Source organism: Artibeus jamaicensis, unplaced genomic scaffold (assembly GCF_021234435.1).
Source record: "Artibeus jamaicensis isolate MK-2021 breed Jamaican fruit bat unplaced genomic scaffold, CSHL_Jam_final contig_373, whole genome shotgun sequence".
NCBI classification, from domain to species: Eukaryota; Metazoa; Chordata; class Mammalia; order Chiroptera; family Phyllostomidae; genus Artibeus; species Artibeus jamaicensis.
In genome coordinates, this window is record NW_026521807.1 from 13,928,733 (window position 1) to 14,000,821 (window position 72,089).

A 72,089-nucleotide genomic window follows, 5' to 3' on the forward strand; every position below is an offset into this window, starting at 1 on the left:
CATTAACTTGCAAATAAGGGGAGGAATTAATAACAAAACAAAACACAACTTACTGAATAAAAGAATATATCCACAAGTGATATATCTATCAAGGGCTTGACATCTAGATATATTTAAAAAATGCATGCAACTCAAATACAAACAAAAAATACGCAATCCAATCAAAAGTAGGCAGAGGACATGAAAGGACATGAAAAGACATTTCTCCAAAGAAGATGCACAGATGGCCAACAGACATATGAAAAGATGTTCAACATCACTAATCATCAGGAAAATGCAAATCAAAACCACCAGATACCACCTCATAAAAGTCAGAATGGCTATTATAAAGAAAGTCATCAAATAATTGTTGATAAGGATGTGAAGAAAAGGGAACCCTTGTGCACTATTGATAGAATTGTGAACTGGTACAGCCACTATGTAAAACAGTATGGAAGTTCCTCAAAAAAACTAAAAATAGATCTACCATACAGCCCAGCAATTTTACTCTGGATATTTATTCAAAGAACACAAAAACACTAACTTGAAAAAATATACACCCTTATGTTTATTGCTGCTTTATTTATAATAGCCAAGCAACCTACGCGTCCATCACTAGATGAATGAATAAAAGAGATGTGTTCCATATATAAAATGGAATATTACTCATCAATGAAAATGAGTGAAATCTTGACAGTTCTAATAACATAGACTGACCTAAAGGGCATTATGCTAGTGAAATATATCAGAGAAAGATAAATGCCATATGGATTAACTTATGTGGACTCTAAAAGAAAACAAAACAAATGAACACCACAAAAACAGTCTCATAAACAGAGATCAAACTGATGCTTGCCAAATGGTGAGAGGGGGAGTAGGTTGAATAAAAAAGAAGAAAGGGAACATAGTCAACAATCTTGTGACAAGTTTGCATGGTGACAGATGATTACAAAACTTAGTGTGGTGATCACATGGCAAGGTATGTAATTATCAAACAATCGCTATGTTGTATACTTGAAACTAATATTATTTTGTATACTAGCTATACTTAAATTTAAAAAAAGAAAAATTTTATTCTTAAACATCTAAATTGTCCTTTACAAAACAGGAAATAAAAGTAAAAATAAAACACAGGTTTCTTCAGAGGCCATGCTATTACCCATCATGACATACACCACACATGTTCCCATAATAAATGGTACATTACCCACGTATTATCACTACAGTTTCTCCCTTTTATATTTTTTATACTAATCATACATTTATACATTATAAATTTCAACCATAATGACATTAAGTTCCTAGAAAAACTAACTTGTGTTTATGAGATTACCTTACTAAATTGAAACTAGTCTTCTGAAACCAATGCCATGTTTTTCGCCTTGTGCTTTTCACTGTATCTTCAGAGACAACCCTTGTCCCAGTTGCAGTTGGCACACCCTAATCCTCTGCTATAAAACTTTGAAAACAAAGTGTAAACAACACTCAAGAAATTTTGAACTAACATGACCTGAAAGAATAGGCAAATGTTAGATTGAATCTGGGAGCCAATCGTTGAACTACTAGTATAATGCTTTAATTTGACCAGAAATACAATAACTAAAAGCATAGGAGCCTGAAATTGGGCACTAGTGACTTGTATTTGAGCTTTTATTTATATTAAATATAAAATAAGATCTTCATTCTCATGCAGCAAATGAGCAGATAAAACTGAGACCTCTAATTAAACTGTAACTTCAATGAAATAGAGGAAACATATTTTTCCTTAATAATTCTTTAATACTACTGCATATTTTATTTAATAATATTAAAGTCATATTGATATTATTTCAAAAAGTATTGGGTAAGTATATATATGTGTGTGTGTGTCTGTGTATATATTTAGGCGTTTGCTCTAAGATATTCTGTAATGATAGTTTACTTACCCTATCAAATGTAGTACATGGTTTTTGTTGGTAGAATAACGTCCCCAAAGATATCCACAAATTAATCTCAGTAACCTGTAAATGTTACCTTTTGTGCCAAAAGGAATTTTGCATATGTGATTGAGGTAACAGAACTCAAGATTCACCTCAAGAGTAATTATTATGGACTATCTGAGTGGGCCCAATATAATCATGATAATTTAAAAGAAGGCAAACTTTTCTGGTTGTTTGTGGGGGAATTAGGTCCCAAAGAATTCCTTCAGTCCACCATGGATGAGAAGTAAATTGTCCCAGACACAATCTTGCTATTCCTGCAGTAAAGGAGGTGGTGATTCCCTCTAGTGGACAATGCCCTGAGCCCTGCTCCTGAATGGCTTTTTTGGGGAATGGTATGTGTAGGTGTACAGCATACATGCATAGCTCATCAATCAATGTCAAAAAGCTATAGTCATACAGAAACAGGTATTATCCATAGATAACAACTGAAGGAACACAAGAGACTTGAACCATAGGTCAGGGTCTGTTAGTCATGCTGACTCCTGAGGGTCTTTAAGACGTGTTGCATGAGATAAGGAGTTTACTCCTTATGCCTTGAACTTAAACATCCGGTTTATGTCAACAGACAAACAAAGCAAAGCAAAGCATGCTTCAAAGGATACAATGTATTTATCAGGTCTGATTCCCACAGATCCCTTGGTGTTGCAGTCGGATTTTATCTGCTACCTGAGTTACCTGGTTTTCCAGGGAGATTTACTAATCCCTTTCAGAGCCTGCTCTTGCAGGGCTGCAATCTCCAAAACACAGAGTGGAGAGTGAAAGAAAAGCAACAATAGAAGAAAGGTCAGAGAGATGTAATATGAGAGAAATTGACCTACTATTGCTGAGTTTGAAGATGGAGGAAGACGCCATGAACCAAAAAAATGTGGGAAGCATCAAAAAGCTACAAAAGCTACAAAAGATGCCCTGGAGTCCACAGAAAATAATAACATAGCCTTACAGATACCTCAATTTTAGTCCAGAAAGACTTGTATTGGACTTAACACTTGTAGAACCATAAGGTACATTGTTTTAAAGCAATATATCTGTGGTTTTTATTAGAGAAGTGATGGAAAATTAATATAATGGCTGTATATTATATATTTCCTTTCTCATCTGGGAATTTACATTTTAGCCTGAAATATTTACTTACATTAATTGCAAAAACTTACTTATTTTCAAAATATCATTTATGTAATGCTTAAATATAACATTATTTAAATATGACTTGTTTATATTATTTGGAATTTTTTATTTTGAAAGTTAATAACCACTGTGCAGATCAGTTTATTTGTACTTTTTAAAAAATCAGCTAATGAAGCTGAATTTATAAAGCTAAAAGTATAATTAATATATAAAATTTCAGCTTTCTTAAAGTATATTTGGCATCAAATTGTAATTTTATTCTACTCTTTGTTTTCTTATAGATTTATTTTTCAAACATATGTTGATTTTCATATACCAACTATTTATTTATTTTTGTATTTTTGCTCTTTCTGAATTCAGTGAGCCTTGTCAAGATTTTAATTTAATTATCTTGCATGTTTAATATTAAATTATTATTTTTAAAACTCAAATTTATTTTGTATCTTTATGTTAATCCAAAACAATACCAACACAATAAAATATCTTAGTACTAATCAACTCAAACTCATTATTGTGGTTACTGTCTTATAGTGTTTTAAAGTCTATCTTGTTTTTAAATATACTGTAAATTATTCATGATTGTCACTATGATTATATTAGAGTCAATAATTATTGGAATTTTTTACAAACTTAGTAATTACTTTGCTTATAACTGCTTCTCTCAGCTAACTTTTTACTTTTGAGTTTGATTTCCTTATTACTGAAATCTGTCCTTCAATAATGCTACTGTGTGTTCATTACAAAAAAAACCTAAATGTAAAGAAGTCAGCAATGAAGGAAATATGGACATAAAACATACATATGGGAACATATGGGAAAAATATGGGAACATATGGGAAAAATAGAAAAATGGCAAAATAGTGTTCATCCTTATCCATAATAACCTTAAATATAAATGGATTAAACTTTCAAAACAAATAGCAGTGATTGGCAGAATAAATTTTAGAAAATGATCCAACTTATATGGTATTATATATTTGTTCAAACTCATACAATGTATAATACCAAGAGTGAACCCTAAGTTACACTATGGACTTTGGACAGTTCTGATGTGTAGGCTTGTCAATTGTAACAAATGTACCCTCTGGTGGTAGATGCTGATTACTGGGCAATGCACGGGGAGGGACAAGTAGTATATGGCAAATGTTTGTACTTTCCTCTCAATTTTGCTGTGAACCAAAACTGCTCTAAAGTGAACTTAAAGATACTATTTAAAGTGAGCAGATAGGTTCACAGTGAAAGGATGTAAAATTTTTCAATGAAAATGGTAGACCAAAGGGTGTTGGAGTAATGATACTATTATCAGGCAAGGTATTCTTTAATGCAAAAAAAACTGTAATAAGAGACATGGAAGGACATTATCTGATAAAAGTGTCAATCATCAAGAAGGTTAAAAAGTATAAGTATGTATGCAACAAATAACAGAGTACCAAAATAGATAAGTAAACAGTAACAAAACTGATGGGAGAAATATATAATTCTACACTAGTAGTTGAATATTTCAATGTATCACTTTCAGTAATAGGTGGGGCACCTAGAAAGAAAAATCAGCATAGAAATAGAGGACTTTAACCACCATAAATCAATAGACCTAGTAGATACATAGAACACTTCCACCAACAACAGTGGAATGTTATAGTTCTCATGTGTATACAGAACATTCTCTAATAGACGGATGTTGGGTTGCAACTGCAAATAAATTTAAAAAGAGTAAACTCACACAAAATATTTTCCCACTAGAATGGAATAAATCTAGGAATCAAAAAAGAAGAAACAATAGAAAATCAACAAATAAGTAAAATTAAACAACACACTCATTAGCAGTAAAAGGATCAGAGAAGAAGCCATAAGAGAAATTATAACATACTAGGAGATTCCTGAAAATGAAACCATAATATTAAACCTTAAAAGATGCAGCAAAAGCAGTACTCAGGGAAATATATAGCTATAAACATATATACTTAAAAAACAACTTAAATCAATGATCTATCATAACTTGAACTAGAAACTGAAATCCAAAGCAGCAGAAAGAAGGTAATAATAAGATTAGAAAAGAAATAAATAAATAGAAAAAATCAATGAAACCAAAAGATGTTTCTTTAATAAATTTAAAAAAATACATAATAGACCTTTGTCTTGATTGACAAGATGAAAAATAACTAAAATCAGAAATAAAAGTGCGGGTATTACAACCAACTTTACAGAGATAAAAAGGTACATAACAGAATATTATAAATAACTATATGCCAACAAATTAGATAATTAAAATGAACTGGACAGATCCTTAGAAACACAAGCATTACATAAACTGAATCAAGAAAAAAAAACAGAAACTCTCAGGAGACCTATAACAAGAAATCAAATCAATATCCAAAAATATAGCCAAAAAAAAGTCTAGGATCAGGTGGCTTCAGTGGTGCATTCCATCAAACATTTTAAGGAGAATTAATACCAATACTGCTGAAACTCATCCAAAAAAACAGAAGAGGGAAAAACACTCCCTAACTCAATTTATGAGGCCAGCATTCACCTTGATACCAAAGCCAGGTAAAGACGCCACACAAAAAGACATTTACCAAACAATAGTTCTTATTAACATAGATACAATAATCCTCCACAAAACACTAACAAAGCAGTAACAAAGCAATCTCGTGTGTGATTTATCCAAGAAGTAAAAGGATGATTCAACATAAGAAAAATCAATCAATAAAATAATACTCCATTAGAACAGAATGAATTAAAATCATATAATTATTTCAACTGATGCAGGAAAAGACATGTGACAAAATTTAACAATCTTTCATGATTAAAATGAGATAATTGACACACTAGAAATTGAAGGGAATTTTCTCCACATCATAAAGAGCATTTATGAAACCACAGTGCTAACTTCACACTCAGTGGTAATAGACTGAAGGTGTGTCTGTGAAGGTCAGAACAAGACAAGGATGCCCATTTTCACTATTGCTATTAAATAGTTTACTGGAAGTACTAGCCAGAGTAATTAGTCAAAATAATAACAATAAATAAGTAAAGACATTCAAATTGCAAAGGAAGGAGTAAATCTCTCTCTATTCACAGATGATACAATCTAATGTATACAAAAAAAAACAAAACAAACCACAGGAAAGCTACTAACGCTAATAATGAATTTGAAAAGCCACAGGTTACAAGATCAACACACAGAAATCAGCTATGTTTCACTAGCAATGGACAGTCCAAAAATAAAATTAGAAGAGCTACCACACTTACAATGGTTTTATATTTTCAAAACTGCAGCCTTGGCATTTAGTTGTCAGAAGCAGGTTCTTCACTTTAAAACAAGCCCTAGGTCCACAGTGTGTGATTGTGTGAAGTCAGAACCATGTGTCAAGATCGAGTTCCCATTTTTGATGTAACTGTTTGAACAACAGCTAAAAATAAAGCTTTGGGCTGTTTGAATTAAAATTACTTATATTAAAACCCTAATTAGTCTTTCTTTCTTTCTCCACTATTATATCTTCTGCCTCTCTGGCCCAATTTACAAGACTTCAGGTTTCAAAAGACATTACAAAAAAATAGCCTCAACTGGCATTGATTTTCATTATTTATATTTCATAAGGCAAAAATTAGCTGACACAATTGTGTTGTAAACATTGCAAGAGGTGAACAAACAAACATAATAAGATTTTTTTTAATGTGTGGCCATCTCTAATATCATTATTCTGCATAGATTTTTTTTTTCAGGTGGAAGCTGAAAGCACCAGGGAGAAAAGATTTTCAGTGTCAGTGAAGTTAAAAACATGTCAGCAGCAGTTCCTTCTGTGAATATTGTCTCACATGAAAGAAAGGATGGATTGAATTCATATCTGAAACAAGACAAGATTTTCCATCTGACCTCATTATGTGTTCCTCTGGAGTGCATCCCTGGGTTTCTGCTGGAACTGAAATGTGTGGTGTGGAAACCAAATATAAAACAGCTCGGTACTGCCATAACTGACATATCTTAATAAGATGGGGTATTTATTGTTTTGCCACAGTCATCTCTTAACTCTAAAAGTCATAATGATGTGCTGGATCTTGCTTAAAGCAATCCCCTTAAGTGAAGGCGTGTACTAATGAAAGAGGTTATGCTGCACAGCTGGAAACAAAGATGAAGTAGCATTACTGTATATCACAGGGATTTATACTGAGAATTTTTCATGGAAAGATTTTTAGAAACTCAACCATTGCATCCTTATAAATAATTAAACATACAAATTATCATTGTTACAATGCAGGCAGTTTTCTTTGCTATGGGCGTAGGTAATCGATTCAAGAATATATTGCTTTAAAGGAATTTACAGCATTTTTCATTGTTCCTGATTATCCTAGAAAATTATTCAAAGGCCAGAAATAATAGCAAACTTTCCCCTAGATTAACCTTGTGCTACACAGAGAGATTTCCTATATCTTACCCTATTATAAAGACATCTTGTTTTTCAGTTTTACTGGGATTAATGCTTATATGTATATGTGTCTGTATATTTGTACATATTATACTAATGGTTAAAAAGTCACCAGTTATATTACTGTATGTATATGTTTATATGTGTACAGATTCTTATTTTATTTTTACAAAAATAATTAATGTAGTGAAAATATTGATTATTACTCCAAAATCTACTACCATTAAAATGCTTCTATAGCTTGACAGTTATTCTGTAAATTAATTATCATTATATTTAAGAATGAAGCACTGGCCATAAAGAGGTCATTACATGGATCTCTCTATATAGATACAGATTGAGATATGATGTAAATATAATGAGATGCATTATTTTGGTGAGATTAATATCAATCTATATTCATACTTAATAAATTGGCCTTCAATTTATATTTTAGTTTCTATAGCAATGCATTGTTAAATCAATGTTTCTAAGTTGTACATTTTATAAAGCAGAAAATACCAAGCTAATAAATAGTTTAACTTGAGCACATTTTGAAGACTTGGTGGAATAGCTTGGTCAATATATTCACTATGGACTCAATATTTCTTATACACAATAAATTTTAATTTAGTACCTGAGGAAAATTTATCTTTTGGAAACAGAAAGGCCATCTGATCTGACAATTTTATTTATAGGGAAATAACTAGTTTATTCAAAAAGCAAATATTTATCACATGCACACTGCATCCCAGGCATTTTGTTTAATACTAGAAATGCAGAAATTAACTTAGACTCTATTCAAGAGGCCACCTCCACAGAAGAGAGAAAAAAGGAGCTCCTACCCTTTGCAACAGCATGGATGGAACTGGAGAGCATTATGCTAAGTGAAATAAGCCAGGTGGTGGGGGACAAATACCATATGATCTCACCTTTAACTGGAACATGATTAACAAAAGAAAAAAAGCAAGCAAAACATAACCGACACAGAGACACGGAGACACAGAAATTAAGAACAATTTGACAGTAACCACAGGGGAGGTGGGAAGGGATAATGAGGGGAAAGGTTTTCAGAAACTACTATAAAAGACACATTGACAAAAAAAATAGAGGGTGGGGGGAAATGCAGACAGCTGTAATCAAACAACAATAAAATAATTATTTAAAAAAGAGGCCACCTATATAATACAAAGCTCACTGCCCAGTATAGAGTTCTTGTGAGAAATTAACAATGTACATATACAAGGTCTGTCCAAAAGGTATCCAGCCATGTAATATGAAAACTAGAGACATTTATTGAAGAAGATACAAGATATAAGGAACATTGTACATAGAACAAAGATGGCTCAGTGCCCTTCAAGGTAGGCATCTTGGGACCACACACAGTTCTCCCAATTGCCATCAGTTACCCCCTTGTACTTTCCTGAATCTCATTGATGGTCTGAAATCCCTTCCCTTTCAAATATGATTTCAGTTTTGGTAAAAGCCAGAAATCACAGGGCACCAAATCTGGGCTGTAGTGGGGCTGAGTCACCTGGTGACTTGATGTTTCACAAAAAATTCTGCATAAGATGTGATACATGAGTGAGCACATTGCCATGATGAAGCCACCAGTTACCAGTTGCCCATAACTGTGGCCTTGTGAATCATCTTAATAGTTTCCATGGAGGAATGATCAAGCTTAATGCAAAATTTGATGCAGATTCATTGCTCAACTTTCTCAGTCATTTTGAATGTGACAGACACACAGTACACCTGCTCACTCAATGGTGTTTACCTCCTTCACTGACTAGTACAGCAGAAGTTGTCATTGTTTGTGCTTGAGCATTCCACTCCACTCTCTTTGGCTGCCAGGGTACGTAGAGGTCATGCAAAGTGTTCTCGTTATGTTACCAATGATTGGACTTTTTCCAATAGACCTTATATAATAAACCACCTTCTAGGAAGTAGTGTTTAATTCCCCCACCATTAAGATATAGTGGCTCATTTCAAATAACAGTATAATGAAAGAGAAAGAGTAACTTTTCAGTGAAGAAGTCTGGCAAACATAGCCTTAAACAAGTGATAACGATTAACACCATCCATGATGCCCTGACAATGTCACATCCCCTAATATAATGCTATGAGAAGGGATTTTCACCTCTATTGTATTATTTCCAAAACTTTATAACCCCAGATCTATCTGAGAAAAGCTATAGATAAACCTAGATTGGGTGACAGTTCTATAGAACACCTAGCCAGGACTCTTCAAGACGGTCAAGGTTATGACTAAGGAGGAAACCATGAGACTCTTTCACAGACAAGAGGAGACTGGGAAACTATGATAACAAGTGCAGTGTGGTTCTCTGGATTGGACCTGGAGTAGAAAGGGAACATTAAAGAAAAACTGTTGAAATGCAAATATAGTCTAGAAATCAATTTAAAAAGTAAAACAATTTACATATAAATTTAATGTCTGACAAATAGCTCTGTATCTTAGAAAAGAGGAAGTCAAATTTCATCAACAGAAAATCAATGATACACTATGTATAGATCAAGGAGGAGAGAAATTCAGCTTTTCATGTGTAGCAAGGCCAATGTCACATGGCAAGTATGGTTTCACAGGTTAGAATGGGTGAGTCCATAGTTGACACATCTTCAGCCAGTGGCTTGCAAACTGTATTGTGTAGAATACTAGAAACCACTTGACAGGTTTCCCACCTCCAATTTAACTAGACTATTGTAAGTTCATATAAATTTCATTTTACAAGAGGTATCATGCTTAGAACAAGACAGAAGAAAATCAGGATGAAAATCAGTAATCTAGATAAGTGCTTAAGAAACTTGAATGGTATAAGAATCTCAGGGCATCTTGTTAAAAGCAAACTCTAATTCTAGAAATCAGAACAAAGGCAGGGCCTGAGTTGGCACATTTCTAACACGTGATATCTAGCCAGGTGGTGATAATGTTCTTCTTGTCAAAAACGACACGTTAGTGGGAGGGATCTAGATAAAAAAAATTACACTCTATAAATTCATAGAGGAAATTTTGTTGTTTTAATGGGTTATATAATTTTCACTGACAATTTTTCATAATAATCTAGGTTTTGATTAGAAATTTATGAAAATAGAGTTTTTTGAGCTACTGTCCTGTCCATCCCTGATCTCTCAATGACTTTTATTTCACTTTTATTCCTAATAACAAACTCCAGAACCTTTAACTTTGATCCAGCAAACTCCTCTATACCATCTTCTTATCAATCTCATTCTATAATCGGTCATTTCAACAATGAAATTGCACCCAAAATATGCCAGTTATATTTTATAATACTCCATGCCAAGCTCAGCCTCAGGCAGCACTCATTATCAATTACATTTTTATACAAAAAGGGAGGAAAGGAGATGTTTGGAGTTTTTACAAACCCATGCTTTTATATTTTTTATATGGAACATCGCCTCACATTTTACAAATGTACTTCATGTCAACTCATTTACACTCTCCATAAGATTTCTGTACTCTCAAAAGCCAAATTTTATTCCAAAACATGTAGCTCTCAACTTTAATTTGTACTTCCTAAGACTGAGCTTCCTGAGCTCAAAGCATCTTTCCCTCATTCCTGATACTCCATCAAACTACTGCACAAAATGTATTCTTTAGAACTATAGAGCCACCCACTTGTTTTGAATGGATAACACTATACATCCTTGACTGAAATTGTTAACACAAAGTTACAACAACCTTTTGACAATTCCAAGGACAACATCTTGGCTCAGTTCAGCACCTGACACCATAGGATAGCTGCTTTTAGAAATACTTTTCAAGGTTTAATCTCCAAAATTTACAAAGAACTTACACAACTCCACTCTAAGAAGACATCTAACCCAATTAAAAAATGGGAAAAGGACTTGAACAGACACTTCTCCAAAGAGGACATACAGAAGATCCAGAGACACATGAAGAGACGCTCAATATGGTTAGCTATCAGAGAGATGCAAATTAATACCACAATGAGATACCACCTTACACCAGTCAGAATGGCTATCACAAACAAAGCAACAAACAACAAATGTTGGAGCAGTTGTGGGAAAAAGGGGTCCTTAGTTCACTGTTGGTGGGATTGCAGACTGGTACAACCATTATGGAAAACAGTATGGAATTTTCTCAGAAAAATAAAAGTTGACCTGCCTTTTGACCCAGCAATTCCACTGCTAGAATTATATCTTAAGAATCCTAAAACATCAGTTTCAAAGAACCTATGCACCACAATGTTCATAGCAGCACAATTTACAATAGCCAAGAGTTGGAAGCAACCTAGGTGCCCATCAGTAAATGAATGGATCAAAAAATTGTGGTACATATACACAATGGAATTCTATGCAGCAGAGAGAAAGAAGGAGCTACTACCCTTTGCAACAACATGGACGGAACTGGAAAGCATTATGCTGAGTGAAATAGGCCAGGAGTTGAAAGACAAATACCATATGATCTCATCTTTAACAGGAAGCTAAACAACAAAACAAACAAGCAAGCAGAATAAAAACAAAGATACTGAAATAGAGAAGAAGGGGACAGTGACCAGAGGGGAGAGGGAAGGGAATTTAAGGAGGAAAAGGGGGAGGGATTTGGAGGAACAAATATGAAGGACACAGGGATGAGGACTAGTGGGGGAGGAAACGGAAGTGAAGTGGGGAGCACGGGGCGGGGGGGGCTGGGATGGGAGAAATAGACAAAAAACTGTACTTGAAAAATAACTAAGAAAAATAACAATAAAAATCATAACCATCAAAAAGAAGAAATACTTTTCAGCTTCTTCAATTTCAGATTCCTTTCTGAGCAAACCACTTCTTTTATATCTACTTTGCTGCCTTTTTTCACCTGTACTATAGAAGACAGTCATTTGCAAAAATTATATTTGACTTCTAGTAGTTAATTATCTGATTTAGTATCTTAGCTCTGCCATTTTCTAGCTTTATGATTTTGAGCAAATTGCTTCACTTTACATGCTTTACCAATTTTGTCTGTAAACTTATAATAACAATTTCTATCTTACATGGTTATTTTGTAGATTATACAAGTTAATATATGTAAAAATCCTAGAACTATGCCTGACAGACAATAAGTATCAGATAGATGTCAGTTAGTCCTATCTGCAGACGTTCTTTTGGATAGTTTATCCACCTTCATCTAATCAACCGTCTTCACGGAGACATCTCACATCTATCTGTATTTCAAATTCAGTTTCTCGGTATCACCACTATAGACATCTGGTTCTGGACAATTCTTTTTTGTGGGGAGCTTTCTGTACATTGCAGGATAGCTAGTAATATCTCTAGCCTACCCCCACCAGATGCCAGTAGGGACTCTCAGTTGCAATAAAAAATTGGCTGCAGATGTTGCCAAAATTCCCGTAGGGAGCAAAAATCACCCCTAGTTGAGAACCACTATTCCAATCCCTTTTGGTCTAATAATTCCTTATATAGTTAGATTTTTCTTTGATGTCTCAACATATGTTTGAAGGTACCATATTCTCCATAGACAAGATTTATATATTGTCTTACTTTCCTAAGTAACCATAATAGAAAAACAAAAAACAAAAAACACTAATATTGACTTTTCTTTCTGTTACTCTGTACAGCCAATCTAGTAAGTTGTGTTAAGTAAGAAATCCCAATATTTTTCACCATTTATCTCTTATGTATTCCCACTGATGTTACCTGAATCAGTCCCTCATTCTTTCAACAACAGAGTTTTGTTGATACCCATTTGGTAGTAAATGTGCTCCAGTGACAATAAGACAGAGATCCAGTTACCACAGACCTTATCTTCTGGTGGGGAAAATATGTAAGAAACAAACAGATTAGTAAATGACATGCTTTTGAGTAGTGAGATGTGCCATAAAGAGAATAAAACAGGGTAACAGGATAGAAGATAAATGAAAAATGGCACTTTAATTAGGGTATTAGTAAAGCTATCTTGGAGAAGGTAACATTCTAGCTGCTTCTGTGAAGAGCCTAATCATGCAAAAATCTGTAGATGGCAGTAGCAGAAATAAAAGCTATAAGATTGTAACCAGCTTGGCACTTAAGAGACAGAGAAGCAAGATCAGGAATTCAGATATTATTCACTCTGTGAAATATTTGTCCCAGGTGTATTTAAAGGGGTAGATAAGAACCAGATACTAAAATACATACACAAACCAAAATTACATGTTGCTAAGAATGTAATAGATCTATAGTGATTCAATTTTTATAAGTCACTTAATTCTTTGATTTCCATCATTTTAATTTTTGATATTTTAGCTTACTATGACAAATATCCGATATCTCACCTATAAGAGCAACCTAATGAACAAACTAATGAATGAGAAAAATAGAACCAGGGACATGGAAACATGGAACAGACTGACAGTGACTAGAGGGATGGAAAGAGGGGGATAAAGAGGGAGAGAAGGGGAGGGATTAGTCCGGAACATGTATGAATGACCCATGGACATGAATAACGGATTGAGTGTGGGAGTCTGGGGTGGGACGGGTGCAGAAGAGCAGAGAGAAAAAATTAGAACAACTGTAATAAAACAATAAAATATTTAATTAAAAACAAATTATGTGCTGCATTAGGATTATATATAAAATATGAATAAATTTTAATCAAGTGTATTTATAAATTTTATAAAACTTTTCCATTTATAGAAGTTATACACAATTTCTGGTTTAGAAGAAAGCCAACATTCATGTTGTTTATGAAATTCAGACAGTGCTGTAAATAAATATACATCCCAACATATTTCATAAGCATTTGAAAGATATATTTTCATATAATTATAATAGCATTAGAATTCTCCATGAAAAACATGTTTTAGTCTAATACAGTTAAAAACAGCTTTAAAAATTTAAACTATGAAACCAGAGAAATAGTTTCAACATAGAAATGACACATGGCAGAAGTGATTTAATCTGTAACATATTTTTTCATTAGTATAGTCCAAACAATTAACTTTGAAGTGCAGCAGCATCCAAAACAACAGTTAAAATTTAAGGTGTGTTGATGTTTCTCTTCAAAACTTAAGTCTTGCCCCCTCCAACCTCTCCTCACCCTGCTTCAAGGCTTCAGTGTTAAAACTGCCTTTGGGCAAAAATACAGTTTAAAAAAATGCCTAGGTGAACTTTTGTCAAATCACTTTGTTTCTTTGTCTCTTTGTTTGCTTTGTAATTGTTGTGTTCTTACCTTTGCTTTTTAGAATTGAGACGTAATGGGAAGAGTTGTCTGAGCTTACTTTCTACAGATGAAGGGGTAAATTAAGGATAGAGTGGCAGAAGTAATTTAGAAGTCTACTTTTATATTCTTAAGTCAAATCCTAAGTCTTTAAATCAAATGCTCAACTCAATTTGAACACAGAGTTTTTACTTACAGATGCCCTCATTAGCCCCACTGCTGTGGAGACATATACTTTGCTCGCTTCTATTAGTCCCAACCAGATTAAATTACATGTATCAGGGCTATGTAGCCAAACAGCACTGGTAGGGAGTGAATGGTTATCAAGAGAAAGTTTACTTTCAGTGTTAAGAATTAATTTAGCTGAATTGGTGCAGGGAAAGTGGTAAACACAATCCCCTCACTGTTGTTTGTCAGGGTGTGTTATATCACCCGGGATTGCTTTGTCGATAATCTGCCTGGCCTGCAAGCTAAAAATCTAAGATTGCTGAGATGACTGACAGGCTGGAGATAGTTGATAATTCTAAGGAATTGGAGGTGTAAAATCTTTAAGGACCATGTCTACAGTATAAATGCCAGGGTATCTCCACATCACTCTGTACTTACAAAGGAGCAGCATTGTTAATGGCAGCCTGTCTGTCCATCAAGTTTGCTACCAGTGGATTTATCCCTCTTTCACTCCTTATCTTTCTTTGCTGTGTTTATTTTCAAACCAGCTGCAGAATAAATTGCCTCTTGTCTTCACCTCCTACACTGAATACAATGATATGTTCTGTAAAGCTTAAAATCATGGTGTTTTTCAAGCACTCCTTTTTCAGAACAGTGACTTCTAATTCTGTTTGTTTATGAATATGTATTGTTTTCTTTCTCCTGTGGGGGTTTTTGCTAGAAGGCTAAAAATGTCTCTTATTTACTTGGTGAGTGCTCAGGATCCAGATTAAGGTGTAGATGTAACCTTCCATAGAGGACAGATAAATAGAACTAAGATAATAATTTTGTTACTGCTTTGAATAATTCCTTAAATCTGTTCTGTCTTAATCAAATATTTAAAATTATAAAGAAATCAAATAATTTAAGAAAATACCACATTTCTATTAAATGATTTTCAGAAGGTAATGAAATTTAAAAGCATCTCTCCTTTATATCCATCTGCCCATTTGCACTTTTTTAACTTAGGAGAGATAGAAAACAAGACAATAGTGGCTAAGCAGATGTAAAGATCAAAATTAGAGTTTATATAAAATTTCGGGCCTCTACTGTAATCAGTCCCTCTGGTGCTGCTGGTGGGAGTATAATTTGAACCAATCACTCAAATCATACTTTTGGAAACTCTTGGCTAAGCCTCTGAAGGATTAGTATACACAAAATACTAAAACAATTCCTCTCCAAAGAGATATATAGGTATACATTCTCCAAGAGAATGTAAAGAATGAATATTTTGTAAAAGCCAAAAATACCCATAACATATGTATATAAATATATATAATATGTAAAATGTATATATGTATAATAATATTTTAATATGGATAAGTTAAAAACCAAGAAAGTATTGATTTATACTAGTATAAATAAACTGTGTATATATACACATATACATACCATATCTATTCATATTCATGTGAATATGAATAGATATGACTATATATACATATATATTCATCCAATGAAATACCATGTAAGAATGCAAGTAAAGAAACTGCAGCAATACATGATATATAGATGGATCACAAAAACACAATGTCAAGCCAGACATATATACTCAATGACTTTGTCCACATAAAGTTCAAACCTGATGACACTGAGTTAAATATGACCCTTGGAGCATGAGTTGAGCATTAGGAGACTTCTAAGATTCTGATAACGTCCTACAGTTTCTCTGTATGGGTGCAGCTTACATGCTAGGGTGTTTACTGGGTTAAAATTCATAAAGATATACATTTATTATTTGTGAACTTTTCTATATCTATGTTACTACTTCAAAATTTTTAATATTTACAATGTGTCCATATTTTCTAGTAGTATTTGCACCTATATTCTAAATTATAATAATCAGGCACCTCCTACATTCTCTCAAAGTCATTTCTTGGTTATTTGCAGAGGGAGACAAAGGTAAGAAAAAAGGGAAAGAGGGCTCTAGAAAAGTAATAATCAGTGAAAGGTATACATATAACTAATTGATCTCAATAACAAAGACTCCTCTGACTATTAATTCACAGGTATTTTTTATCCTTAACCTAGGACATTTTTATTTTCATTGCTATTTATGTATTTAAGAGAGAGGAGAGAGAGAGGAACATCAGTGTGAGGGGAAGTAGGGATTGGTTGCCTCCCATACACCACAACTCAGATCAGTGCCCGCAGCAGGGCTACACGTGCCCACGCAGCACCCAGACCAGAATCAACTTGCAGCCTGTGTATGTCCCCTGACCAGGAATTGAACCCTCAACCCTTCAGTCACAGGATGATGCTCCAACCAACTGAGCCACACCAGCCAGGCATAAACCACTCATATTTAGACATGTACACGCACACTCATTTGAGTACATTTAAATAAATACTGTGGCCTCCTATATTGGTAAGTAATGAAGGTAAATATTTATCAATGACTATTTTATAGCACAAAAACTGTCTTGAATTTTGCTGAACAGCAATAGGCAGCCATTTTTATTTAAACTTGGTATTACATGCAGCATCAGAAATATCACTCACTCATTTATTCACAAAATCTTTTTGAGGACATATAGTTCATAGTTCAGCATTGTGCTAAAGCCAAGAATATGGAAATAAATATATAGTGCTGTCTTCTTCATGGAACACAATGACCTATTTTCCTTCAGTAAACCTGCCTGCTGTTTCGTAGCTATCAGTGTTTAAAATGCTATTCCAGCATGCTGCACGTTACGGTATATAACTCAAGAATTTAGCCAGTGGTTTCTTGCTATTTTAGTAAGACCCTTAAGAGGTGACTTAGTCATCTCAGGCTGCTATAACAAAATTCCATAAGCTGGAAGACTTAAACCACAGACATTTACTTCTCACAGTTCTAAAGGCTGGGAAGTCAAAGATTACAATGCCGGCTGATCTGGTTTTGGAGAAGAAGCTTCTTCCTGGCTTCTTGTTGTATCCTCACATGGCTGAGATAGAACCAGTCATCTGGTTCCTCCTCTTAAGGGCGCTGATCGAATCATGAGGACCCTACTCAAATGACCTCATCTAAACCTAGTTACCTCAAAATACTGTCACATGGTGAAGAGGGTAGTAGGGCTTCAACATATGAATGGGGGAAAACACAGATATTTAGGATGCAATTAGTGACCATGTTCGGCGATGACATACTTTAAGTGAACCGCCTTCCTCTGTGCCTCCTAATTTTATGTAACTCCCCACACCCTTCCTTGCCTATACTTCAACGGTAAACTAATAAAAAAATAAAAATATGTATTTTCTAATTCTAATTCATTTTATATCTGATATTAAGCATGCAAATTCATTACTATTGTTACCACTATACTTTCTCATTAACATTGCTTTGATATAAAATTAATGAACAATTATAATAGAAACCTATAATCAAAATTGTTTTACATGTAATAAATTATTTTTATAAAAAATCTCTCTGAATAATATGATCTCAAGTTGAAAGGTTAACTGGAAGATGCCACTTCTGGAGTCTAAAATTTAATTTGACTAGTTTTTAGTTAATACTTTGTTACAAAAACAAGATGATATTACAAATCTCTGTTTTTGAAAGTTTTAGTAACTATTTTTGATATGGAAATGTGATTATGAACATTTATCTTTTCTATTTTGTCTTGAAAAAACTCCTTTTTCTAGTTGAGTTATATTTATAACAAGGCAAAGTTAGATTCCCTTATTATCATTTTAGTAGTGTTAATTAATCCTACCTTACCAAACATTAAAGGAGCCATACTCATTTAATATACTTTATTGACTTAAATACAGTGTATATTTCATAAATGCCAAATTATGAAAAATAATTGTCAAATATATAGACTACATAACTTTAAACATCTAAATGTTGGGAAGATAAAATTCTAATGTGTATCTACATATCTGTTGCAGTACAGTCAGAGTGGATCTGAGGCAAGCTTTTTATTTATAAAAGTTGGCAGTTTTTTATCTGAATTATCTAGCAATTACATGTGAAGATGGTGATTTTTTTTGTCCCTTGGTCTTTGAGCAAATTTCCTGCCTTGGAAAGCCTCCATCACGATGATTATGACAATAGTGATCATTTTAAAGCATTGACCCAGGATGACACAGTCAGTTGGATATAGGTGGCATTCTTAATAAAACCAACTTGTTACGTCCAAATTTTCTGTAAGTGCTAGCAAATAATAATGGCAAGTAAGTCCTCATAAAGAATTTGAAAGGGCATTCTAGATGACAAAACCATATATATAGAAATTGGAGATTTTTCCAAGGAACTTTAATTAGACTAATTTGGCAAATGAACAGAGCTAATTTAAAGGAGAGTAAGAAAAAGAAAGAATAGGTTAAGGAGAGATGTAGTTCTAGAATACATAAATTTGGCCAGAAAATTATTGAAAATACGTTGGTATGAATGTTAGCTAAATAAAGGTAATTTCTAATTTTCATCTAAAGACTTTCAACACAGAAAGTGAACTAGTTAAGAGAGACATGAGCAGAAGGAAAACTTAAGGAACCGTTGCTCTACTTTGAACTAAAAATAACTTACAGGAGCCTGAGCTATGTGTGTTACTGAGTGAAAGATTTAAGATAATGAAGACAGGATGAATAAATCAAAGACTAAACTTTATTGACTTGTACATGTCAAAAATAATAATTTAAAATATTTATTGTAAGAACTAGACCAAGTATTATATAGGGTATACTATATAAAATAAGTTATGATATCTGAAAAATATAGGACTTTTTGTAATCTCATTATATTGGAAATTTGCCATAATAGTCTCTTTATAATTTATGATTCAAAAAATTAACCACATATAACTACTTTATAATAATATTGTAAATAAATTCCCACTTGAATAGACCATATGAAGGATAACCGTAAACAAAAATAGCCAAATATGCCCTAAAACAAATAACATTGTAGTGACCTCAAGGAAATTTAGCACTTTAAGCTTAATTTCTTCATTTGTAAGTTGGTGACAATAATGGTATTTATCTCTAGGTTTGTATCAGTTATTTGTTACTCTACAACTATGATAGTCAACTGACATTTTCAACATCGTGCTTGGAAATATGCTTTGCCAGAGTGCTATCTTTCAGTGAATAGCAGCTGATAATTTTGCTGATTGCTTTACTACAAAACAGGGGCCATTATCTTTGTATCCTTAAGGAGACTGGACCAAGCATCTTCACTCTGTGATAAAACAGCCTTTTAAAAGCTCAAGCTCCATTGTCCAAGCATTTATCACATCTCTATTTCTATTCCATATGCTGACACTATACTGTTCAAGTAAGTGACACTTCCAAAGCTAGAGCCTGTACTGGAAGACACTAGGAATGGGAGGGTATGATTAATTGGGGGCCATTGCTATAACAAAATGCCACAATAGCCTATTGTGTGAATTAAATGAAATAATGCATAGGAAGTTTTTAGTATATGCCTAATATATAATAGATAATAAATGGTAACTACTATTAACAACTTAGTAACATCATTTCCACAACTGTATATTTACTTGACTACCAATCTCACAGAGGAGCTATATCACCTAATCCTTATAAACTTGTTTTAACAATATTCCTATGAACTGCCTCTGTTCTTATCCAATACCCACTTTGACGTAAGACTTGGTACTTAAGATAAAACTCCTAAAGCAATTGCAGTTTCAAATGTACTGATAAAATGCAGATATTTTATTTAAAATTCTCTAGGGCAATAGATAGGAGAATTTATACTATACACCACATAGTAGAAACTTAAATTTCTCATTAGAATTTCCTGTCCCCCCCCCAAATTCTTCTGTCCTGTATTCTGCTGCATCTTCTCCCTAAGAAGCCTCCAAATTCCTCCCCTTTGCCTAAACAAGTAAGCTCTCATCCTCATCAAGTATCCATTACTCACATAGACAAAAGTCTGATGATAGCCTCTGAGTCACATTTCTCTTCTCAGGTAGGCTACCACCTCATCCCTCTAGCTTATTCAATGAGACTAGGAAACAATCTCAGAGTTTCAAGTCAATTATTATTTAAAATACAGCAAAACAAAATTAAATGAAGAAATATTTAGGAATTGAGTGCCTAATACAATGCTAGGTAAGTATTAAGAATACAGAGAACAAGGCAGTTTTGTTGAAATTATCAGTTTTTCTGTCCAACTTTTCCAGCTGACCATAAACAAAGCAGTAACATAAATGAGCCAACATGCACATGTTCAAAGTTCTTTAGGAGCACGAAGTAGGCAGCATCTGTGAATATGAGCAACATGGGCTCTTACTCCAAACAGAAAAGACTCAGCAGCATGTGTTGGCAGAGTCATGAACAGTGCTTTCTTGAAACTCTCTACTTATGAGTGTTTTCTTTTGGTTTCTCTGTCCCACTCTGACTCTGAACTTGAACTGATTGCCTCTGTTGTGCACTAACTGCAGACCTTCCCTATGATCCCTGACACAGAACCAAACTCACAGTTTCCACTCTCACAGCTGCTATTCCCCTTTCCTTGAAATCCACCATTTATCTTGCCAGTAACTAAACTTATCTGGGAAAGAGTAGTTTGTCTTTTGAATTATCTTAAAGATCAAAATTTAAGTTATCTTTTTGATACTAAATATAGATTTTTTCCTTTCTTCTATGAACAGCTTAGAATGTCCCTTTTTATTTCTGGTAGAAAGTACATCTGAGTGATGATAGTAAGCAGCATTTAAGTTTATATATAGAAGATGGTTTGAAAATTTCTATTTTTTCACATCAATCCAATACAAAGAATATTGTCCTCAACAAAATGCTACAAAAATTGGTCTCTATCTGCTTCGAAGTGAGAAAGACATTGGCTGTTGGAACAAATCCACTGTTGATCAAACCTTATTTTTTGAGGAAAACAAACACAAAACATTTGAGAAAGTTTTACCAGCTGAGTTTTTTCTTTTTAGTAAAACACTATGACTTTATGACTTCTATTCACAATGAGCACCATTATCATCAATCTGAGGATGAAAATATTTTAAATATATATATTTATATATAGATAGATATAAATGCATCTATATATTAATATATTTATATCTATATATATCTCTCTATAGAGAGAGAAAGGAAGAGAGAGAGAGAATATCTCCAGATATGAGTTTGAAGTGACACAAAAGTCTATTAACAAGATTGTTCTATGCTGAAGACATTCAATAACTAGGATGTCTATAACAAGATTATCTTGTGAGATCAACTCACATTTGGACCATGATAAATGGCTTGGCAGAGAGATAAACTGTAGAGGCAAGAGTGTGAACAGATTGGTATGAGAGGTCAAAATACTCTAATACTTTCCTATGTACTCATGACTTAGCTTTTTTGTGTTTTCATGTTTCTTAAAAATCACTCAATGCATTTGTATTTTCGTTGTAATTAAACAGTTTATTCATATACAGGGACTGGCACAAAAGATGCCCCCTTTTTATTATGACATATTTCATTACAAAATCATAAGCATGTAATTATGTAACAAAAATCACACTCAAGTATATCATATAACATTTTAAATGAAATGTTGAAATTAAAACTATAAATTACTATACTACATTATATTAACCTACCGACCACACTCAAGCAGGTGTTACCTCTGCCAGACCCTGTATAAGACTTCAGACTATTTTTTCCTTTAAATTCTTTTTAAATTATATATTTTTTATTATACTATTACAGTGGTCCTGATTTTTCTGTCTTTGTACCCCATCACCCAGCACCCCCACCTCCCTCAGGCAATTCCCCCTACCATTGTTCATGTTCATGGGTCATGAACAGAAGTTCTTTGGCTACTTGATTTCCTTTACTGTACTTTACAGCCATAGTCCCCATGGCTATTCTATAACTACCTGTTTGTACTTCTGAATCCCCTCACCTCTTCACCCATTCCCCCACACCCCTCTCCCATCTGTCAAACATCAAAGTGTTCTCCATTTCCATGATTCTATCTCTACATTTGTTGTTTGCTTAGTTTTTCCGATTCAATTGTTGATAGGTTTGTATTTTTTGCCATTTTATTGTTCAAAACATTGATCTTCTTTTTAAAAAAGTCCTTTGAACATTTCATATGATAATGATTTGGTGATGATGAACTCCTTTAATTTTTTCTTGTCTGGGAAACTGTTTATCTGCTCTTCAATTCTAAATGATATATTTGTTGATTATAGCAATCTTGGCTATATGTCCCTGTCTTGCATGACTTTGAATATTTCTTACCAATCCTTTCTAGCCTGCAAAGCTTCTTTTAAAGAACCAGCTGATGATCTTATGGGAACTCCCCTGTAGGTAACTAACATTTTTTTTTCTCTTGCTGATTTTAAGAGTCTCTATCTTTAATTTTTGACATTCTGATTATAATGTTTCTTGCAGTGGGCTTCTTTGTATCCATCTTGTTTGGGACTCTCCGTGCTTCATGCTCTTGCTTGTCTATTTCCTTCCCCTAAAAGCTAGAGAAGTTTTCTTTCATTATTTTTTCAAATATATTTCCAATTTTTAAATTTTTCTCTTCTCCTTCTGACACCCCTATCATGTGACTATTGGACCTCTTGAAGTTGTCCTAGATGCTGTTTATACTGTCATCACTTTTTTGGATTCTTTTTTTCTGATAAGCTGTTTTTTACTGCCTTATGTTCTCTATCTTTGATTTGATTCTTGACTTCCTCTGTTCTACTGCTGTTTCCCTGTAAATTGCTGTTTATTTCAATTAGTGTATCATTCATTTCTGACTGGATCTTTTTTATGCTGTTGAGGTCTTCACTAAGTTCCCTGAGCATTTTTATAACCAGTTTTGAACTTTGCATTTGATAGATTGCTTATCTCCATCTTGTTTAGCTCTTTTTCTGGAATTTTGATCTGTTCTTTCATTTGGGCCATGTTTATTTGTCTCCTCATTCTGGCAGCCTCCTGGTTTTTGTTTTTGTTTTGTTTTTTTCAGTATATTAGGTGGAGCTGCTTTTACTCCATGTCTTGGTAGTATGGCCTAATGTAATAGGTGTCCTGTAGGTTCCAGTAGCACAATTTCCCTTATTACTCAAGCTAGGTACTCAAGGTGTGCCCTTGGTGTGGGCAGAGTACACCCTCCTTTTGTAGTTGAGCCTTGGTTGCTGTTGGCAGATCAATGGGTGGGATTTACCTAGGCCAGTCAGTTGCAAGGACTGGCTATGAGCACTGACCACAAACCTTTGCCCTCTGTTGGAGAATCAGCTATGCAGGGACAAGGTAGTGGTTCTCTGACGTGATCTGTAGCTGTCGACTGGGTTTGCTGGCCCTGGGGTTTTCTGGTTGGTGCAGACCAAGCTCAGCCTCCACCTGTGTTTTGCCCGGGGCCACCTGCCTGAACTATAAAGCCATCTCAGATGGCTGCTACTTTGCTAGGCTTGAAGATATCCAAGCAAAACCAAGGTGTGAATCTAGGCTGGCTGCTGCTAGTGCTGAGCCTGGGGTTCACTGAGGCCAGCTGTCACTCGTTTGATAGGATTTAGGAAATTATAAAGCATGAGCTAAGGCAAGTCATTCATGGAAAATCAGCTTGGGTGTACCTGTAAGTTGGGTAGGGTGGACTCTCTGGGATCTCCAAGGTGGGTCGAACAGCGTTAGCCAGGTTGATGGAATCTGAGATATGTCACCAGCTTGCTGGCGCTGTGGGGAGAGGGTTTAGGAAAGGAGCAATGGTCTCTGCTTGCCTTTATGCTGGGCATACTTACTTCATTTTCATTCTCTCTCATCTATTATACACTCTTGTGATCAAAATCTGGTTTTGTCACCAAATTAAATGAACTAATTTTCAACAACCTCCTCTTGTTTCAGATTACGTGTTTACCATCTTCCCTGACAGCTGTCATTTGATGACATCGGAACCTTGAGTGCAATGATTCCTCAACTGTCTTTCTGCTCATAAATACTCATTTTTATTTTAAAATGTATATCCCAAGCTTCCTGATTAAAGTCAATTTTTACAATCAATATCTTAAAATCTTTTGTCACATGTTTACATCATATCTGCTTGGAGAAATCCTAATCCAGAAATAACCCAAATTATTACCCATATCTCTGCTTTGAAGAGCATATCAGTGAACACTGCCATGACTACAATATATTCAATCACCAAATTTTATATGCCCTCAATACTGTTTTTCTAGTCAGAGAAAAAACCTCAGATACCTCATCATTCTCCTCAGGAGACCTAATTCAAAACAATAAAAACAAAAACTATTCCTGTTCTTAAAATTCCACGCTACTTTGGATCCCAAATCTGCCCTCTCTCTAATTCCACTTTCACCTGCTACATTTATATCCCCAGGTAAACCCCTCTAATCCTGTCACTTCGCCATGTTAAATATCTATCAGTGTTTCTATAAACTACCTCAAACTCAGTGGATTAAAACAATAGGAGAATGACTTTTGACATTACAGCATGAGTAGCTCTGCTGACCCAGTCCCCGGTAAAACTTGTAAAAATTATAAAAACAATATAACCATGTAAAGCCTCTGGAAATGGTTCAAAGGGCAAACAGTAGATTTAAAAACAGAGAATTTATGAAAATTTAATAGGAAAGGTGAGTTGGTGGTGTTTGAAATAGACTGCTTCAGACAAGAACACACATCTCCCTCTCCCCTTAGCTCCCAGCTGGAAGGCTTTCCTCCTGGGAAGAGCAAGACTTCAGCATTTCTCATCCTACTTCAGCATTTCAAAGTAGACATTATAATATGTTTATAAACTAAAGAAAAGCATAAGTAAAGAAGGTATAACCACAAGGTTACATCATAAAGAGAACACCAACAAAAGATAGAAAAGGATCAGCTTCAAATCTGAAGTTCAGTATAATAACAAAACAAATTAGAAAAGTTTATCAGTAGATCTGAACTAACAGGATAAAAATTTAGTAAACTTGACAATAGATGGATAGAGATTATGCAAACCAAAGAACAGAGTAAAAAGAATATATAAAAATTAATAAAGCCACAGAAAAATGTGGAACATTATTTTTTTAAAAAACCCACAAATATACATGTAATAGGACTACCATAAGGAGAGGAGATGAGAAGAAAAAATATTTTAAAATAAATATTTTTAAAATAATTAGTGAAATTTCACAAATTTATTGAGAAACAATAATCTACATATGAGGAAGCTCAATGAGTTCCAAGTAAGATAAACTTAAAAAGACCCACAGACATACATATGGTGTTAAAAGTACTAAAAAAAAAAAGACAAACTCTTGAAAGTAAAGAGAGACAAATGACCTCATTTTTCAGAAATATCAAAAAGATAAACAGCTGACTTCCTGGCAGAGAAAATAAGAGCAAAGGCATGGGGAAACATATTTGGAGTGTTCAGAAAAAAAACTGTCAACCATGAATCTTATATTCAGCAAACCTATCTTTCAAAAAGAAAGGTGAAATAAAAACCTTCCCAAATGAACAAAAACAAAGAATTTGTTGCTAGCATATCTGCCTTACAAAAAATAGTTAAGGAAGTTCTTCAGGTTGAAAGTAGATAATACTTTAAGTCCACATTAAAAAAAACAAAACTCTCAATTGACTGACAGACTTGGAGTTTCATGCATTTGTGAAGACTCATACACATTTAATTAAATTTGTTTTTTCCTCTTAATAGATTTTTAATCTACCTTATGTTAATTTTAATTATTGGACCAAAGAAAACCTAGAAGGGAAGTTGAAACATTTTTTCTCCCCAGGAATCCCAAGAGGGTTAAAGTAGAAGCTACAGGTCTTTTCAGGATGGTATTACAAGTTCTACAAGTCATTTCCATCACACTCTGTGGTCAAAGCAAGTCACAAGCCTGGGCCAAATTCAAACTGATAGGAGCTAGATTCTTTGTATCTATGGAAGGCATGAGAAATGGGAACATGCATGAGGGGGAAATTGTTGGTGCTCATATTCTGCAAAGATTTACCACACATCCCATCTTTAAGACTCATCAAGTGCACAGAAACCTTCTGGAACCTGGAAGGAACCTGGAAGTTTCCTGGAACCTGGAAGAAGAATTATTCTTTCTTCCCATTTCCTCACTTACCGCTCATCTATCAATTCACGCTAGGAGAATGTACCAGGTATAATAGTTGTCAAAAATGATATAGATATTTCAATTCCCCTTTTAAACAATTTGATCACAGCTTCTTCTCTGACTCAGTCACAAAGTTTGTAACCACTAGGGAGGAGAAGGCTGATTTTAGAACTTTAACAAGACTAAAAGTTTGAAAGCTCTCTTTATGGAAAGGGTAGATTTGCCAAATTTTCATTATCACAGTCAAAGTCTGGAAGACAGTTCATAAAGTTCACCAACAGGTAGAGAAGGGAAAATAACAATTATAGCTTGTAACATTATTGGACATTTACTACTTTAGACACTCTAGAGATGTAAATTCATTTAATTATCATAACATTACTGGGAGGCAGACACTATTATAATTCTCCACATGTAAATTATTAGGGAAGTTACTCTTATTTTCTCTCTTCTGCCTACTACCAAAGTATAAACTTCATGAGAGCAGGAACTTGTAGACTCAATACTAGATGCTCAATAATCATATATTCAATAAACAATAGAGTAAATGAATGGATTTTAGTGGCTTCTCGTGTATTTTTCATCAATTTACAAAATTTTGTTAAACAAATTTAAAAGTATAATATAAAAAAGTACCAGGTCAAAAAATTCATTTATTTACTCACTTATGGAACACATATAATCTTATGAATCATATACATTATTTTTTATTGTTTTTTAATTTATTTATTTGAATAATGTTTTATGTGAAGTGACTATTTTATTTAATTATCTTTCAAGTACAGTTTTCTGTCTTTTATTCCCATCCCAGCCCACCGTGCTCCCCACCTCCCTCCCATTTCCACCCCCTTAGTTGTTGTCCATGTGACCTTTATACTAGTTCCTGTAAATCCTTCCCCTTTTGCCCCTGAAATTCCCTCCCCTCTGGTCACTGTCCCCTGGGTAGCTGACACTAAAATAGGGATATTTTAGTGTCTTTGTTTTTATTTTGCTTGCTTGTTTGTTCTGCTATTTAGCTTCCTGTTAAAGGTGAGATCATATGGTATTTGTCTTTCAACACCTGGCTTATTTACTCAGCACAATGCTTTCCAGTTCCATTTTTACTGATATGTCCCCTAGAGCAAGGAATATAAAGGAAAGAATAAACAAATGGGATCTCATCAAAATAAAAAGCTTCTGCATGGCTAAAGAAAATAGTATTAAAATAAAAAAGACAACCAACTGTATGGGAAAACATATTTGCCAATGATACCTCAGACAAAGATTTAATCTCCAAAATATACAAAGAACTTACATGACTTCACTCTAAAACAAGTAACCCAATTAAAAAATGGGAAAAGGACTTTAACACACAATTCTCCAAGGAGGACATACAGAACATCCAGAGACACATGAAAAGATGCTCAATATAGCTAGCTATCAGAGAGATGCAAATTAAAACCACAATGAGATACCACTTTACACTGGTCAGAATGGCTATCATAAACAAAGCAACAAACAACAAATGTTGGAGAAGTTGTGGGGAAAAGGGGACCTTAGTTCACTGTTGGTGGGATTGCAGACTGGTACAACCATTATGGAAAACAGTATGGAATTTTCTCAGAAAAATAAAAATCGACCTGCCTTTTGACCTAGCAATTCCACTGCTGGGATTATATCCTAAGAACCTTAAAACACCAATCAAAAAGAACCTATGTACCCCAATGTTCATAGCAGCACAATTTACAATAGCCAAGAGCTGGAAGCAACCTAGGTGCCCATCAGTAAATGAATGGATCAAAAAATTATGGTACATATACACAATGGAACTCTATGCAGCAGAAAGAAAGAAGGGCTCCTACCCTTTGCAACAGCATGAATGGAACCGAATCATATACATTTTTATAGCCTTCTTTTATGATGTAAGAAATGTTCTTTTTAGTCACCAAGTATTTTTCAAAATCCTGACTTTTAATGACTGGGTAATATCTTGCAACATGAATAAACCATTTTTAATATTCAATCACTAATTGGTGATCACTTGGGCTGTTCCTAATTTAATACTATTATAAAGTATAACATATGTACATATGAATTTTTTAAAATTCTATCTCTAATTCTTAATATAACTTCCTAAGAACTAATTATTTCAATAAATTTAGAACTGATTGTGCTTATTGACAACTTGTCATATGGATATTTTATAATGAGTAGTGAACTTTTGGCAACACTGCATACTAGAATTTTTAAATATATTACATTCACTTTTTTAAAGAGGAATTTTATCATTTTGATTTTATATTTTTAAAAACCATTAATTAAAAGCTACAGTAAATGAAGACCTCTTACAGATGACGTTATCTTTGGACTATTTTCTATTTTTGATTTTACAAATGATAATTGACCAAGAATTCCCACCTCTGGGTTTAAGGAAGTCTTTTTTTAAAAATTTTATTTAGTTATTTTTCAAGTACAGTTTTTTGTCTATTTTTCCCATCCCAGCCTCCCCCGCCCCTTGCTCCCCACCTCCCTCCCATTTCCACCCCCCTTAGTTCTCGTCCCTGTGTCCTTCCTCCAAATCCCTCCCCCATTTTCCCCTTAACTTCCCTTCCTTCTCCCCTCTGGTCACTATTCCTTGTTCTCTATTTCAGTGTTTTTGTTTTTTGTTTGTTTTTTTTTCTGCTTGTTTGTTTGTTTTGTTGTTTAGCTTCCTGTTAAAGGTGAGATCATATGGTATTTGTCTTTCAACCCCTGGCTTATTTCACTCAGCATAAGGAAGTCTTTTTGAACCTGCAGAGCAATACAGTTCATTACTGTTGTAGGAAGAGAAAAACTGTAACTACCACCAGCCCAAGTAGGTGGTTTGGTGAGAAATTAGACAGGTGATGTGAACTCACAGAAAATAATCTACCCCCCACCACACCTGCATGCAGGATTTCCTTACAAATTTTTGTCTTCTTCTAACACATACTGCAGTTCACTACAAGGAGATCCTCACCTTTCATTCTCACCTTGATTGAGCCTATTATCTTTTGTCACTACTCCCACATTGAGCTTCACCAATCACTTTCTATTCCTGAAAGCACATCCTTCACTTTTTTGTCTATGTAAAACTAGGTCCTCTAATAATCATAATGCACTGCATCTATTCACACTAACCTCCAACTTTCTTCTATGTCCAAGATACCTCCATGTCTGCTTATCATCTGTTTTCAGCTCCAGATAAACACTGTGCTGGAATTTTCCCACTGTCTTTCTATAATCAGCCATTGAGAATTCTTAAGCCCACTCCCCATGCTATGATTAAAGGACTCACAGTAGTTAACAGTAATTGCTGCTTATAATAAGAAAAGGGACCTTGAGTATAGTGTATCTAGAACCCTTGAAAGTATATCTAAATAGGAAAAAAGAAAAAGATAGAATTAACCTATGTCTGGGCATGGTACATCTGACAAATCACTAAGAGTCTTGTCCAAGTATGGGGTGATGTTATTTTCAATTAGACAAGTAATATCTGAGTACGCTTGCACAGTTCATGGAGCACCAAAGGACAGAATGTAACAGTTCTCCATGTATAATGAGATTGATTTTTAAATAGGCTTTAAAAAGACATAATAGCTAAACATGAATTGTAACATAGAATTTTCCTTCAGTAAAGATTTTCGAAATATAGATAATTGATATGAGGTTATCATGCAAATATAGACATCTAGACCCTCAAGAAAAAAAAGATAGCAAATTGTCCAATATTTGGAATACCTGAGGAGCAGAAACAGTTGGTCTCAGTGATATTTAAGTTCGTTTGAACAAAATTCTCTATATAAAATTCTCTTCTCTGTGTTTACTTTTCTCGCAGACCCAATAAACCTGGACAGACTGCTATAATTAAAAATTACAATTTAGAGCTGGAGCAAAATGGAACAGTTAAATGTAGACACACCTAGGCAGCAGGCAGCCCTTCTGCCAGTCTGTTTTATTGTGTTTTTCTTCATGATTTTTAATCCAATTGCACATTAAGAAACTTAAACATTTCTAAAACTGAAAGAATTCAAGAGAGAAACATTTTTTGTTTTATGGGCCTTGGTATCTCCGGAAGAAAAGCACAACTCTCCTGCCAAAGGAAAATGTTTTTGTCATATTTTAGTTTTATTGTTACATGTGGGTGGGAGGATGGAAGGAACCCAATGTGTTTCTTTCTGTCATTTCCTCTTTTATACCTTTGTTTTAAATGCTGTCATTGAGTTCAGGGGTGAGGAGAGGGAGACAGTATGTGGAGATCATAACATGGATCTTTTTGAAGGGGTTCTTTTGTTTTTAGCTCAGTTTCTACCAGGATAGACTGGGCAGTATGGCTGAGGAGACCACAGGGTTGAGGGTCGTAAAAGTCAAGATTCTTTGTTTCCGGTGATAATCTTATAACAAATGGGAGCCAGGTGTGCAATATTTGAGTTGGCTGCCTCTCACGGTTTTTATTTTTCTTTAGGTATGCAACAACTAGGCAGACTAAAATGAAAATACAGTCTTGTAGTGCCTATTTTGGGTGGTGGTTGAATTGTTGGGTAATTACAACAAATTCTAAGGAAAATATAAACAAAAATTCAAGCCCTAGGGAGAATACATGAACTTTGAAATCCTCCCAAGTACAATAAGTCTTTCTTCCTCAACTATTCAGATCAAATGATGTCACCCTTTTTGTTAGTCTGAGACCACCCATCTGGTTTAAACTCCTGCAGACATACATTGTAATAGGTCATTTGCAGTATTCATGAATTAGAGAGATGAAGATGTCTAAGACACTTAGATATGACTTTTCAAAATATTTGGTCCCAATCAATAGTAAAACTGAAGTCAGCGATTAGTTCTACTTTTAAGCTCAGGCAGCACTTGTCTCCTGCTAATACTCTTGCTCTCATTTCAAAATACGATGATCGGGGTGATGGGAAAATTAATTTTAATTTTCACATGATGATATGTTTTTTTAGAACTGATTTTTAGAGAAGAAGAAGAGAGAGACAGAGACAAAGAGAAATGTCAACTGAGAGAGAAACATTGATTAGTCACCCCCTGAGCAGGCCCTGACCAAGGACCCAACCTGTAACCTTCGGGTGTATGGGAGGATGCTCCAGCCAACTAAGCCTCCGGGCTAGGACAGAAAATTAATTTTTAAATAAACACAGTTGATTCCATACTTACATCAATCCCCACACTTTTCATTTCTCAAAATAATAAAACTTGCCACAGATTTTTTTCTGCTAAGCATCTATTTCATTTTTAATTTCTGTGCCCTGATTTCTCTTATTTAAATTCCCCACCTCTGTGCTTCATGTAGGGCTGACCACATTCACAGTTCCATTAGAATCTGGCCTGTCCAATAAGAATGTTGTATCACTTGAGCCACCATGACTGGGCCGTGCCACTGTCCCTCAAACAAAGCCACCTGAGATAGCCGCAGCCTTTTGCAGATAGACCCTTATAAATGCGGCTGCTCTCCTAGGGCTATGTTGCTTGCAGGTCACAGGAGAGATGCATCGATGCTCAAAAGCACCATATGAGCAAAAGAGGAAGCATCTGAGATTGGGAGATAGTGAAAATAGAGTTCATAAAAGTGTACACAAATAGCAAAATGTTACTGTGTTTCAAAGCTATGAAATTATATGAGTTCAAAAAGTACTTGTATATATTCTCATTTATTACACATTTTTCTGTACTCTTGTAGTAATTGAATTCTATATTCCTTAGACATAAGACTAGAGCCTTTATTATTTTTTTAAAAAAGAGGTGGGAAATAAAGATATAAGTGTCTTTGCGTTGACCTTTCTTTTTTTTCCTATCTAACATATTTCTAAAGAGTTATTTCAAGCATCAGTTATTCTAAGATGACAGAAAGGGGTATTTGAGAACTATAATAAATGCATGAGAAATTGTAATAAAATAATATTTGGATATTTTTCTCATCCCAACTTTTTCTTATGCTTAGAGATGATGACGATGATGAGTAAGAATCCAGCACAGAGTGAACACTGTTTTATCGGAAATGTGTGTAAGCACAGGGACATACAGCATTTCTGAACTAATAGAAAAATTATTTTGAGTTGGCCATAGTTTTAAATACATCCAAGCACATTTTCTTGTTTCCTTTTTTTTTTTTTTTTTAGCAAATACCCATTCTTTACATGCTTGAACTATGTTCCTTTTTTGTTTTCCTGCTATTGGCACAGTATGGACTAAGACTATAAAGGAGATAATTTAAGGGCAACTTTACACCTGAAAAGTTGAAATCATTGGTTTCCCCTTACAGAAGACTCCCTGGGGAACATAATACAGGGAATCATAGGCAATTTGCTACTAGTTGTGATTTGTATCTGTCTGATGTAAAAAATCAATGGTTTCCCTTTTTTTTTTTAAAAAAGGCTTCCCTGGGGACCAGAGAGTAAAGGGTCAGAGCAGTTTCCTAGTTTGCATGCCCAGCTGTTTGTTCTCCAAAGCAAACAGTTCTTCAGGTAATGACACTGGTCTCTGGTGTGCTGGATGCAGCCCCGTGTCCTGTGTCTCATGTACCACTGTGCTGTGATTACACAGATGTTGTAACTTGGAAGAGAAGTGGGGGATTCGGGGGATGAAATTGTATCCCATTCACCTGCCCCTCCCTCACTCAAACTTTATGAGTTGAATACCCCTCTACTCCGCACTCCACCTCTACTTTGGAAAGAGAAAATCTTTGTCACACATACACACAACACCTAAGGCCCTGATTTGTCTTTTTTCTGAGACACTTCTGTATGCCAAGAACTTGGAAAATAGCATAGCAGCACAGAAATATATTAGTGATCTATATAATAGCCAAATAATACCGCCAAATAGGATTAGGATGTTTGTAAACATTATTTCTAAAGGTACTGATGTGTGTGTGGGCATGTGTATGTGTATAATGAAAACAGAAACACTCCTATCAACATGTTAAGTCAAAAGAAATTTTGGTTTTATAAAAGCATTCTGTTAACCCCTTACGTAGAGCTATGGAACACTACGAGACATCTCTGGGACACTGGGATAAGCTGTAGTGTGGCTTTCACTGCCAGAATATATTGCTTTCTTGTTAAAGATCAGAACAGTATAGGCTTAACATTTTTTCACTGAATCAAGCTATATGACTTTCACTATAAAAATGCTGAATAAATTTAGTGAAATGTGTTTCATAGATACTAAGAATATCAAACTTTTAAAAGTTGCATCTTGGCAAATTATACCTTTAAAGTATTTCAAACACCCAATAAAAAGGCTCCTTCTCCATTAGTACATTTGCAGACAACAATATTTGGATAGATTAAGTGAAAACAATCCAAAACACATGGATTATATGACTTTTAAAATAAACGTGAGTTTAAAACTTACTGAGAAAATGTCTAGCAAAATGGGTTGTTCTAGGACTAAACTATTTAAAAAATGTATTAATACATTTCAGAAACTCTAATCTGAAAAAAAGTAGAAAGCTGAATTGTAATTAAAGCTGAACAAAACACATATTAATTTAAATAATTTGAATTTTGTTTCACTTCAAAATTTTCTCAGGTTTTGCTCAGGTAACATTTTATGTGAATTGTCAGTAATAAGTACTTGTCCTATTTTATAATCACAGAAAGGAAAAATAAACAATGTCCTCCTGACATGGCTCACAAGGTCCCTTATGATCTAGCTCTTGTCATCCTCCCCCTTGCAATGAAGCAAAATGATCCAAATGTAGCTAGTCACACAGTTTGAAGACTGATTCTCTGTTTGAAGGCAGTGACTGTGTCCGTGTTCTGTACAGTAACTGGCACTTAGTGGGCACCTAATACATGTTTGTTAAATAAGCCAGTTAAATGAGATCACTCAAAAGTAATAAATATAGAATTTTAAATGAGATAAGGGAGTTGAGTCTTACCAAATAAAATAATTTACCTCCAAGATCATTTGAAAACAGGATTTGAAGCCATGATATCCTAATTCCCTTACTCCCATCTATATTCATCTCAATTTCCAAAAAGTGCATTTGCAGAACCCTAGATTGAAATCCACAGTAATAGTTACACAACTTATATAGGGTTGGGGGCTACTGAAGGAGTATGGGAATATGAACGTGAAAGGGTGGGATATAAAAATGCCTTAGTCCCCATCCATCCACTGGAAATGAAAATGCAGATCAGAATGACAGGGTTACTGGGAAGTGGTTGGGGAGAGTTAGGCGAGAAGATGCTCAAATGCTTAGAATTCCACAGAAGCCACATTGTTTCATTTATTAGATGAGTCATCTCGGTTGTTTCAAAAACATCACTAAAATTCTCCAAATATAGATTTGTCTTTGAGCTTTAGGACACTTGGAAATCAGATCATATCACTGCTGATCTTTATTGTGGATGACCTCACACAGCAGAAAACTCAAAATCTGAAGTGTACTTTATCTTGAAATTTTTATCTAGGCCTCAATCTTTTCTCATATAGACATCTTTAAAACAAATATGATTTACATTTAAGCTTTATTAAGGTGAAACATAAGGCAAGTGTCAAATATCCTTTGGCAACAAATTAATGCAATCTTAGGAATATTAAACCTGTTCAAAATTATTCAACTTTTGACTCCGTTATAATTTAAAACTAATAATATAGTACGTCTAAATGTGATAATTTTTTCCATGAAGCATGTATATTTTTTCTTAAGTTGGGATATTTTTATTACTTCATCCTACTGAAATCTAAGAAAGTAAAAAATATGGTATGACCTATTTATTGATTTAGGAAATAGTAATAAGGTTTAATAAAATTTTATGCATTAATAACAAAAGTTATCAAAGAGTAAGTTTTATCTCTGGAGTACTTTCAACTTCTCTTTGATTTTTTTGTTTGCCATTAGATCACCATAGAAAGCAACTTGCCTGAGAGTAGAGTCCATGCCTTGATTTTTATACTAAAGAGAATGATACCTATAGAGGTTAATTTCTTTATTCAGGTTCACAGAGCTAGTTAGTAGCTAAACTGGGACTCGTGTTATCCCAGACTGCAGAATAACAAAAAAAAATATTTAGAATTTACAACCAATAAAAAATACAATGCATTTTTAACATACATGTATTTTTTAAAAAGCTCTGTAGTGCACCTGATAAGTCCAGTGACCAAAAGTAACCTCATAGGATGATTTGATAAAAAATTCCTACCTGGGCAGATCATAGTGTGTAGTCAGGCCTCAGGCCTGTAACTGCCCTAGTAAAAGGTTTATCTTTGCCTTAAGCAAGCTCTCTTCATTGTTCTTTTGCATTTAGTTTAGCATACCTTTGAAATGCCAAAGTGATTCTATTTTACAGAACCCCTAGGAAGTATAACCACCCTCAAGGAACCACATAATCTTGTTAGCTATCCTGTAATCAAATATCCTTCATGTAATCTTCCTGTGTTCCCTACATATTTCCAAATGTATAAAAGAAACTGAAAAACTGCCATTCTCCTGAGCAGAGTGTTTGAGATTTTCCTGGCACATTCTCACTTTGGCTCAAATAAACTCAAAAAGTTACCCACAGGTTTGGACATTTCTTATGTCAACAGATTATAATGCTACATTTACTATATGGTGATGATACTTGCATGTTAGACCAGTGGTCCCTGACATTTTTGGCGCCAGGCACTGGTTATTTTCCCATGGTGGGGAGGGGACAAACAGGAAGCAATGTTTTAGAGCACAGCCTGGTTCGTAACAGGCCAATCACTGGCCCAGGGATTGGGGACCCTGTGTTAGACAACTGCTAATATGGTCAATTGATCTCTCTCTAAGATAAAAAATAGAATTTCCCATTTAGGAGGTATCTTTCTCTAACTGGTTTATTTCAGATAGCATAATGTTCTCCAGTTCCATCCATGCTGTCACAAAGGGTAAATTTTCCTTATTTTTACTGCCAAGTAGTATTTCATTGCATAAATAAACATACCACAGCTGTTTTATCCGCTCATCAAAATAAAATAAGAGGTGTTTGAAACTTCTAGACTTATGCACATTCCTTGTCACCTTTCAACCATCAACTCTGTCACCTTCTTTGCAAAGTTTTGGCCTTTCCCCATTGCCCAGGTTAAGTGATCTTCTCTCTCCTCCTCTCCCAGGACATTTTTTTCGTAATTGTATAATCATACTTACCCACATTACACTGTGTTATGATCATCTGATTATATGAATATTCTAGAAGAAAAGGCACTTGGATATATTCATATTTGCACCCCTGGCATTTGGTGTAGTGCTTACTATAAAACAAGGGTTTGGTGAATGAAATGAAGTTGAAGTCTAAAAATTCACATTAGAATTCTAGGAAGATTAAGTACAAAGAAATTATAAAGCTATAAATAAAAAATCAGATCTATAACTGTAGGCCATGGGAGTCATGTTACAGAATATGGCAGAAAAGTAGGAGTAAGGAAAACACATGATGATTAAACAAGGCAGACATGCGAGTGGTCCAGTTATTTTTTCAAGATCAGAATAGATGATAAGGAATTTGACAACTTAAGTCAGAACCAACCAACCTAGGCACAGAGTTAAGACTGAAGCCAGATTCCCAAATGCTGAAATCCTTGGCCAAAGTCCATACTACAAAGAAGACATGATTCATAGCAGAATCAAGCAAAATGAAGTAGATTAGCACTTCCAAAAAACAAGGGTCATCCTCATGAACTAAAAAGATTGTATAACATAAAGCTTTTCAGAGACCACTCTTTATGAATGCATTTTCAACAGTATCAGAGCTAGCAACCCAAGAACCAGAATTCTAAGACTTGTAAGATGAGGCAGGGAAAAAAGAAGGGATTCAAAATATTTTCAGATGCTTCTTAATATTTTAGAACCATTCACTCCTTTGAGATTCTGATTAAGCAAATCAATCATGCACATAAACATACAATTTTAAGAGTCTGGCATAGTAGAGAAAGGGAAGCATTTTTTCTTTCAAAAAACAAACTTATAACACAAAAGTGACAAATAATGAAGAATTATGTAAGAAAGGAGAGAAAATACCTGGAAATGGTAAAGTAATAATTCATAACAATAACTATATTAAAATTAAAACATTTTAATTATAATTTAAAAACAAAAGATAATAAAGTCACAATAAAAAGAAAAAAACTAGCTACAAATTGGTAAAAGATATTTTCAATGGAAAAATTTGACATTAAATTGGAATCTAGATTTTATAAAGAATATATGAATAAGTAAGAAATAGTTCAAACGTCAAAAAGAAATTTGTGTAAAGGTTTGGAATAAAGAATAGAAAATAAATATATAAAAACAGACTCAATTTCACTCTACATTATGAAAACACAAAATGAAAATAAAATATTTCCTATCTATTACATTTATACTGGCCATAACGACTGAAGATACAGATGAGGAGATGGGCTCCATCCTACTGTAGAAATGTAAACTAGTAGAACTACTGCCTAGTAACATGGTCATGTTCTATACAATGGTGATTCCAAATTCAGTTATGTAAGTTCTTGTTTATGTATAAAAATACAAAATATAATTATTATAGTAGTATTTATAATAGAAAATGATTGGAACCTAAATAATTTAAGTAGTATGCCAAAATCTATCAAATATTTAAATATTATCTAAATGGCTTCACTATAGGAAAATAGACTCAAAAGCTTTCCAATTTGTACTACAAGGTAATATTTGTCTGACTCCAAATAAAAAGCATCACTGAAAATTAATCTAGATACTAATTTCACTTGTGAATCTAACATAAAATACTAAGTAAAATATTAACTTGAAATAATAGTATTTAAATAGATATGCAAATTCACATAACTTTTTATGTTTATGGACTAAGGCCTATAAAATACCAGTAAATAAAACAATTATGAACTATGCAAGGAACATCTACTTCTGGCAATGCCAAAATAACTGGAACTAAACTCCCCCTGGTGGGATAAACCACCATAAAATTGGGGGGAGGGAAATGCATGAGGCAATTGTTTTCACACATTGGACAGCAGGGAGTGCAGACTGCAGTTCTTGAGAAGAGGGAAACTCATGAGATGAGCCCTGTGATTGTTCTGGATCTCTACAGGAAGCTGCACATCAAGCAGAGATCAGAGAATGTGGCTGCTTACATGAGCTTACTATGGAGCAGCTGCTACAGTGCAAACACAGATAATAGAAGTCAACCAGCATTGAGAGACATCAGAGTTCCAGTCCTAGCCAGAAAGGAAAAACCATCTGAGTCTCAAGAAAGGCCCTAAATGAGGAATAACGTACACATGTGTAGTAATACACTAGACTGGCCCTAGAAAAGCCAAATAATATTTGGCTCACTATAAATCCACACTGTCTTGGATCTCTATTCAAGATGTCAACCAAAAGTTCACTACACAATTAAAATTTGTTAGGTATCCCAGTAAACAGAACAATGTAACCTATAGTTTTAAAAAGCTTTTAAAAACTTGCCCAACAGAGTTCTAGTATTAGATTTCAATCATAATAATGTTAAAGCAATCTTTTGTATATTTGTGAAGAGAATATTCATTGACACATATGCGCTTTTGGATCAAATTAAGCATCCTTAACTATCCTGAGCCTGGTAAGCATGTAGTGAACATCCCTTTCCCATATATTTCTCTATCCTCCTGAATAAAATGATAAAGATTGATTCATTTGCATCATTCATAGTATGTCTTTTATTTATCATAAAAATATATGTGCATTTTAATAATAAATAAAATGAAGTTGAAAGATAAATAAAAAGTTGATTTTTCTTTACTAACAACTTCTTGATGCTACCCTCTTGAACTAAGTAATATTTGTTGAAAAGAATTAAAACCTTCTCTGAAACTTTAAGTTCCTCAATTTTCTTTTTAAAATTTTAATTGTATGTCTGGATTATTTTTTCATTATTGAACATTTTTTCACATTAAGTCACATGCTCTTGCATGGTTTGTGTGTGTGTGTGTATACATGTTGAGTTTTGTAAGTTCTTTATACATTTTGGATATTAACCCTTTATCAGATGTATCCAGGAATGTGTTCTCCCATTCAATGGGTTGTCTTTTTATTTTGTTGATGATTTCCTTTGCTGTGCGAAAACTTTTTAGTTTGATATAGTCCCACTTGTTTATTTTTTATTTTGTTTCCCTTGCTTGAGATATATATATAGAAAGTATTACTACAAGAAATGTCCTTAATGTTACTGCTCATGTTTTCTTCTAAGATTTATATGATTTTGAATCTAAAATTTGTCTTTAATCCATTTTCAGGTGATTCTTTTGTTTACTGTAAGAAGGCGGTCATATCATTTTTGCACAAATAATGTCCAATTTTCTCAACACCACTTACTGAATAGACTACCTTTAAGCCATTGTGTGTTCTTGACTCCTTTGTCCAACATTAACTGACTATCAAGGTGTGGATTTCTGACCTCTCTATTCTGTTCAATTGCTCTCTATGTTTGCTTTTATGCAAGTACCATACATACTATTTTGATTACTATGGCCTTATAGTGTAGTTTGATATTAGCATGATTCCTCCAACTTTATTCCTCTTTCTCGACATCACTATTGCTGTGTGAGGCTTTTTGTGGTTCCATATAAATTTTTTAAATATTTGTTTTAGTTCTGTGAATTATATCATTGGTTTCTTGGTAGGAATTCCACTGAATCTATAAATTTCTCTGGATGGTACATTTCAATGATGTTAATTCTTTCTATCCATGAACACAGTATATGCTTCCACTTATTTGTATCTTCTTCAGTTTCTTTCTTCAGTGCTTTATTATTTTCTGAGAACAGGTCTTTTACATCCTTGGTTTGGTTTATCCCTAAGTATTTTATTCTTTTTGAAGCAATCGTGAAGGGGACTGTTTTCTTAATTTCCCTTTCTGACAGTTCGTTATGGGCATATACAAATTCAACTAATCTGGATATTAATTTTATATTCTGCTACTTTTCTGAACTCATTAATCAGTTCTATTAGTTTCTTGGTAGATGCTTTAGGTCTCTCTGTATACAGTATTATGTCATCTGCAAATAATGACAGCTTTACTTCTTCCTTTCTAATTTGGATGCCTTTTATTTCCTCTTCTTATCTGATTGCTATGGCTAGGATTTCTAGTACTATGTTGAATTAAGAGAAGTAAAAGTGGGCATCCCTGTCTTCTCTCTCTTAAGGGGAATGCTTGTAGGTTTTGCCCATTAAGCATGATGCTGGCAGTGGGTTTGTCATATATAGCATTATTGTGTTTAGGTATGCTCCCTCTATTCTCACTTTGCTAAAAATTTTGTTCATAAATGAGTGCTGGATTATATCAAATGCTTTTTCTGCATCTATTGATAGGATCATGTGTTTTTATTCTTTATTTTGTTTCTGTGGAATATCACATTTATTGATTTGTGAATGTTATACCAACATTGTATCTCCAGAATAATTCCCACTTGATGATGGTGTATGATTTTTTTGTTGTACAAAAATGGGCAAATGGCCTGAATAGACACTTTTCCAAAGAGGACATACAGATAGCCAATATAGATGAAAAGATGCTCAATGTCACTCATCATTGAGAAATACAAATTACAACCACAATGAGATATCATCTCACACCAGTCTGAATAGCTATCATTAACAAATCAATAAACAGTAAGTGCTGGTGAGGATGTGGAGAAAGGAGAACACTTTTACACTGTTGGTAGAATTGCAAATTGGTGTAGCCACTGTGGAAAACAGTATGGAAGTAATTCAAAAAGTTAAAAATGGAACTTTCATGTGATCTAGCACTTCTACTTCTGGGCATTTATCTGAAGAAACCCAAAACACTAATTCAAAAGAATATAAGCACCCCTGTGTTCACTGCAACATTATTTACAATAGCTAAGATTTGGAACCAGCACGTGTCCATTTGTAGATGAGCGGGTAAAATAACTATGGTACACATACACAATGGAATGCTACTCAGCCATATAAAAGAAGAAAATTTTACTCATAGTGACAGCATGGATGGACCTAGAGAACAGTATGCCAAGTGAAATAAGCAATTCAGAGAAAGACAAATACCATACAATTTTACTCATATGTGGACTCTAATGAACAATGAATTAACAAGCAGAATAGAGCTACACTCAGAGAGCAGGCTGACAGCTCTTTGGGGGTAAGTGAAGGTGTGGAAGGATTGAGCAAAAAAGAAAACAGAATCATGAATATGGACAGCAGTGTGGTGACTGCAGCAGGGAGAAGAGTGGGTAGAGGTTGAAGAGAGTATAAGAGGGATAGGTGGTAATGGAAAAATTACAATAAGATTTGTTCTTAAATAGTCACAAGTTAGAATTATTTTACAAACAATAAAGTATATTCTCTTCAGCTTACTGGTACATCAATAAACAAATTCTACTTGTATCACTTATAACACTCTAAAACCTCATTTTCAATAACTTTAATATTAAGATATGTCTGTGCTGAGGAAATCTCTACTTTTTCAAGCCCTTTAGTAGCTCTGTTTGTTTTTACCATCATATATGGCTAACTGTTTTTTACTTTAAAACATTAGTTTTGATCCAGTTCATAAACTGTTTACCTACTTTAGTAAAATATTTATTGACAATAGTGTTCTTTTACTTTAAAAATTTGTTAAAAATAATTCTGAGTCAAATGTATTTTAGCAAAAAAATTAAACTTCTAAAAAATTATAAAAACTCTTAATATAATTTTATCTTGGTCTGGTTTTGTCAAATTCTTCATTAATACATATGTATTCTGATATTTTAAATTTAAAATGTCACTTGAAACCACATGCTTTTGGATTTAAGAAATGAAATATTATTTCAAAATCCTCTTGTCTAGCCCTCTATCTTGTAACTGATATTACCATAAAAGCAAGTTAAGTCAATGGAATTGATTTGTTATGACTATTTAGCAGTTATTAAGAAACCAAGCTTTCTAATTCATACCACATGCTAAAACAATTCCTCCCACTTGTTTTAGCTTTGAATATCAACAATTCTACTTACAGTCACTCCAAAAATCTAGTGTTTATAGAAAATTACAAGTCAGCCAATTACAAATATCACTTTATGCTTTGAACTATTTCAACCTGATAAAAATATCGTTGACATTGAAGGAGTTCAGATCATGCCTCACCAAGATGTGCCACTTAGACATGTAGATTATTTTGAGCTGAAGGCAATACAGACCCTGCAAGCTCAAAGGAACTTCTACCCCTCCTTTACCTACCTAGAAAAATCTAAATTAGCGGCTTTGCCCATAGTAAGAGTCATTACCAGAAATAACTTTTTATCACCCATCAACTCGGCAGGGCAAAAATCTAATTACTGAACACCTGCTCTTCTTATCATCCTGCAAATGACCTTCCTTCTCTCTGAAAGGTGTGTTACACCTTGGTTCACAATGCCATATACATTTCATTTTACCTTTCTGTTTCTGAACCGCTCATGTGTATGGGGTTCCCACATGTACGGAATATGTGAAATTAAATTTGGTTAATTTATCTCCTGCTAATCTATTTCTTGTAGATTTAATTATTAGACCAGCCAGTAGATGGGTAAGTAAAAAATGTTGTTTCTCCTGAACAACACAGAAAACATAATGCTGAAAAACAAGTTTACATTAATTCTTAAAAGTTTTAATTCAGTTTGTAAAAATTTATGAAATTATGTATTATACAATGTACATGCATGTATATAAAAAATGTATGTACAGACACACACACAACTGAACTTCAGTGAATGCATGTGTTGGATTGGGAGGTCAACATAAGCAGTTTATTATATCAATTTAAAGTGTAAATTTATTACCTTATCTAAATGTTCTAATGATCATAAAAATTGATATTATATCCTTAGTAGGCTTGGTAACAGCTCATGCAATCTTTATATCTAGGTCATTAATTCAAATCCAGTTTAGGATGCAACTACTTGTATCATTACTGATTTTCAATTTTTCAATGTTCTATTATAAATAGCAAATGTTATGCTTTTAATTTCATTTGAGACTATACTTTGACAATAATAAGGCATTATTTTTTGCATTTATCTTCACCTGGTTCTGTATTCCTTATATAAATAGCTAAAAAGAATATAAAATGTAATTAATAAACTTACTGTATAATAGTAATTGTTTTCAATTCCATCCTTTAAAAAATGCTGTAAGAGAAGCTTGTAGATCAACTTCTCATATTTCCTAGACTAGAAACATAGACGCAAAATCAAAGAAGAGGGCTAATTGTTAGTTTTTCCAAAGTAGAAGGAATGATTATCACAGGATTTTTTTAATTTTTAAATATATTTTGTTGATAATGCAATTATAGTTGTCCCATTTTTCCTCCTTTATTTCCCTCCACCTCGTAACCCCTCCCACCATCATTCCCCCAACTTAGTTCACATCCATGGATCATACACATAAGTTCTTTGGCTTCTACATTTCTTATACTATTCTTAACCTCCCCCTGTCTATTTTGTGCCTATGAATTATGCTTCTTATTCCCTGTATCTTTTCCTCCCATTCTCCCCCTTCCTTTCCCCACTGCTAACCCCCCATGTGATCTCCATTTCTGTGATTCTGTTCCTGTTCTAGTTGTTTCCTTAGTTTGGTTTTTTTTTAGGTTCAGTTGTTGATAGTTATGAGATTGTTATCATTTTATTGTTTATAGTTTTGATCTTTTTTTTTTAGAAGAGTGCCTTTAACATTTCATATGATGTTAAAGGGTGATGATGAACTCCTTTAACTTTACCTTATCTGGGAAGCACTTTATCTGCCCTTCCATTCTAAATTAAAGCTTTGCTGGATAGAGTAATCTTGGATGTAGGTCCTAGCCTTTCATGACTCAGAATACTTCTTTCCAGCCCCTTCTTGCCTGCAAGGTTTCTTTTGAGAAATCAGCTGGTAGTCTATGCATTCCTTTGTAGGTAACTGTCTCCTTTTCTTTTGCTGCTTTGAAGATTCTTTTCTTATTTTTAATGTTGGGTAATGTAAGTATAATGTACCTTGGTGTGTGCTTCCTTGGGTCCAACTTCTTTGGGACTCTCTGAGCTTTCTGCACTTCCCGGAAGTCTATATTCTTGGTCAGATTGGGGACGTTCTCCTTCATTAGGATTGTTGAAACACTAGGCACATGTAAAGATGCTTTGGCGGCTGAATTTGGGGGAGAACAATTCTCTACCCTGACATAGATCATAGCTTTTCTAAACTTGAAGAAATGGTAAGTGACTATAGTCTTTACATAAAAGGTATGTCTCTGAGGTAGAAAGGACAAAAAGACATACCTGCAAATAAAAGGCATTGAAGGATGACACACTATAAAGAAAGTAGAAAATTCTTACTAGCATATTTAGAAAAACTGAACCACAGTGCAAAACTAACATACAATTAATAGATATTCACCTGGTGGCCATGGGGTTCTCATTTTAAGGTAAGAGAGTCAACTGAGCAAGGATATCATGAAGATATACACATTCACAGGTATTTCCAACTCACCAAAGGTGTAGAAAGTACCTATTTTGTTTTGGGTTTTGTTTCATAACAAAATCTTATAGGAACCAGTTAGGAAAGCAAGAGAAATACCAAATTAATAGTAAGAGAAATCACACATACATTAAAAATAACATAATTTGACTACACCTGAGCTAGCATTCATGGTTATAAGCTCTGTATCTCTAATGATAACACAGCAAAAATGAGTCATGATGTATGTGTGAACAAAGAAGCAGCTATTTTTGTTTTCTCATTTTAATTTGCTGCTCTGTATGGTAAACTTGTGTGTTATGTTTGTAAATTAGATTCAATCTAAATGTATATGTGAGATTGGAATTTGGCAGTCCTCAAACTTCTGTGGATTTTATACATATGAGATTTGCTATGTATGATATAAACTTCTTGCTTAAACTTCCTTTTTTATTGACTTCCTGTTTGCATAGTGCTTGGAGAAATTATCCTAGTAGGTGTTTGAACAGCTTGAGATCAGTTGACCTGAGAATCATTTTTCTATGATCTAAGCACTTGGCTAGAGTTAAACATTCAAATAGTCTGATAGCTAACATCCTTTTTAGGCTCCAACTGTTATCCCAATTTTTTTAAAGCTGGTAATGTGACAGGGATTTTAAGGGTCTGCATCATTTCTAAAATACAATGCTTTTTTAAAAAACGGCACTTTAATTTACACAGGCACATCTACTCACCAATGTCTAGTAAATCTGCAAACCCACAACTACAAAGCATGGCAATAATTTCATAGTGCTAGTCAAGGTTTTATTTCTATAAATTGTAAGTATAGGATATTAACTTCTGCACAGAGACTAATTAATTTAAAAGAAAAATAAGTGTGTTAAGTGCAAATTAAAGGGTTTGTTTAAGGCTTTTAATGTAAGGATTCAAACTATCGTCTTTTCCTAGCCTAGTGGAATTATAATTAACAAAAATACTTGTCTTTTCATTATACATAGGATTGTCTTCTAAAACTGTATGTAATGAGAAAAGTATGTAAATATACATTTAAAGTGCAATAGTGTACAACAATCATTATAAAGTAAGGAAAGTAATGCTATAAAAATGAAGAAAACATTCTTCAACACATTGTGGACATTATTTTCAAATCCTGGCCCATTAGGTTAGAACCACAAGTTTCCAGATACATGTGTACATTTGCATGAACATAAATATTTTACATTCTTCTAATGGCATGATATACATCTAAGAATGAACAGTAGCACAGGCCCTGGGAGAAATAGGAAAAGAAAAGTGACCTGCTGAATTATGTGAAGTCAAGTCTCTTGGAGAATAGAAAGCAGATCTGACTGAGCAGATACCTAGTTTATCTATGTTCTCAGAGATTTGCTGATCCAGGGACCCACTGGGATATTGGAGCAAATTCATGCAGCTGGTACAAATTCAGATTTTTGCCAACTCTATTCTCTCTTATGCTTTCATTGTTGGAATAATAACATGTCTAGATAAAAGTTGGGTACAAAAGTCAAACAAAGTTCTTTGGGCGGAAATGTCTACATGGCCCTTGTGAGCTGCACAAATCATTCTCACCTTCAGTACAGCTTTTCTACTGGACCTATAACTATTTTGGAAATGTCTATTCCCTTCTAATTAAGGTGAAAGTCCTTAGGAGAATAAAAGCGTAGTTATTTTGCTAAGACACCTGTATTCAGGCTACTGTGAAAGTGTTCATTTTTTTTCTAGTATTTTTGCTTCAAAGGAGGATCAGTACATGAGCTTGAAAGGGGTCAACAAACCCCTTTTCCTGTGAAGGACAAGAGAGTAAGTATTTTAGGCTTTTGTGGGCCATACGGTCTCTGTCACGGCTACTCAACTCTGCCACTGTAGGGTAAAAGCAGCCCTAGACATAAACAAATGAGAGTGTCTGTGTCCCAGTAAAACTGTAACTATAGACACTGAAATTTGAATTGTATATAATTTTTACATTTCACAATACATAGCACTTTTTGGACCATAAGATACTCCCTGCCCCCAAATTTGGGAGGAAAATGCAGTGGTGACCCTGCTCCTGCCTCCTGTGACCCCATTCCGCCTCTGACCTCCCCCAGCAAGCAGGGTAAGCTCCATTCAGACTATAAGATGCACCTCCCTTTCCCTCCCAAATTGGGGGGTGCATCTTATAGCTCAAAGATATGGTATTCTTGGTTTTTTTCAACCACTTAAAATATAAAAATGATTTATCTTGTGGGCTGTGCAACCCAGATGGGGTACTGGATTTGGCCCATGGGCTATAATATACCCAACTAAGTATAGAGCACAAGAGTATACAGTGATGAAAAATGAGAAAAAATTTCTCAACAAAGAGCTTTATTCTTTTTATTAGGTATTAAGTTCTATTTCAATATGTTTTGCTAATTAGCACCTAAAATGTGTCATAATCCTGGCTTATATCTTAGCTGAAGAAAATCCAAATTCACTGAAGCAGTTACTATTGAGTTGTAATTTAAAAATGTGAAAGTCCTCAAAAAGACTCAAGTTCTAACTACTAGGCTAACCCATTAACTGGCTGTCATTACTGTTTATATACTTGACAAGTAAGATACTTTTCATGCCATTAGTTTTAACATGAAATGAAAAAAGAATTACAAAGATTGCCATGAATTAGAAGAAACCTTAGCCCCTTAGGCACCAATGAGATGGTATAGTTGAATGCTTTATAACATGGCCAGTGGGATCACTGGTTAAGATTTTCCATTGAGCCTTCTAGATTGTCTTTCACAATGAAGATTGTCACTCTACATTTGATATTTTTATTTTGTTTTTAATTCTGCTTTCTGAGACACTATTGAAAGTATAAGAAATCACAGCCCTCGCTGGAAACAAAGGGAGGGCATGGTGTCCAGACAATGAAGCCAGGAAGCTGCCTTTGTGTGTATGGTGTCTGTTGAATAAATCAAATGCAAGTTGTCAGGGATGTTGCTCTAAGTGTTTCTACTAAGAGAATCATTTCCAGCTAACCCCTCATTAAAGAGAGAGAAAGTGAGAGAGATAGATCAAATAATGTACAAAGGCATCAGCAGTGTATTTTTGTTTTTAACTTGCTTTGCAGACTAAAAGAAAGGTGTGCCCCTGCCTGCCAAGGCTCAGATGAACTCAGACTCTGTCTCTGTGCCCCTTACTCCCAGTTCCTGGCATACGTTACATGCCCAAGGAATATTCTTAAATGAATAAACTGAGATTGTAGATTCACTTTAAACCAGCTTTAATACCCATCTGTGACTTCCTGGAGGTTTCCTTCTTCCCAGAAACGTCATTCTTGTGAGCCTTGTATCCTCATCAGAATTATGTCATGTGAGCACTTAATGCAATACCTGGGATATAGAAAGTGCTCAACAAACTTTTAGCTAGAATTATTCTTCCAAATTCTGTTTCTTATAAGTCTAGACACTTTGCTTAAATGCATGTGAAGTTAGTTGAAATAAGCTCATAATGGTTTAGTGTGTATTTTTACTAAGTTTATACTATAAAAGAGGGACCCAGATGTGCATTTCAGTTTTAAAAACTAAGATGCTGAGAATGTTTTTAAGATGATCAAATTTTGCCCTGGCTGGTGTAGCTCAGTGGCTTGAGCTCTGGCCTGTGAACCACGTGATCACGGTTCGAATCCCAGTGAGGGCACATGCCTGGATTACAGGCCAGTTCCCAGCAAGGGACACACGAGAGGCAACCATACATTGATATTTCTCTCCCTCTCTCCTTCCCTTCCCCTCTAAAGATAAATAAATAAAATATTAAAAAAAGATGATCAAATTTTTAAAAATCCTTCAGATCCTATTATCCAATAAGTTATCTTTAAAACTGTCTATATATAAATATCACATAAATTAATGAATAAGTATGTTTTCTATGTCAATTGGAGCATACATTTTAAAACCTAAAATCTTTTGAAATACAATTCTCAAAACAACTTTATGAGTTAGATATGATTCATAACACCACTATTATGCAGAAAGGAAATCAACTCACAGATATATTAGGCCATTTTCCCAGGGCCACACAATGAATGAGCGGCATTACCACAATCATAATGTTGGCAGTCTGACTGCAGTGCTCTCACTCCAAACCAGCACAAGAACTCACATAGCAAGATTGACTTCATTATTGTGACATTAAAATCCCATACATTAAAATAATTATTTCATATAAAACACCTACATGTTAATAATACAACCTAAAGCTTAGGTTTCTCCTGAAATTTTTCATTGAGCAAATAATACCAGATTAAGATATGAAATAATTCAAGCATAAAATATTTATCAAGAACCTACTATGATCCAAGGTTAATCCAGACAGACAGTTTAAGTGTATTAATCAACAAAATAGACAAAGATCTATGTTGTTGAGAAGCTCACAGTTTAGTAGGTGGTTTTAGTTGTCTTCAAATTCTCTTCCCTGTGTTGGACATTTTTAAGAATTTCTGTATGATAAATATAACCAATACACAGATAGAATCATCATTCTAAAATTGATATCCAATTTTGAGGCAAATGAGATTGTATTCCTGTTTTAATCACCATCATAGTATCTGTTAGTGGTGCTTTCCTGCCTCATTTTTTTAACAGCTGCTAACCATTACACTTTATTGCCAGCAAAGGGGAGAAAGCTAAGCAGCTGCCTGTTCAACCACAACCAGCTATTTTGCTGTGATCACTTGACTTAGCTTTCCCTAAAAGAAGTAAGGTCTACCCTCAGCAAGGTGGACAGAAAATCAACATTATTGTTTCCATCACTAGCCTTTCTTTGAAATTCTAAAATTTATATTCATTTCACTCCTAAAATCATTTTACTCATCCCATCACTTTCAGAGTTAATTATAATGTAAAAAGAATATTTTCTTTTTACTTACATTTTAATATTTATAAAGATCTCTAAATTAAAATATTTATAAATAATAAAACAATATTCAAGAAATTAAATGGTTAATTTTGTTTTAAGATATGGGGAAATGAATTGTTCTAGTATATAATCTAAATAATTCTTAATAGTTCTTGTAAAATAGCAGATTATCAATGCAAAACACCTCAGAAATCTGAATTTCAAGAAAAACTTTTAAACAACCTAAACAAAAAATTTAAGTAAATGGTAAGACGTTTGAAGTTTTGTTTAGATTATTTGAACTTTTTACATCACTTACAATTTCAGATGAAGGAGCAAAAATGCCAAGGAACTGCTGTGACATATGCAGAGCAGCGCAGGCTTCGAATCTCAAAGACCAGCTTTGAATTTGACTCTACGGCTTCGACAGGCTGGCCTGGGGTTTTGGAATATGTTTTCTGAGCCTTAATTTTATTATGTAGAAGACAGATAATGATGCTGTATCCATGTACATAAAGCTTTCCTCATAGAGAAGTATTTCCTTTATGGTAGATATAATTATTTATGAGAAGAATGCTGGATTTATAAAAGATTTTTAAAATCCTACAAAGAAAGACATAAAAATGCTTGCTCCAAGAACATATGTTTTATGCAGTTAAAAATTTTGAAAGGAGCAAATGATGGTAACACACTGATTCAAACCATGGCAGGATCTCTGAATACATGCCAAGAAGTGTATCATAATAGTCGCCTTTTGAAAAGCAACTTTGGGTCAAACACTGTTAAAAACTTTTACATATGTTCTTCCAGGTATCTCTCAAAATGAAACTGAGTCACACAGCTAGTGCATGGAAAGACCAAGAAAAGAGCACATGCAAAGCCCCTGTGCCTTCTCTTGCACCTCAATGTGCAGCTGCTAACACAGAACAATAGAAAGTGGATTGCAAAATATTGGGGTGAAAAAGTTTTACTTTCTAGAAACACAGATAGTTATTAGAGTAAGTCTTATCTGATCAAGAAAAATGTATATTTTCATGTTTCCAACAGGACAGAGCTGGTCTAATATACAAGTCTCTTAAATCACCCTTGTCTTTGATGTGAGGAGAGAGAATTTGCAGAATGAAACTTCCCAGCAGCCCACTGCCTTATAAATATTTGTTTTCAAAACAAAGCATGGCTAAGAATTCATTGACTTCTTATTATCGGAATAAGAATAATTTTATGAAATTGCTGTTAATGCAGGGGTGTCAAATGCATTTTCACCAGGGGCCACATTAGCCTTGCAGCTGCCTTCCAAGGGCCGAATGTAATTTCAACTCCTTAATAGTTAAGGAGTAGTTACATTTACACAGTCCTAAAGTTATTTCAGCCCTTTGAAGGTAACCATGAGGTTGATGTGGCCCCTGGTGAAAATGAGTTTGACACCCCTGGGATAATGGATCTAAAGGCATCTCTTAGAACACTGTGTCTCAAATATTGTTTAATTTATAGTACTGCCTTTTAGAATTGAATTTTTAAATTATTTACAATTTTAAAGTTAATTTTCTCATTTCAATCATTTTATTTTAATTTTCAAATTATAAAAATGTGGTAATATAAGAAAATTGACTTAACAATGAAATTTCACTTATGTAGAATTATTTTCTTATAACTTATATTAGAATTTTAAGAGTTTGTAATTATTTTTTATTTATATATTCTGCCTACTTCCTAAGCATTAGGAAAATTTGCAAAGCATTGTCAGATTTTGTTTGTACAAATGCAGTCCTTTAATTTTCTTAAACTTACTTGACATTTTGGAAATGACAACAAAATAATTTTTTGGTTGTGTATTTTTTCTTATACCAACTTGAATCTAAGAGAGGTTATATGGATACATTTTCCTTCACCTTACATTATGACCTATACAATTCTTTACAATATTGAAATTCGGTAATTCCTCTATTGCTTCCCAAAATAGAATATATACTCAAATCAAACACAACTAATGAATATTAGCTTTAATATTGCTCCAAATTTATGTTTCTTTTGGACTTTAAAAATCACATTTCACATCTTTATAACACACGTCCATGGATCTTTGATTTTATTGAATTATTTACCCATGTGTGCTGGGATCAAGGAGGAACCATAAAAGAAAGGACTTTACTTGTTTCAGTGACTATTAGCGGGGAAAAAAAAGAGTTTGACTTTATATTTTCACCCTCTTTCCATATGAAAACAAACATTGAGAATTGTAGATAATTTCATTTATCTTAATGGAGCAAGACTATCAGGAATATCTAACTACTCAATATATATATTTACATATACACGTACTCGAATGTATTATTTTAAGTAAAATCATAATTTAATAGGGGGCTATCAAACTGCTTCAAAAAACAAAACATATTTGACATAATATTATAGCACTATTTTCATATTTTGAATCTTCTCAATTTAATATTTCTGGTGATTCAGTAATGCAAAAGTGGCCTTTCTTGGTAAACACATCACTGCAGAACTGTAATAGATGTGCTCAGTGTCATTTCCTGCATTATGTGTGTGGGTTGCGGTCGTTGCTTGAGTTCCCATGACTATTGAGTGAGGAAGTCGGGTATAATTCCTGGCAGCGTAGTAGTTTATCCATTTCATTAAAGAGCAGTTCATATTTCAAAATGTTTTTCTGAGATCATTGCAAAAATGAAAAACAAATGGCAGGCTTATCAGCTCTCATTACCAATTGCCCGGTAAATGTTTTAAAAAAATACACATAAACTAAAAATAGTCACAGGAAGAAATAATTCCTCTGACAAATTGTTGGGCTGTTTACTTAGTGTGCTAAGTAATATATTTTTGATCAAAGATAAGCAGTTTAAAAGTTACGTTTATGTTGTCATTGGGGGGGATAGGGAGGAAATTGCTATTCCCCAGAGGCTGATGTACCTTGTAAAACAATCTATCTTCAAACCAGAATGAAAGAGAGCCAAAAACAGCTCTGAATTACATGATGAGACCCTGGAGATGTTGTTCATTACACAATTTTCTGTAGCGGTTTACAGATGTCTCATTTTGTGGGTCAGATTAGGCACTTTGTATTTTTGTGTTTTAAATTATGTTGCATAGCATTGGTTATAGTTCTTTCATGATTTCTGCCACCATTTTTATGTAAACAGTACAATGTCTATTTTGAACAAACCGTTACATTGCACCCCTTGCTGTTTTAAAACTGTGACTGATGAAAGAGCTTCTGCACTGTGGCTCTGAGGCAAGTAAGGTACTTATTAGAAAATGGCCCTTTTATAGAGTGCATCCAACTATAACATCGAAAGGCTGGACTTGTAACCACTTTAGAAAGAAAGTACCCAAGAGTACACGGTGAGCTGATCAGCAAAATGCCAACTCCAAGCTTCAATGAGGCAGCGATTTCAAATGACCCATTTGGCACATTTTATTTTAAGGATGTAATCCTATAGCACATACATAGTCTTTGCTAAAGTTAATAAAACTTGCCTTGCAAGGTAAGGCATCCTGCTTACAAAATGCTTTTCTTCACAAATGTGTTCAAAACTTGAGTTTTTGGTTTTAACTCAGGTTGTATTTAGGCAAGAAAGGCTCTAACAAAGAAAACTTCCTAATTTTTTCTTAATTTGGGGAAAAAGTTCATTATGCCTTTGGAAGTATCATATTTTCATAATCATCTGCAATGCTCATTAGTCTTATATCTGCAGCGCTTGTATTTGTCAAAGTAGAAGCAGCTGAGATAAAAGATATTTAAAAGTGAAATCATTACACATTTGAGTCGGTGCCTTTTTCAAACCAGAAGCCTGTGCTATTGCTCTTAATGAGCTGCTGCCCCAAACACTGAAAATGAATTCATATTTCCTAACTTCTTTTGAACTTCTCTGATTTAAACTGGTGTACTTGCATAAAAAAATGTCAATACTGATTTTTAAACTGTCTTCCTCATTTCAGGGAACAACAGTTAATCTCCAAAATACTTGTTAATAATATTTAACCAGGTCTTAAAAAGTAGTATACTTATTAATTAGGATTCCAAAAAAAATCTATCTTTACTCAGTATTTTTATGTTTTTAGGATTAACTATGTGTAATCCAACCTATAAACAACTATTAAGCATGGGTGCTTAAAATTCAAGAAGATATTTACATATTCAAATTAAAAGATAATATAATAAAAGCATGTTAAATGAAAAGCACTAGACACAGTGGGTACAAGTAAAACTGGGGACAGCTGGATAAGATTCGAGGGTTTGTATCAACATTAAAATCTTGTTCTGACATCATATTATACTTTGCAGTTGTCAGGGAGTAAAGTATATTCAGGATCTCCAATTATTCTTTCAACTGCTTGTGTATGTGCAATTATTTCAATAAAATATTCAACTTAAAAATAAATATTACACATTATTATTTTCTCTACAGCCTCTATTTGTACATAAGGAATAGAATTTTTTTACAAAAAATATTCTAGATATTTTATTGGAAAATATATGGTAACAGATTATGTTTTAAATTGAGTAAACTGGCAGACACACTTTAATTATGAAACTTTCAAGAGTAATACAATATAATGTTAATTTATTAGGAGAAAGAGGGAGATAGAAAGAGGTTCAATGCTTGAAAAGAGAAAATTTCTCATTCTCATTTACATTTTTACAACATCTACTAAAGTCATTTTTATAAAGCTACATATAACATGTTATAAAGCCACCAAAAGCTACATATTGGTGTTGATTTGCTTTTAAAATAATGCAATCCAGCTTCATGTCCTATTTTGTAAATGAAAAGAAACACGGGCAGGGGAATATTTGAACCATAGTTCTGGAGTTGGAAGAAGGCACCACTCTTAATTAAGCAGCACTAAAGTGATAAAAAGGAAAAGTATTAGATCAGAAGAAATGAAAACATTTCTGCTTTAATACTTTCCTTTTGGTGACCTAAACTATGCTAATTTGCTTTGATAAATTGTGACAGAGACTGTCAACTTAAATGGTCAACAAACTCATTATTTAAACAATACCACTTTTGCAAGGAATAATTTTAGGTATGTTTAAGACATAGCTCCTTTCGTGGAAGTAATAGTCAAATAAGCTCTATCCAAGTCCCCAGAGCCTATAATATTCTGTGGCTAATTTCTGAACTGAGCAGGGTGGATGGCAACAAGTTCCAGCATCCTGATGTTAAACAAGCAAACTTCAGGATTCTTAGAGTCACAAATTCTACTTTGATTAATAAAATTATAATTACCACTAATTCATTTAAGATGGTCAAGTGAGCTGTTTAAGCAGAAGATTCAGAGCCTATAATATTTTAGGTGCTTTGTATTTCATTAATATTTTACCAGCAAAATAAAGATATGACAATGCAACTCCTCATAGTAAAAACTAATTTTCTCTTGATACTGAAGTGATTGTTGTTATAGTAAACCCACAAGTTGATATTTTAGCTCAGTGCCAGAGGGAGGAACCAAAGAATTGCCTTTGTGGGTGGGCACTAACATTGAGTCACTGCAGTTGGAAGTAGCGATTTTGTTTTTGTGATTTCACAATGATATTTACCTAGATTTGCGCTCCTTTATAGATTTCAAGAATCAGACCACCAAGCCTGCATGCATGTTCCTGGAAAACTACTGAAAAAAAATTGTAAATCAATGAAACTTTAGTAATTCTTTGTCATTTGTGTCTGCACTATGCCAAAACTGCAGGAGAAAATGTGAAAAAAAAAATTCCCAGTGTCATTTCATACCAATATCCAGATGATTCTGGAGGCCTTATGTGAGGTTTGCAGCTATTAAGATGATTGATATGTTCAAAATCTTATAAAATATGCACACTATTTTGGGGGGGTTACTTATTTCTATTACTTTTAGAACCCCTGCCGACACCCAACAATAAATTATTGAAACATTATTATGAAGTCAGGTAAGAAACAGAAAAGTAAAGGACTTCAATGCTTTTCTCCTTTAAAATGAGTATCCCGCTGATGAGTTTCTAGATGATTACTTTTACTTCTAAATATAGGTACCGGATTTAACATTGTATTCTGGTGTACATAATGATAGCATGGATTATGTGCTATTAAAGTAACTAGATGCTACTTAAACTAGATCTGAGATGCACTAAAAAGTTAAATAAATTCTAAAGAATTTATTTTCATGATCTGTGCAAATTTTGATAAAAACAAAAATGAATTTTACTGAAATAAAGATGAGAAAAGTAAACTGTATGAAATACATACATACATATTTATTATGAATTATATATGTCTCTGAACAGGAGATTTTATCACTGTCAAAATATACTTCTTTGGGATGATTATGTCAGCTGGTTATTTTTAAGAAAGAAAGGACTCAGTAAAAACCTTTAACCTCCCCCCTTATTGCCTGAAAGAACTTAGATACAGACAGCTAGTTATAGGAAGGGAGCTATCACCATGGACAACTAACATATAAAGAGAAATGGACAGGAGGGGGAAGACCAGGCAGAGCCTGCATATGAGAATCCAGTCTGTCCCTGTCGTCTCTGCATGGCCCGAATTGTTTACCAAACATTGGTTTTTCCTTCTCCGTGTGAATCACCTTCGCCCCCTGCAAAGTCCCAAACCACCATTCCCTTCTTAGCTCAAGATGGCATATAAGCCTCAACTGCCCAATATGTCCTTGACTCCTATACTTATGGACTGCCCCATACATATGTACAAAATTAAGTTTGGATTTTCCCCTTATTAATCAGTCTTAATTATTAAACCAGCCAGAAGAACCTGGAAGGATAAAGGAAAATTTCTCCCTCTCTTACATCTCTTTTAATACTCATTCTAGTATCAGCAGCCCATGCACACAAGATCTAACATGGAAAATAATCAGATTCTATCATTTTATACTTTCCATACTCCAGTCATATAGAAAGCTTTCAATCATACATTTAGTGTTATAGTTATTGCTCAAAAGTTATAAATGAAAAGTGGAACATTAGAATATGTTTTAGTTATCAGTAAGCTTATCATTTTGATACTTAGAAGTCTGATGTAGGGGCCTTCACCTGTAGCCTTGCCCCAGGCAGCCTACTGTTAGGTGAGACAATATAAAATATATGCATCTCCTTTTTAAGAAAGATATACCCTAATTTTCCTCAAGATCCTTCCCATCAAACCTGAGGTTCTTAAGAGTTGACTCCTGCCCTTCCTACCCCCAATTATATCACTTTCTTTATGACTCCCTCTAAATTTCAGTGATCTGTTTATATTTCACTCCTCCCAACTAAACTGTCTGATATTAAAAAGCACTTATAATCTCTCTTTCAAATTCTAACACCCAGTAGCATTAGTGCACTTAGTAGTTACTCAGGAAAATGTATGTTTATTTTTAAATGTTATTTTTTAAAATATTTATTTATTTATTTTTAGATAGAGGAGAAAAGAGGAAGAAAGAGAAGGAGAGAAATATCAATGTGTGGTTGCCTCTCATGCACCCTATATTGGGGACCTGGCCTACAACCCAGGCTTGTGCCCCACCTGGGAATAGAACCCGTGACCCTTTGATTTGCAGGCCAGCACTCAATCCACTGAGCCACACCAGTCAGGGCTATAAATTTAACTTTTATAATGAACTTGCTACTAAAAAACAGAGTGTGGGGTTATACTTTAGGTTTTCATCCAATACATTCTAAGGATAGATGAAAATACATTGGTATTCTAATTTGCAAATTTCTAGCATCCTCATAAAATGTATGTTTTTTTTAATTTACCAATAATTGCAAACTACCCATGTAGAGAGTAATTATTAATGTATTAATCTTTCTTCCCTGTCAAGGTATTGGTGATAACTTTTTAGTAGTAATATGACAATATAAAAAATATTTAACAAGACCTATTGTTTGATTCTGAAATGTATTCTTCCCAAAGATGTTGAAGTCCTATCCCCTTATTTGGAAGTAGCATTTGGGACAAATGCTGAGGTCATTAAGATGAGGTCATTGAAGTGGGCCCCAATCTAATATGAATGTCATTATAAAAAGAGGAAATCTGGTCACATACACAAAGAGAATGCTATATAAATATGAAGACAGATATTGAGCAGATGTACCTATAAGCTAAGGAATGCCTAAGATTACCAGAAAATTTCTAGAAGCTAGGAGATGAATATGGGAGAGGTTCTTCCTCATGATACTCAGAAGAAACCAACCATGCAGACCCTTAGACCTCAGACTTCTAGCCCCCATAAATACATGACAACAAAGTCATTGTTTGAGCCACCCACTTAGTGATACATACTTTGTTACTGTAGTCCTAGACAACTAATACACCTGTACACTTATTTTAAAGACTAATATTCTCAAAACTGCTTAGTATTTGGGGGAAACTACGATTCGAATGACTAAAGTGGGAATCATTTATTTTAAAAGAATTCCTAGGATTAACCATTGGGAACCTGCAAAGAGAAGACAGAAGTCCAATTTGGGATGAAGGTCTATGCCAACGCAGCGTCCCAGAGAGAAGAGGCCAGGTGGGTCTTTATGATTAGCTTCAGCATACAGCGGCACAGCGTGACAGAGAGGGGGCTAGAGGGGGCAAAAAATCCTAAACTTTCTAATTGTGTTCTTTTATTCTCTCCTCACTGTCTACCATTTGCTTTTTCCTAATGTGATACCTGCCAGAGAGATCGCATAGGCAAAGCACCTTCTGCTTCTAAATTAGCCCAGAAGTTTTTTTTTTTTTTTTTTTAAAAACGGTTCCTGGTTTGCTTTCCTGTGAAGATTTAAGATAAAAATGTAAAGAGCAAGCACACTGATGATAGAAAGGTTAGACTCAGATTTCATATTTTTAAAAGGAATTTTTAAAACATATTGTGTGTGAAGAGATGTGGCAGGGTACTAATAGTGTAGGCCTTTTAAAAACCAATAATTGGTCTTAGTAATAAGAGCTATGCTGACAACCAGCTGTGAAACTGCCCTCATTCCTGCAGTGCAGAAGGGAAAAGGAACCAGCCGATGATTACCAACTCCACAGACTGCTCGCAGTCAAAGCTTCATTAAAAAATTAGTAAAATACCTTTTTTACCTTAAAATATGTGTCCTAGTATTGAAAGAGGACCTATATAAAGAGTTCAGAATAGAACTGCTGCAGACTGTTCAAATAAAGAGTATTTCCCAGTTGGGCTACCGGCCTACATTGTGGAACTTAGACTTTACTCAAAAGCTCCTCTCCTCCCAATTAAAGAAAAAAGGTTGAGATGCCCACCGGCCTTTGCAGCATGTTTGGTGTGACTTTTAACCCCTCACCCCACCTTCTGTATATGTCTCTTTTTTATAATACTACCTGACAGAGGGGCGGCATCTAGTCTCTACTAAAAATGAGGTCATTAGCATCTCTCGCACAATTTTTAAAAGTCAATGTTGAAATTCACTGTTGGTCCATGCCTGTCTCCTACACGTGCTGCCTGTGAAAATCTAGTCGTTTTTATTCAAATCAAAGGGGGACATTTTTGTTATTAAATAATTTACTCAAAAATATGCAGCAACAGAGTCTATTTCCTACCAGCGTATCACACAAGGCTGATCTTCTACACGTATTATCTTAATGAGGAAATATATTTAAGCAGTGAATGAGGAATCTTACATTTTCAGCTTTGAAATTTAGCTACAGCTCACGTGCACAGGACCTTACAAAATCCCTTAAATCTCCCAGAGCCCATTTTGCATTTTCCTCTGTACTCCCATGGAGCTGATCCAGTGGTTTTTAAGGGAGCTCTGAGCTTGGACTAGCTCTGAAGGGCATGGGGCAAGGTAAGAAATGGGCCCTGTGCTCCCTGCTTATTGTCCTGGAAAATAGGTATGATAATATCAGCCTCACAGGGGTCCCATCGCAATTAATGTTTGGAAAATGTTTTGAAATCCCAGAGTTAAAAAGGTAATGTCAATGGCAATTATTTAAGCATCTTATTTCTAAAACACTATTCAAATTATTTTAAGTCACTTTTTTTTTCTGAAAACATGTGATATGATACGAAGGCAATTATACTACCTAGAAGCATAAATTGATGGGGTGGTTTTATGGTCTCTTTAAAATTGCCTCTGTAGAATATCTCTGTGACCTAGACTATCTGGCTAAATGTGGAGTTTGAGTTTTGAAGAATCATCCCATCACTTAAACCCCAAGGAGACGAACCTATGGAAAACGTGCTTTGCTTTGTTGACTCATATTGTAGTTTCTGCAGTTTTCAAGGTGATGATGTTTTGCTTGGCTTCGTGTTTCAGACACATTTGAGAAGAGAAGTTAAAAAAAAACAGTGGAAAATGAAGAATGAAACAAAAAGAATCTGATCTTACATTCTGTGTAGGAAAAAAGAAAGTTTTACAGCCAAAGGCCATACAGAAGTTCCCATAAAACATTCATGTTTCGAGCTCTAGTAACTTGACACACGTATATACCACATTTTCTGTGTATGAGGATTTCTGAGCCTAATATTCTGGGATTAAAAATAGAATCACAAGTGTTTCTAAACAATGGGTAAAAACTAGCATTATTATCTTTGAGCATATAAACAAGATAACAAGTTTAAAACAGGAAAACCAACTTGAGGACAAGTATATATCTAAAGAATTTGCTGTTTGTATAATTCTAAAGCAACATTTTGTTTAAATTATAAACAGGTGGGGACTGACTGGGGGTGGGGCAGAGGAGGACATTGGAAAAATTGGGACAACTGTAACTGAACAACAATTAAATAAATAAGTAAATAAACTACAAAGTTTTGCAGTTTACTTGGTGCAAAATATAACTGAAGAATTCACTGTATGTATAACATACACTTTATTACATGAAACTAGAATAGTCAATGCTGCGTACTTAGTAAAAGGTGACTTTGGAAATAAGTCTATTCATACTTTACTAAGAAAAGTTCAAACTAAATTATGTACCTTTCAAACACCCTTGTAATTAATGGAGGTCTTTTTTGCTTTATTTGTAGCTTATTTAATATTTGAAAATACTTTTTTTGTTTCAATTAGCAAATTAGCAATGTATCTGGGAGAAAAAGCTCCATCTGAGTTACTGAGTTACAAACTGAATTGTTCTGCAGCTGCAGAATCAAGTGCCTCAGCTAAGTTAATGCTTTTCATTTCTTTTGCATGTGTCAGCATTAATGGAGGCAAGCTTCTATGAAGCTTTGCCTGTGAAGACGGTGCTGAGCAGACTAGATTCAATTCTGTTAAATGCTTTTTGCTTTCTCTCTCTCTCTCTCTTTTTTGGAATAAGGCACAAAAGGAGACTTCAAATCAGGCTGAACTTCAAGCAAAAGTTAATGCTATTCTCTTTGGGGTTCAACCACCCACTTTGCTTAAGGTCAGTAGTTGAGGCTAATGCAGCTCAGAGAGGCTGCAGTAAACTTGGCATCTCCTTGATTAGGCTCCCTGCTGATCTAATACACATACTAGCTCACTTGCCAAGTCAAATAACACATTTAGTGAATTGGAAATAAGATTTAAGTGGGCCAGCACAATGCGGCTTGCCCTCTCATCTTTTTACCGAATCCTTCTCTTTGTACCCAAGGCTGTGAAAACTGCTCTTGTTAGAGGACTTAATCTTCATTTTTCTCCTGTAGATTATTTGGAAACAGGTCAATTGAATGTTGGAGCTGCTAACTCCTCCCACTAAAGAAAGAACCCACTTGTGGCACACTGATTGCATCATTCAAATGAAAGGCTCCTATTATTAAAGTGAAAATACTTTAGTATAAGGGTCTGTTAGAATTAATAAAAAGAAGTCCTGATATTAAATGCACTCCTTTTAACAATGTGTTTATTTCTTTGTCTTACAGACTCTTTTCTAAAGCAGGCTTTGTACTAACTGCCTGTAAGTAATAGATGGGGATGAGCATATCAATATATATTCATCTCCCTGGCTGTTCTGCTGCAGTTAATTCTTAAATACAGTAGGTTATAATAGGGTGGCATTTCTATAGTGCCTTTCATAAGAGCAGTCTAAAGCATGTCACATAATGTTTGACTTTGAACTATTCAGTTTCTTAGTGATACAAATCTCAGGGTAAATTTATACCTTCGTGGTTTGTTTCTTTTCTAAAAAAAATGAGTCATTGTATTTGTTATAGTTTGAAATTTATCAAAGATTCACCAGAGATTATCAAGCTATCCATGCTATAATAATCTGTAACTGTCCTTATCTCTGTGTTGGACGTGCAGGGTTATGATGTGTGTGGACTTTTTATGGTCTACTTATCTCTTCTGGTCATATAGATTTATGTGTATCTCTCTTCTGACTAAATCTGAAATCAGGGCTTGCATTCTGGAGATATAAAATATATCTATGTAAAATCCAAGTACTATTCTCTGACATCCGAAAGTCAGAGAAAAATGATCATAATATCCTACAAAATAGACATTCAATTTTCCTTCTTTACAAAGTAAAACTTTAAATGTGTGAAATGATGTACTATGAGATCAAATTATCCCCAGTACGATTTGAAGGGTTATTGTAAATAGACTATCAGTTTCACAGCACACTGTTTCACTACCTAAAATTTACATATTTGCAACAGTTGTTTCTAAAGATTTATTTATTAACCCAAAGCAATTAGCTCTCCTAGGAGATGTGAAATAGGTTATATGCTTTACACTGCTGAATTACAACAACTAGCCACTCAGAATAAATACCATATCTCTCCACTGCATATCTTCAGTTTGAAAAATGGCATTAGTAATAATAAAGATCAATTTAGAATTCTAATTTGTGTTTTCATTCTTCAATTTGTTGTCACATGGCACTTTGCCACTTCTAGAGACTACCCCAATCTGAGGTCATTGCTGTATTTGTCATCTCCTCCACTACACTATGCTCTTTCTTTTGCTTGTTTTCGGCGTCAGTAATGTTAAAACTTTTTTTTTTTGAGCAATCAGAAAAAAACAAGAGGATTATAAATTAGGACTATAATTAAACATAAAATGATTATGAAAAATGAAATAAATCTTACTAGTCTGGGTTTTGTTTTTTTGTATTAGTAAGAATTGTGTTCTAATCTTTTAGCTACAGATAGATGGCATCTAACCACAAGGTAAGATTTGACTGCCCTAAAGGCATTTTCAACCCTCTACAGTTTGTCAGTGGAGAAAATAAAAGTGGCATATTGATGTTCCACTGGTTAGAATATGTATTTCTCCAAGTTCCTAATTTTCCTTATGTTTTCTTCTAACTACTTACAGAAACTATCGGACATTAAGGTATCAGTAACAAATGCAAATGTATGATTCATGGTTGTAAGACCATTAAACTGCCCTTTTCGGGCATCTAAAAATGTATCTTCTGTTAATGTTAAGATGTTCAAAAGACAGATGAGATTTTAGTCTTGTCCACTAAGAATGGAGTGTTTGGGAGAGAGTTTTGTGAGTGAAAAGTTTGAAATACCAGCAGCAAACTAACTGAACAGAATTCACAGCTAATATTTTAAATACTCCTTTCTCACTGATAAATAAGATCTGTTTAATTCCCAGCATATAAATAAAATTATTTTATTAGCTATATTCAACAGATTTTTTCTTTCAGTTTAAGTTTTTAAAGATGATTATTGTGTAAATAGAAATTAATATATCATATCACAGTAAACTATAAGCATAAGATGATCTTTTTGCAATTTTATTTATATTTGCTGCTATTTCAGATAAGCAACTAAATTGCCTTTCTCTTTTAATTCATAAATCTGATGTAACATTTAACCTAAATTTAACTCCCCATAGGTTTTTTTTCTTTTCAATTTCCCCAAATTACTCTTTTTGCTGAAGAGTGGAAAGAAATATTTCAGTTTTATATGTCTGCATAATTTTTTTCTCTCCAGGGGCAAAGTATGAAGTCATATTTCATAAGTGACACACATGGCCTTGTGCACAGGGAATGACATCCGGAGACTGTATGTGACCCACATCTCCCTAGGAGGAGCATGGCCCAGTAAAGGTACGTTTTTTTTCTTGAATGATTTTGAGTTACTAGTAGCAAAAGAGGCAGGACCTAGGATTACAATCTCAAAATCCCAAATTCACAGGAGCAGTTGGGAATTGCCTATTTCCATTCCCACCCTTAACCAGTTAATATATGCAAACATAATGGGAAATTGCTAAGGACAATATTCTACAATATGTGCAGATAAACCAGTAACAATGACAGCCTCCCACCACCATTAATAGAGTTACTAATAATATCAAAAGATATGTTATTAAATAGGTACTGAACTGCAGGGTTAATAATTCTTTATTCTAACTACGATAATGTAATTCATCTAATTTGCATAGAGTGAAAATGGATAAATGGTGAAATTCTTACACTTGAAATAACTCTTCTAAATTACAACTGGAAATTGCAGGCAATATGTTTACACTAAATCTACTTTCTTTTCAACTGGTCTATGAAAGTTATATAAAAATTTCTCCAAATCACTTAAGTTAATCCTTACCTTTACCATTAAATTAGGAATGTAGTATATTTTATATTTGATAAATATAAAATTCACCTTCTACCTTCAATTTCTTTAGTGCATTTCAGAAATGCCAAATAAATATTTTGATGTGAGGAATTATTTTAATTGTAAATATCTGTTTTTATTTGAAATATATGAATAGTAAATTTACAGATTAGAGTTCAGTAATGAAAAACACCATGCAAAATAATTGTAGCATTTTTGAAAGATTAAAATTTAATATAAAGAGTGGAAAAAATCATTTATTGTTCCAAACTTTTGCCTTTTATTTCATAAACATTTGTCAAACACCCAGTGTGATCTTGATACTATCTCCTAACACCCCTCACATGTGGGTGCGCACAGAAATATGTCTAAAGCAACAGCTGCTACACTGCAGTGACCAGGTCTCATCTACTTCCTTATGTTCTTATCTAGACTTCTTCTACAGTAAGTAGAACAGTTAGTCAATAAAAATGTGTTCACTGGATGACTGAAAAAAGCCCTTATTGGGTACAAATAGCTTGCTTTACAGCTATTCAGTTACTCATCTGGAAGAAAAAGAAGCAGAAAAATACTAGAGTGAAAACTTAGGGGAAAAAATAAAGGCTCCAAATGCTTAAATTAGTTAAATAAAAATTTTAAGGTAGCTTTACATTAAATTTTCAGAAAAAAACTTTATTTCACTAGTGACTGTAAAAAATATGTTGAATATATTATTACCAAATCCGATGGATTTCTTATTTATACATGGAGAACTTCTGTAGAGAGAGATTTGATCTTTAAGAAGCAACTCATTACTTCTTATAACCCCCAGGTATAAAATACATATTTGTGAAAAATATGAAATAAAAATTATAACCCTCACTTGAGCAGTAATCTATATAGCAATGATCGTTTTCTAATACCATGACAGCTCTATTCAGCAGAAATCAGGGTGTTCATTTATCAACTTTTCTAACAAATGAAATCACAGGAATGTTCCATTCCTCAACACAGAATATCAAAATAATGAATTGAGCATGCTCCCTTTTGTATTCAATTTCACCTCTGAAATGGACTTTGACATTTAAAAATGTTCTAACTACCAAGAAATACAGTTAAAAATGTATATATTCCATCACTTCCAATAACCAGTTGTACTATCATCTGTTTTAAGAACAATCATGCCAGAACTCTGTGCCACGCTGACGGCACCATTTTAATACAAACTGCACTGTGCGTTATTTTTTGTCAAACACCACAACTGCCTAAAACCTGGTAATATCTAAGAAGGATATGGCATAGACAGAAATACAGTTGTAATTCTTTATGTGCAAATAAGTAACCCTCTTTACCCACTAATGGAAATATTTAATGTCACAATACTTTACCCCATTATTACACGCACTTCCTCCTTTCCTCCCCAACTATTCATACATGGATGGTATACATGCTGTCAACAATATGGATTCTTTTTTCAATTTACAACCCTGTAAAAATGTCCCTGCACTTCTTATTATCTGAGTTGATGAACTAATTAGAAACAATTAATGTTATATCTAGGTGTACTGATAAAAAAATGTTTCTAATTGGCCCTGAGACTAAAGATAATTCAATTACAAATCTTTTCCATTTGATTCATTCTTTTCTTCCTTTGAAAGGATTATGTTGATAGGATTCAGGTAATGGAACTTGGTGGCTTAGGAGAAGCATTAAAACATCCTTCCAGCTTTCAACTAATGTGATTAAATTTTATGAAGTTTGTTTTTCTTCTTAAAATCTTACCGAGGTCAAGTGCTCATGTGATTTCCTTAGTGTAGGGTTGAGAAGTTGGGTGAGTTGAAGAGGCGTTACTAATCTCTTAAAATGTGCTCATTAAAGTCCTAAAAAGATTTGAAATACTCATTTTCCCATACCACAATACCTAAGTTAATAAGTGAAAATACACAAATCTTTTCAATCAAGTCTTCATTAAAGACCTTTTTAACTAAAATGCTTCTACACAATACCTTGAAAGTACACATGTATAATTAATGGAAAGAGAGTGATTTGCATTAAAAAAAGAACTTAGTTTTAAACCTTTGCATTGTTTATAACCTAAACTTTTTTTCTGGGTATTTACAAGCCTGTAAAAATAAAAATGCATTCTTTCCTTTCATCTCTAAGAAAAATTAAGAGAGATTTAACATTGTATTTAATTCCATAAAAGCATTTAAAATTTGGCAAATATATTAAGCAATACATTGTCCAATATTTCCATTTTTGTGTGCAAAGGGCTTAAATTGCATGGTATCTTGTTTCCCCTTGAAAGATAAAAAAAACAATGTATTAGGTTACAATGAGGACATTTTAAGATTTAATATCCAGGAATTAAATGTATCATGAAGCAATAGGTGGAGTTTAATGTACACCTTATTATTGTGGGTCAGTGACCTGGAACATTTTCAGGATTAGTATGAATAGAAAGTATTCCCTTCTATGATTTCCTCTATATAGGAGTCTATTTTAGTACCTTTCCTAGTAGGTCAAAGTCTCTTTCCAGTGATTCTAGGTAGAAAACAATTTCAGAAATCAAATTACATTAATGAAGAAAATACAGAAAATTATAAAAATGTATGTAATATTTACATATAAACATTAATGTATAAATCTTTATACATATCAACAACTGTGTTATATATGTCACTTATGATCAATGCTTACATACATTTTCCAAAAAGAACTGTTCAAAAAGAAAAAAATATCTGAAAGATGAATATATTGGTAAAATGCTTAACTGAACATGAGTTGCTGATAAATCTGAAGGCAGCATGGATATATTTCACAAAATGTACTTAAGTAGTGGTAGTGTTTGTTGGAGTGCTCCGTCTTCTCATTTATGTTATACATACTTTGTATATAATCACTAGAAATTTTATTAAACCAGTCATTCCAGGAGCTTGATAATTACCTTTGAGTGAAAGAAGGTACATGTCTCAGTGGAATTCCTCTCTTGCCTTAGAGGAAATATTAATTGAAGTCAATTTTCGATTAGATCAAAAATGTTGTGAAGCTGACTCATCTATAAATCCTTTATCCTTGTAATGCAGGATGTTCTAGGGGGTTGCCACCATATGGTAATTCATTAGCTACCTCAGTGGACTACCAGCCTACAAAGTTAGTAAACAGCCTTATACTTAATAAGTAGTAAAATAAGAACTTCAATTATATAATTTTAAAGCTGCCTTTTTTAGTTCTTTAAATTCAAAAATGAAATAACTTATTTTTCTATGAACTTTCAGTATATATACATATATGTGAGTATATGTATGTATATATGTAGACATATAGATTTATATGTTTATATATACTTTATACATCTACATTTATCTTTTTATGTCTGTACATATTTGATAAGTGGCACTACAGCTTTGTTTATTCATAGTGCTAGGTTTTCACAGCTTCCCAAGATACAGGGAAAAAGGGTAACAGCTATAATACTTTTTCAATTTTTATCTTAATTGGATTCACAAAGTTAACATTTTTGCCTGACTGTTGTATTACCTAACTAGCAAAGATAACCATGGCATTCATAGAAAGAAGAAATATAAGTTACTATTTTAAAGGCAAAAAAACTACCCAAATATTTAACCAAAGTAGTGATTTTCAAATGCTTGTCATTAGTGGGGCCCCATTCTTGCCTCAATGTAGTTCATGTTACACAAATAATCAAACTGCTTGTTTCCTCTAATATAGTTTTTATCAAATCAAACTTTGAGTCCATAAATCTTCCTCGGTATTTACACAACATAAGTGAGAGCCTATAGCTGTCAAGCAAGGCATGCCTCTCACTGATGCTTGCCTTAATGGGCGCCGTGGAGGCTGATGGACTGGAAGATTGCCCAACCTGCTGTAATCAACGTACAGCCAACCATTTGACCACCCCTGTGCTTGCTTTAGATCCCATATTAGTCTTATGCATTTTGCTTCACAAAGCTGTAGAACAGCTGCTCTTCAAAAGAACATATGCTAAGGTAACTAAATTGAGCCCCCACTGAAAACTTGAGGAATTTCTTGAGAAAAATATGCCAAATGACAGTATTCATCTTTGAATCACCTCTAGAATATTCAGTGTCACATGGATCAAAGACTTCAGCACATGGATGTTTATTGAAACTTAGCTATTTATCTCCCTTAGCAGAAAGTTTGTATGGTATCCATGTTGTTTCTAAAAGAAAAAGAACACTTCAGTGGAATATTTCCATGACCATACATAGCACAACAAAGAATAGTTAAGGTTTAGATTATTACTAGGATACATGTTTTGCATTCATCTTTCTCATTTTGACAGACTACCTTTAAACATTTTTGTTTGTTTGCTTGGTGTTCTTGCATTTTAGTGATAAAATTAAATACCACTTACTTTCGGCTACAAATAGGTACATACATATATAAGGACATTTTCTTTCTAAATAAATGTAAAGCTGAGAAACTTTAATAAAACTTTATTCTTTTAGTAAAATTAGGTCAGTAGGGCATTTACCAACTTTAGACACACACACACACACCTTCAGGGAATGGCCACAGAAATGAAGTGAATTTTGGTTCCTCTCTACTTAAACTTCTTGGCACTAATTTTGTCATTTGCAGTTTATATTGTTTTTACACACATAAATCATAATTTTGACAACCTGGTTAAGTGAGTTAGATGGAAAATAAAAGAAATCACATGTTTTCCTTTGTACACTGCTAAAATCGCTTCCTTACTTTGGGGGTGTAACTTCTGTTTGCAGAGCCCATCGCTACAGACCCATTTAATGCCTCCTCTCCTTGACTGCTGAGTACGCTGAGTACTCTCCATAAACAATGTACTCTCTCCCTAAATAAAACGCCACTTGGTCATTGGACAGTTGTTACTTTTTGAAGTTAATATCTAGGTGTAACTTTCTGCTGGTGATTGGTGCTTTGCTTTATGTTAATAAGCACAGGAATCCGACCCATGCCAGTTTCCCTTGCTTTGTGAGGTACATAAGTTTGAAACCAGGTGGCATATGTACTCTTCACTCAAGTATTGATAGGAGTTACAATGAATATGCAATATAATCAGCCTGAATACTGTTCTCATGAGAATCTTCTTCCTAGTGTTTCTTGGAAAATTTACATATTATTCCAAATTTTGAATCTTGAGAAATTATCAATTGAGAAATTGGGGAAAATTGGAAAATGCGTTATAATCCTGCTGTGAGAATTAAAGCTTAAAAATCAATACAGAAATGTTACTGGTTTGAGGGAATCCACTGACACCAAGTTAAAAGCAAGACACCCTGACACACAGGGTCAAATGTTAAGGTGGGTATTTCCTGGAACAAGGATGAGATCACGTAAGCAAGAGGCAGTCACCATCTAGTCAGTTAGTCTTGCTCATGGTTACTTTCACGTTTCAAGTGTTTGCTCCTGGCTGTGGGCTGCTTACAGTGAGTCATTCATTAAAATAAAATAAGAATTAATATGCTTATACATATTGAATTTGTATAACAAATACTATCAGTGATGTTTCAAGAAAGAACAAATTTAGAAGGAAAATAAGTTATTAAATTTGCAATTGACATATGTACTGCTGCTAAATTAGATAGGATATGCAAATATTTTATCTTTTTAATACTATCCAACAATGCTCACTGGTATTTTCCAGTCTTTCAGTATTTTGTATAGGCTATTATATTTTGAAATATCCCAAAATTGAAGACAGCATGAATGTTGTGAAATCTTCAATGTAAAATCCAATACTGATCTAAAATCTAAATTAACAAAAGCAATATTTATTTTAATGACAAAGCAAAAAATAAGAAAAGCAAAAAAATGTTTTCATCATCAAAAAAAATAAATGAACTTATATGAAGCAACTTATACTCAAATGCTCAAGTTGAAATACTTTTGGAAACACTGTAACTATTCAACCAATGTCAAAAACAATTCATTTTACACTGGGAATATTTATCATGGAACAAATATCAATACTTTTAGATAGAAAATAAAGTAATCTGTGTGTTTTAAAACTATTTTTAAATGATAACTGGGAAGTGTTTAATACCTGTGTTATTATAGTCAATGTTTTAAATAATTCTTATTTGGCATATACTGTACATTATCTCAACCTTGTTACCTCTTATCAAATATCAATAGCAGATAGATATGATTTTTACATTTCACTGAAATCTAATCTTGTCACAGTGTACTGGTTTACAATAATATGTGCATTTTATTTGTTGTTTGTTTTATAAAATACCAGTATTTCTGAAATGTTTAGTATAATTAATATCTTGTACATAATTACACATATTTTACCATTTAAAACCTTTGAGGTATAATTGTATTTATTATGTATATGAAAAAAATTAACTTGTCATACTGAAGGTAACGTACTTCTCTAGACTTTTCACTGGGGACTATAACTTAGATAATTTGACTTTTAGTCCAGTACTGTTTTTCATAAGATTGTTTTGCCTATCTAAACAAACTACAGTAATTTCTTTAAAATGGACTGAAAAACACACAGTTTTACCATTGTTAAAACTACTACATGCACATGGAGGCAGAGCATTTGAACTTTCACTGCTAGAGATACGAAAATGGGTCTGTAATAATCTACTGCTCATACAGATGAAGAAAAAAGTCAAAATGTGAATTTGTGGTTACTGTGGCCAATGAAAATGTGGTTCCCTACACTATGATGTGCAGTTGGGACCAATAGTTCATTATCATGAATAGAAGCATCCTTCTGCTGGACTTTAACCAAGTGTCATTAGGCAAAAGCAATTGTGGAAGTAGTGGTAAGATGCTCACCTTGGTTAATGATTTGCAGAAAAATCTCTGGGGATTTAAAAGTAGATGCAGTATATCCGTTTCTTTTATTGCCTTTGATGCACTGTTGGAAATTGAAACCACTTCAGATGAATAAAAACCAGTCTATTACAATGGGGTGAGGAAAAAGGCTTGGGTGAGGTTAATATTTAAAGTACTCAAAACTACTAAGTAGATTAAAACACAGTAATACTAAGCTAGTCTCAGCATCTTTATTCCATTTTTTAGGTTACAAATATTGGCCTTCATGAGAATGTCTTCAGGTAATAGTTGTGAAATAAAATTATATAATGGGTTTTTCTATAAATATATTTTGATTCTCACAAATTTGTTAGGGGATCATTATAACAGTGTGAACTTTCTGTCTTATAATATTTAGCAAGGAAGAATTTATAAAGATAAGACAAAATTAAATAATTTTGCAAACTTTGAAATTGGAGATTTGCAATAAAGTTAGAAGAGTAAATTATATACATATTAAAATTCTGTGTTTTATATGTATATTATCTTTAGGAAACAAATTAAAAGATTTGTTTAGATTGATTCATTCCAATAAGTTTTCTTAGATTGATTCATTCCAATAACTTTTCATTTGCTTTA